The sequence below is a fragment of the Triplophysa dalaica genome, unplaced genomic scaffold (genome assembly GCF_015846415.1).
Source record: "Triplophysa dalaica isolate WHDGS20190420 unplaced genomic scaffold, ASM1584641v1 Contig1, whole genome shotgun sequence".
Lineage (NCBI taxonomy): Eukaryota > Metazoa > Chordata > Actinopteri > Cypriniformes > Nemacheilidae > Triplophysa > Triplophysa dalaica.
In genome coordinates, this window is record NW_026622635.1 from 444528 (window position 1) to 516616 (window position 72089).

The following is a 72089-nucleotide window of genomic DNA, read 5'->3' on the forward strand; positions in this document are numbered from 1 at the left end:
GGCTCCGTAAGTAACACTGAAGCAGAGTTGGATAGCCTTTGTCTTAAGTCTCTTAACAGCAGGAAACAATCATCATGTGTTAAGTTAATGCTATTGACCTAAATTTGATTTAATTGCCAATATACTTACTATGCCAATGAAGTTCTGTAAGGGGTACTTAAAAGTTTATTTAGGTGCTGTTGAAACCAGAAAAAGAGCAAACATGACAAAATATGAGTTTGAGATTCAGGGATTACTGACTAAATATGTTTTGATAAACATGTCAAGCTAGCAATGCAGAATGCTTTGTTTGCTTATTAACAAAAAACTGTCTCCCTTAGGATATTACTGATAACTTTTTTGCTGCATGACATTCCTATAACTGGGTGTCTGACAGTCACGCAAAACATATACTTACAAAAAGCCAAAGACGCTTTGTGAATGGGCTCTTAAGAGAGCCTTTGGTGCATACAGGTATCTGTGGACACAATAAGAGAGAGCAAACATAACTCAATATGAGTGAGATGTGTCTGTTCGAGATCCAGTTTCATCAGTTGTTACTATCAAAAGGGTACGTAAATATGACAGAATTTTCATTTTGCGGTGAACTATTACTTTTATAAAAAATTATGTCTCCCTTGAGTCCCTTAGGATATAACTGATAACTATCTTGCTGAATGACATTGCTTTTACTGATTTAAACCCAAATACAGAGAAGGGTGTCTGACAGTCATGCAAAACATATACTTACAAAAAAGTCAAAGACGTACTGTGAAAGGGCTCCTAAAAGAGCCTTTGGGGTATAGGTAGCTGCTGTTGACACACAAAAAAAAGAGCAAACATGACTAAATACCGTGACTTAAAATATGTTATGTGGAACATGGGAAACAAGATATGCAGAGTAACTGCTAGGTTTGTTACTTACAACAATCAGATGCCAATTGACTCTGGAAAAAAGAATAATTATTTTAATTAAATTCACAGATTTATATGATTTAGGAGTTGCAATATGTATGTGCTCCAACAATTGGAAGCATATTGAAACAGGCCAAGGATTGGGAAAAACTGGGATAAAGTATACATCTGTTAAGTATGTTTATTTTAATATTTATGGCTGTTTAACACATGCTGTGGTTTCACCAGATCTGCGAAAACTAACAGCTCACTTTTACTGTTCCATCAGCCAATGAGACGAGTTTTTGTAGGAGAGACACGTCTAGCCCCACCCAGTTATGCATTCCACGAGCGCAGAAAATCAAAGTGAGCCACGGTATTTGTGAGTGCGCGTCCAGTTTTGTACAAGATAAAGTGCCGTGATTGAGGAGAGGTTGTCAAGTCCGTCTTTAAGTAATACTTTTGCGGTATTGGGATACTTGAAAGCTTTGTGACACGAAATTCCTCTATGTGCCAGTATTAGTTTTACAACTTAGATTTTCTTAACTTTGTCTTAGTTTTAAATGTCATTTGCAAAGACACTTAAAACGTAAAAGCTCACTACAAATGTATTTTGTATAGGCTGATTAATTAAAAAAAGTATTTTACCTCAGGATAACTGACGGACCGCAGGTTCCTCTCAGAAGGTAGTCGCTCTGTGCGCGCGATGGGTAAAGACCTCGACCTATAGGCTGCCCGCATTCAGGGTTCGCGCGCCGCACGCGAGCAAAATATAACTTTTGACAGTTTTTTTTTTCGTTGGCTTATTTTCGTTTTTCTAAGAAAATAATGTGCATTTATATAATAACATGTCTCAATAAATTATGAATATAAAAAATATTATTTTAAATATAATTGTGCAATATGGTAATTGGAATCTGAAAGCGAGTCGGCAAACACTTGTTTTTTTTGCGATTGAATGCCAATAACAGACTATTGTGCAGACTATTATTTATGCAGTTATTAGCTAGTACTAGCTGCCCTTAAATGCTTAATGTGTCCATCTAAACGAGAATTTTGTATAACTACCTCTAGAATGCATATTTATTAAAAATCATCTATTTGTTTGCCATAAGTTAAAAGCAGTTCTTATACCCTAAAAAGAGCTATAATAACTGTTTATTAAGGTTGTTATTTATTTTAATACTTAATAACAACGTTAATCATAAGCTTAGTCCTTTGTATGTAAATTATGTGTTAGAGGTGTAACACATTTTCATTCTTTTTCTTTAATTTTTCTTTAGGAAAAGTGGATGCCAGTCCCTGTTTGTTCGGTCTATAATTCAACAAACCAAGGATAAGACATCTCATGTGTCACCCATAAGCCGATGGATGAAAAAGTGTTTTAAAGGTGTAGTTGAGAGGTAAGCATGATTTGTATGATGTGCGGAAAGGTTGTTTTATATCATAGTCATTGGAGGGTTTGTAAGTAAATAGTTACATCTTTCAAAATTGTATCCATGTTTCCCCAGACCTATAGCGTTTTATAACAAGTGGACAAGTCTTAAGGAAATCTGTATAGATTAAAATTTAACAGCTATGATAACTTTAATATTTGCCACACATGTAAGCCAAGTGACAGGTTCAGCCACACAGAATACATTTTAGTGTAATTGTAGTAGTATTGATTTGTCCATTAAAACTAAAGGTATTACCTGAACATAAACATTTCTTACAATATATATAAATATATATAGTGGGTATAGAAAGTATCCAGACCCCCTCAAGTTTTTCACTGTTTGTTATATTGAAGCAATTTGCTGAAATCATTTAAGTTCATTTTTTGTCCCTCATTAATGTACACAGCACTCAATATTGACAGAAAAACACAGAATTGTTGACATTTTTGCAGATTTATTAAAAAAGAAAAACTGAAATATCACATGGTCGTACGTATTCAGACCCTTTGCTCAGTATTTAGTAGAAGCACCCTTTTGATTTAATACAGCCATGAGTCTTTTGGGGAAAGATGCAACAAGGATCTGGGGATCCTCTGCTATTCCTCCTTGCAGATCCTCTCCAGTTCTGTCAGGTTGGATGGTAAACATTGGTGGACAGCCATTTTTTGGTCTCTCCAGGGATGCTCTATTGGGTTTAAGTCAGGGCTCTGGCTGGGCCATTCAAGAACAGTCACGGAGTTGTTGTGAAGCCACTCCTTCATTATTTCAGCTGTGTGCTTAGAGTCATTGTCTTGTTGGAAGTTAAACCAGCGACCCAGTCTGAGGTCCCGATCACTCTGGAGAGTTTTTCGTCCAGGATATCCCTGCACTTGGCCGCATTCATCTTTCCCACGATTTCAACCAGTCATCCTGTCCCTGCAGCTGAAAAAACACCCCCACAGCATGATGCTGCCACCACCCTGCTTCACTGTAGGGACTGTATTGGACAGGTGATGAGCAGTGCCTGCTTTTCTACACACATACGGCTTAGAATTAAGGCCACTCAGTTCTATCTTGGTCTCATCAGACCAGAGAATCTTATTTGTCACCATCTTTGAGTCCTTCAGTTGTTTTTTAGCAAACTCCATGCGGGATTTCATGTGTCTTGCACTGACAAGAGGGTTCCGTCGGGCCACTCTGCCATAAAGCCCCGACTGGTGGAGGGCTGCAGTGATGGTTGACTTTCTACAACTTTCTCCCATCTTCCGAATGCATCTCTGTAGCTCAGCCACAGTGATCTTTGGGTTCTTCTTTACCTCTCTCACCAAGGCTCTTCTGCCCCGATAGCTCCGTTTGGCTGGACGGCCAGCTCTAGGAAGGGTTCTGGTCGTCTCAAACGTCTTCCATTTAAGGATTATGGAGGCCACTGTGCTCTTAAAAACCTTAAGTGCGGCAGATTTTTTGTAACGTTGGCCAGATCTGTGCCTTGCCACAATTCTGTCTCTGAGCACTTTAGGCAGTTCCTTTGACCTCATGATTCTCATTTGCTGTATCATGCACTGTGAGCTGTAAGGTCTTATATAGACAGGGGTGTGGCTTTCCTAATCAAGTCCATTCAGTATAATCAAACACAGCTGGACTCAAATGAAGGTGTAGAACCATCTCAAGGATGATCATAAGAAATGGACAACACCTGAGTTAAATAAATGAGTGTCACAGCAAAGGGTCTGAATACTTAGGACCATGTGATATTTCAGTTTTTCTTTTTTAATAAATCTGCAAAAATGTCAACAATTCTGTGTTTTTCTGTCAATATGGGGTGCTGTGTGTACATTAATGAGGAAAACAAATGAACTTAAATGATTTTAGCAAATGGCTGCAATATAACAAAGAGTGAAACATTTAAGGGGGTCTGAATACTTTCGGTACCCACTGTGTATATATATATATGAGTTTTTAAATGTCTTACCTGTTCTCCATCTTTTTTTCTAGTCAAATGACTCATGCAACTCAATCCAATAACCTCCTAAGAAAGAAGACGCTGTTCGGTCTTGTAATTTGCATTATGTGGCTTCCACAGATTGAGTCTACGAAGAATTTGTAATCTCCATCAACTGAATAGCCACTTGAATAAGCGTCCGCTGTCGTGACTTTGTGAGCTCTGGAAGAAAATTCTCAAACAGGTGTGTGCTGCCTGCAAGGTCTGGTGGTAAATGCACAATAGGCTGGATTTTGTACATCATGAAGTATGTGGTATTTGCTTAGCAGACGTTCACACTTTAGTCCAGACCGGTTGGTCAGTATTCACTTCAGCATGGTCCTAGCAGTGTAGAAAGAGTGAACTAGCACAGGTTAGTAGGTTTTCTCCTGTCAGTGTCACCTCAAATTAATTTTAAACCTTTAGAAAAGTATAATTGATTATTGAGCTTTGTCCTTGTATTCTCATTTTAAACATGGCCTGGTGCATGTAGGCAATTGGGAATTGCACTATACATTGGAAACCTTCATGATACATTAAACGAGTTAACCACTATAGAAAGGTTCAAAGAGGGTGGAAGAAAGGAGACGGGAACCGGCAAACATTTAATCAAATAATAACAAAGTAAAAGACAGCCGGCCGCCCCTCACAGACGACTGCCGACGAAATAACATAAAAACAAATACAAACGTAAAACATGTTCGGGCCCAGTCCTCTCTCCTCGACGGTCCGGTCGCTCGTTCTCTTTATGCTCCCGATCTGGCGCTCATTAACAGTTACTCACTGGTCTCGAACCCGGGTTCCGCCCCGCCTACTCCACTACAACCACAACTACAATAGTTCTTTCATATGCCCTTTAGTGTTTGTTTACCTCAACCATAGTACATTTTAATTCATTGTATAATTGGATTCTGTATGCATTGATTAAAAGTAATAATAGTTATTTTACCACATTTATCAGTTGCAGTTCGCTTTGTCCATATATTAGAGCATTTCCATCATAACTTTTCTAAATCTTTTTGTGATGTATACAAAATATTTTAATCATATTAATTGTATAGCTTGACAAGCTATAGTATAATTTGTCAATATTGTTATTGGCTTATTTTCTTTTTATGTTGTTCAAATATTGTCATGTGGCATTTGATTATTTAAAGAATAATCTACGGTAGAACATTCATCTTTCTCTGCCGTCTCCAGTCATTTAGTCATGGCAAGATGAAAGTGAAAAAGTGAAAGTGACCTGTTTGTCAGATATGGTGACCCATATCCGAAATATACCTCTGCTTTTAACCCATCCAGAGAGTAGTGAACACACGCACAGCAAGTGGTGAACACATACACCCAGAGCAGTGGGCAGCTATCGCTGCAGCGCCCGGGGAGCAAGTAGGGGTTAGGTGCCTTGCTCAAGGACACCTCAATCGTTACCCGCCTGACCTGAGGATCGAACCGGCAATCAAAATGTGGAATCACACTCTTCTTAAAGCCACAAAGTTTTGCCTGGCTGTCAGTGCAGCCAAGAAAAGCATTTGTTGTTCCCGAGTTTTGTAATTACATTCTAACAATCTTGCCTGTAGCAAACAGTATTGCAATAAAACCCTTGTTTATAAACAATACATATACTGTTATTGTCGGAGCCAGCCAGTCAATTCTGCAGTTCAACTTCTGCCAGTATCACCCAAAACCTTTACAGCACTATCCCCAGGAAAAGTGTATACCACTCAGCATTAATGCAGTGGTTGATTGCAAGCATGTATTTGTGGGAACTCTTAATAATAAAGGAAATCAAATTGATTGCTTAAAGTATGATTGCTGTTTCCATACTCTTTCCCCTCTATTAAAATTGCACTGAGAACTAACAGTTGCAATGAAAATCCTTGTTTTTTTTTTGTAAACACATTACACATGTTTCAATTTGCATATATTTTTTATTTGAAATGTAGATGCGTTCTAGAACAAAACTTATGTGACATTTAATCATGTTGACAGTGTAACATGCAGTGACAGTGTCCCCCTGTATCATAATGCTATATATTATGATATAATTCATAGAGTCATTCCTATAACCAATGTATAAGTACATATATATGATCAGGAATAACGCTTATTGTTGCTGCTATTAATCTACTTTTATTTTTGCAGGTGTTTATCTGTTAGGATCAAGTGTTTCCCCAATTTCAGCATAATTGAAATGGACACACTCCATCCCTGACAAGCAATGTTTTAATTGTCTTTCAACAATTCCCGTGATGTTGGGAGTGCTTGATGTGCTTTTAGTCCCTCTGGGGGATCAGTGAGTAAAGGTTTTGAGAATAAGTGCTTTATTTTCATGTCAGATGATGTCGTCATGCTGGCCCCATCAGACCAGGACCTTCAACATGCACTGGGACGGTTTGCAGCCGAGTGTGAAGCGGCTGGGATGAGAATCAGCACCTCCAAATCTAAGGCCATGGTTCTCAGTCGGAAAAGGGTGGCTTGCCCACTTCAGGTAGGTGGAGAGTTCCTGCCTCAAGTGGAGGAGTTCAAGTATCTGGGGGTCTTGTTCACGAGTGAGGGAAGGATGGAACAGGAGATTGACAGACGGATCGGCGCTGCTTCTGCAGTAATGCGGTCGCTGTACGGAGCTGAGCCGCAAGGCGAAGCTCTCGATTTACCGTTCAATCTACGTTCCTTATCTCACCTATGGTCATGAGCTGTGGGTCATGACAGAAAGGACAAGATCCCGGATACAGGCGGCCAAAATGAGCTTTCTCCGCACGGTGGCCAGGCGATCCCTTAGAGAAGCTCGGTCACTCGGGAGGAGCTCAGAGTAGATCCGCTGCTCCTCCACATCGAGAGGGGCCAGATGAGGTGGCTCGGGCATCTTTTCCGGATGCCCCCTGGACGCCTAGGGAAGACCTAGGACACGCTGTAGGGACTATGTCTCCCGGCTGGCCTGGGAACCCCTCGCTGTCCCCCCGGAAGAGCTGGAGGAAGTGTCTAGGGTGAGGGAAGTCTGGGCATCCCTGCTTAGACTGCTGCCCCCGCGACCCGGACGCCGGATAAGCGGAAGAAGATGGATGGATGGATGGATGGATGCTTTATTTTCCCTGTATTGATTCTGCATAAACTTATTATTTCCCCAGTCATTTCTCTTGTTCCATATGTATGATTTATTCCCAATTTAATAAAACTGTTAAAGCCTCTTGTAATTTTAGTGATGTGTAATTTACTGTTTGTTTAGGCTTGCCTGAAAGCTGATAGGCCAGCAATGTCTAATTTCAGCAATCTCAGTAATAGTAAACCAAAAAAATATCTAAAAATCATCTACTGCCTATTTTTCCAGTAAGCGGAGTACAGAAGTGTTAGCCTCTATATGTTGTCACTAGTGTAGTGTCTAGTCCCCCTGTCTTTCAGAGACATTGCAGTATTCTGTACTGTCTTACAATAACTGAACTCATGTTACAATTATCAGATGCCAAAATCCATGATTCAACACCGTAAAACTGTCAATAACTATCGAAAATTCATTCTACAAACACTGTGATGCCACACATTGGATTTATACGATTGTGAAATGATAAGGTGCCCATAATTGCTCCTTGAAAGTAAAATTGGTTTTAGTTATATTATATTAGTATCTATTATATTCTATTATATTACAATCTTACTGACCTGATTCGGAATTTCCTTGAAAACCTGAATGCAGACTTCGGAAAATGGTAAGAAACAGAATAAACGTTGTACATGCGTGCTCACATTGCCTGATAATGGTAATGTTTGTCAGGCTTATAAGATCACTTTTGGTAATTTATATTTAGATATTTAAAGAGTTTGAGTTAAAGAGTTTTCATCTGTGTTTGTATGGTTCTATTAAAATTAAAATTTTCGAATGTAGGTTCACAGAAAGTCTTTGTTAATTAAGACTTCATTTTTAATGCTATATAAACTAAAGGGAACATGTACCGAACGTTCCCTGCAGGTTATTTTTGGGTTTTATTGTTACTCTAAAAAATGTAACCTGCAGGGAACGTTCCGGGAACGTTAGCTGTTGGTCAGAAAAAAACTAACGTGAAGGGAACGTTACGGGAACGTTAGCTGTTGGTTAGAAAAAACTAACCTGCAGGGAACGTTCCGGGAACGTTAGCTGTTGGTTAGAAAAAAAACTAACGTGCAGGTAACGTTCCGGGAACGTTAGCTGTTGGTTAGAAAAAAACTAACGTGCAGGGAACGTTCCGGGAACGTTAGGTGTTGGTTAGAAAAAACGAACCTGCAGGGAACGTTCCGGAAACGTTAGCTGTTGGTTAGAAAAAAACTAACGTGCAGGGAACGTTCCGGGAACGTTAGGTGTTGGTTAGAAAAAACGAACCTGCAGGGAACGTTCCGGAAACGTTAGCTGTTGGTTAGGAAAAATATAACCTACAGGGAACGTTCTTGAAACGTTCCCCTATGGTTCCCAACAAAAAAACCAAATGGGAACCATAGGGGAACGTTAGGGGAACGTTCTGTGTTTGCTGGGTAATATGTCAGATCGTCTAAACACTCATACGATATACTTTTATTTAATTATTTATCGAAGTTCAAATATAAAACATTGTAGAGAATAAGCATAAAGTCCACAAAATGTCTCTTGGTCGCGTGATTTAAAATAATCGTAACGGGACGGCTTGAAGGTTTAGCTGGTTACTGCTGGTTAATGCGTTCTGTAACACGTGATGCTGCTCGCTCCCATAGCGACCTTGATTCACACACGTTGGTCAGTTCAAGAGTGAAAAATGTTTAATGTGATTTATGTAATTATATATCGCTTATGTGATATAATGAAAAGCTATTTCGTGTCTATTCATCTATAATTAAACTGGTTGATATGGGATTTATAACGTAGGACATTTCGTAGAGCGGTTTATGTAATTGTAATGATAAAATAGTTCAACATTCAATAACTACGAATTTAAAAGGGAGTGTATTTCAAACAACAAACAACTTAAGCATGTTATTAATATAATACTGTTTATAAAGATTGACTTTGCATTGTATTTTGTAGTGAGTCGAATGATGAGACGTGGCAGAGGATTAAATCCTCTCAAAGATGCCATACACCATGTGAAAATGGGGAAAGACAAAAACATAATATCAGAGCGATACATTAATCCCGCCAAAGGTGAGTGTTTTTTTGTAAACCTTATCTTGATTAGTTAAATTCTACTATATTTTTTAAAGATTTTTTTTCAGTCCATATTCCTGACCATTCACCAGGGATTTAATGTAGTTACACTAACTGTCAGGGTCAAATGCTACTTCAAGGTATACATGAAATTACAATTAGAAACAACAAGCATTTATTAACAATTGTTATGGAATATTGTACAATTATAGTTTTTTCATGTTAGCAAATGAAATCAAACCCATTTATAGTTAGTTTGCACTCTTCTGTAGAACTTAAGCTTAGTTCAGACTGTCACCGCAAATCAGATTTTTGGGCATAGAAGATTGGAATCTAATTTAAATGATTGATTGTCCAAACTGTGTACAGCAATTGTTCAGATCCAGTGACTCGTTTTTTTGCAGTATCTGATTTGGTTTCTATGACAATGGCATTATATTGACAAGGTAGAGTTAAACTTTATGCACGGCTGTGCAAACCGACCGGTGTATGACATCGCAGTACCGTGAGAAGGATTCCACAGCACACTGCTTTGTCGCTCTCGTAGAATGGTGATCAGTCAGAAAAACATTGTATAGAGTTGAACAATGTACATTTTTCTAACAAAATCATGACGTGTAGCCGATGCGCTGGATTACTATGTCTAATGAAACTGCTGCTGAAGCGTATGAGGCTGGAATACGGGGCTCTTTTCAGTAATCCAGCAGACCGACAACAATATATGCATTGATATCTGACATGTTTACGTTTAAATGTGTTGTTTCACGTGGAGCAAGAACGTAACGTTAGCCAAAAGAAACTCAAACTCAATCTATCTTTTTCGGACTGAAACTGATTTCCAGAAATGCAATTTGAAAAGGATTTTAAACCACATGTGAATGTAGCTTGAAACTGATTATGCACAAAAATCTGATTTGAACTGACAGACTATACGTAGTCTAATCATCGTGGCACATGTGCTATTGCCCTATAATAATAAGAATGAATATACTTGAACAACAATCAAACAGAGAGATTCTCAATTTCACACCATAAAAATTACTTGAATTAATAATAAATAAGTTAATAAAAATATTTATTATTAAAACATAATTTCAGATTTTTTTTTTTAAATAAAAAAATACTTTAATAAATATATATTTTTAATAAAAATGTTTAACTGTTGCCTGTTGTTTTTTGTCATTCAGGTCGGGGAGTATTTGCAAATACCCTTATTGTAAAAGGTTCCTTCATTCTTGAATACAGAGGAACTTTAATTGAGAAAGGGGATTTTGAAGACATATTAAATGAATATGCATACTTTTTTAACCACCTAGGGCATAACTACTGGTAAGTAGCCTGAATTTTACTGTATGTTAACACTTCTGCATCATGATGCATTTTTTTTAACGTATTTCTTTACTCTGAAACCAATTTAACACTCGGTTGTCAATGTTTTTTCCCTATAGCATTGATGCCTCTTATGATAATGGCTCACTCGGTCGACTTGTTAACGATGATGAGAAGCCAAATGCAAAAATGAGGAAAATTCTAGATGTTGATGGAAAGCCACATCTATGTTTGTTTGCAATCAAGGACATCGATGCAGGTGAAGAAATATTATACGATTATGGAGGACATAACTTGCCATGGCGTTCTCGCCATGGACAGGAACATTACAAGGTAGAGTATATTTTAATTTAAATAAAGTAATTTACTAATATAATCTTATTACTTCAGCTTTGCTTCTGTCTCTCAGCACCTTCATGAGCCCGTTGCTCCAACCATGACAGCATGTGACATCAGGTCTCCTACAGAGGTTTGTTTATAGTTTTGTCATTTTTTTTAACCGAATGAGCGTCAAACTAAATTGAGTTCTCTTATTGCTACTAAATAGGACTTAGCAGTAGACTTTTGCTTTATAACACTTGTGTGTGTTTTCTGATGGGTTAAGAGGACACAATTTAGTTTATGAGGACACAAAATGTCTTTAAATGTGACTTGGCAGTAGACTATTGCTTTTTAACATGTGTGTGTTTTCTCATGGGTTATGAGGACATGATTTGGTTTATGAGGACACAAAATGTCTTTGTATTTGACTTAGCAGTAGGTTTTTGCTTTATAACACTTGTGTATATTTTCTCATAATTTGGTTTCAGAAGAGTTATTAAGGCTTTGACTACACAGCTGAATGTCTTATTATTACTTCATTCTCTTTGTTTGTCTTTCAGCACCTTCATGAGCCTGTCGGTCCAGCCATGACTGCATGTGACATCAGGTCTCCTACAGAGGTTTGTTTATAGTTTTGTCATTTTTTTAACTGAATGAGCGTCAAACTAAATTGAGTTCTTTTATTGCTATCAAATGGGACTTAGCAGTAGACTATTGCTTTATAACACTTGTGTGTGTTTTCTCATGGGTTAAGAGGACATGATTTGGTTTATGAGGACACAAAATGTCTTTGTATTTGACTTAGCAGTAGGTTTTTGCTTTATAACACCTGTGTATATTTTCCCATAATTTGGTTTCAGAAGAGTTATTAAGGCTTTGACTACACAGCTGAATGTCTTATTATTCCTTCTTTCTCTTTTTTTTGTCTTTCAGCACCTTCATGAGCCTGTCGGTCCAGCCATGACGGCATGTGACATCAGGTCTCCTACAGAGGTTTGTTTTTATTTTTGTCATTTTTTTACCCGAATGAGCGTCAAACTAAATTGCTCTTATTTAAATTGTTCTCTTATTGCTACTAAATAGTACTTAGCAGTAGACTTTTGCTTTATAACACTTGTGTGTGTTTTCTCATGGGTTAAGAGGACATGATTTGGTTTATGAGGACACAAAATGTCTTTGTATTTGACTTAGCAGTAGGTTTTTGCTTTATAACACCTGTGTATATTTTCCCATAATTTGGTTTCAGAAGAGTTATTAAGGCTTTGACTACACAGCTGAATGTCTCATCATTACTTCATTCTCTTTGTTTGTCTTTCAGCACCTTCATGAGCCTGTCGCTCCAGCCATGAGGGCATGTGACATCACATCTCCTACAAAGGTTTGTTTATAGTTTTGTCATTTTTTGCACCAAATGAGCATCAAACTTAATTGAGTTATCTTATTGCTAGTAAATGGGACTTAGCAGTAGACTATTGCTTTATAACACTTGTGTGTGTTTTCTCATGGGTTAAGAGGACATGATTTGGTTTATGAGGACACAAAATGTCTTTGTATTTGACTTAGCAGTAGGTTTTTGATTTATAACACCTGTGTATATTTTCCCATAATTTGGTTTCAGAAGAGTTATTAAGGCTTTGACTATACAGCTGAACGTCTCATTATTTCTTCTTTCTCTTTGTTTGTCTTTCAGCACCTTCATGAGCCTGTCGGTCCAGCCATGATGGCATGTGACATCATGTCTCCTACAGAGGTTTGTTTATAGTTTTGTCATTTTTTAACCGAATGAGCGTCAAACTAAATTGCTCTTATTTAAATTGTTCTCTTATTGCTACTAAATAGTACTTAGCAGTAGACTTTTGCTTTATAACACTTGTGTGTGTATTCTCATGGGTTAAGAGGACACAATTTACTTAATGAGAACACAAAATGTCTTTGTATGTGACTTCGCAGTAGACTATTGCTTTTTCACAGTTGTGTGTTTTCCCATAATTTATGAGGATTTGATTTGGTTCATGAGGACACAAAATTACTTAACATGTGAGTTGGCAGTAGACTATTGCTTTATAACACTTGTGTGTGTTTTCTCGTGGGTTATGAGGACATGATTTGGTTTATGAGGACACAAAATGTCTTTGTATTTGACTTAGCAGTAGGTTTTTGCTTTATAACACCTGTGTATATTTTCCCATAATTTGGTTTCAGAAGAGTTATTAAGGCTTTGACTACACAGCTGAATGTCTCATTATTACTTCATTCTCTTTGTTTGTCTTTCAGCACCTTAATGAGCCTGTCGCTCCAGCCATGAGGGCATGTGACATCACATCTCCTACAAAGGTTTGTTTATAGTTTTGTCATTTTTTGCACCAAATGAGCATCAAACTTAATTGAGTTATCTTATTGCTAGTAAATGGGACTTAGCAGTAGACTATTGCTTTATAACACTTGTGTGTGTTTTCTCATAATTTATGAGGATATGATTTGGTTCATGAAGACACAAATGCCTGTGAATGTTACTTAGCAGTAGACTTTTGCTTTTAAACACTTGTGTTTGTTTTCTCATAATTTGGTTTCAGAAGAGTTATTAAGGCTTTGACTACACAGCTGAATGTCTCATTATTTCTTCTTTCTCTTTTTTTTTCTTTCAGCACCTTCATGAGCCTGTCGCTCCAGCCATGAGGGCATGTGACATCACATCTCCTACAAAGGTTTGTTTATAGCTTTGTCATTTTTTAACCGAATGAGCGTCAAACTAAATTGAGTTCTCTTATTGCTACTAAATGGGACTTAGCACTAGGTTATTGCTTTATAACACTTGTGTGTGTTTTCTCATGGGTTAAGAGGACACAATTTAGTTTATGAGGACACAAAATGTCTTTAAATGTGACTTGGCAGTAGACTATTGCTTTTTAACATGTGTGTGTTTTCTCATGGGTTATGAGGACATGATTTGGTTTATGAGGACACAAAATGTCTTTGTATTTGACTTAGCAGTAGGTTTTTGCTTTATAACACCTCTGTATATTTTCCCATAATTTGGTTTCAGAAGAGTTATTAAGGCTTTGAGCACACAGCTGAATGTCTTATTATTCCTTCTTTCTCTTTTTTTGTCTTTCAGCACCTTCATGAGCCTGTCGGTCCAGCCATGACTGCATGTGACATCAGGTCTCCTACAGAGGTTTGTTTATAGTTTTGTCATTTTTTTAACCGAATGAGCGTCAAACTAAATTGCTCTTATTTAAATTGTTCTCTTATTGCTACTAAATAGTACTTAGCAGTAGACTTTTGCTTTATAACACTTGTTTGTGTTTTCTCATGGGTTATGAGGACCTGATTTGGTTTATGAGGACACAAAATGTCTTTGTATGTTACTAAGCAGTAGACTGTTGCTTTACAACACTTGTGTGTTTTCTCATAATTTGATTTCAGAAGAGTGATTTGGTTCATTACAATTACAATTGATCATGATGATTTTTGTCTATTTTATTACTGGCTGATTAATTGTCATTAGTTGTTGATTAGTTGTTTTGTTTTATTACATTTTATTTTACTTTGGAGCAAAAATATGCATTAAAATGTAACTGAAAGAAAGACACAAAATAATAATCATCGGTTTGTTCATGTTTTTTCTTGTACTCAGGACATAACCGTTGGATCCCAGCAGGAATCCACAAGACCAGGCAGCGGTGATGATGGTAGGACAATTTTTTAATGTAAGAAATTTAGTATTTTCACAGTAAATTATAGTTTGCATATTTAGACTCATTTATTTTCATATTTTCTATTCTCCTAATTTATTTAGTTTTTAATCAGATACATGAATCTGCCAAAGAACACCAAAAGCTTTCACCTTCAATTGGCCAGTACTTCAAATAGTTGAAGGAATAGTTCACTCAAAAATGTTAATGCTATCCTAGGTCTATATGTGTTACACCAATAAAACTAATGTAAGTGTACCTACCACTTATTAACACAATCTAATTATTTCTCTTTAATTGCAATGTTTGATTAAAAGAAAGAGGAAGAAAGAGAAAGAGAAAAGAGAAGAACGTTGGAGTGAGAAGGAGAGAGACAGCCAGAGGTAAAAATCAACTGACCCATCTACCATTCATATTCAAGCATTCAACGGCCCTGTAAAGTCTAATAGTCTTAGCTCAGTTCAGTGTTGATTCTGTTCAATTTAATAACTGGATGAAATTAATTTTCAAAATCGTTTTATTTGCATTTATTTCTTTAGTTTGCAAAGCACATCAACTTGTCAAAGAGGAGATGAATTCGCTTGAAAAATGTTCTGTTTGCTCTGGACCGTTTTCCCCACTGAAGTGGTGGGGGCTGAAATGTAAAGGTTGGTATAAAATTATCTTGTGATTCAATGAATATATTTATTTCTGTGCAATACGTGGTATGGCGTGGTGCAAAACCGCTTTTCTGTGACAGGTTAATGCTCCACCAAAGCTCTTGTAGAAGAGAAGGCACTTTTCAACCCATTCTCTACACTCTAGGGTACAATATCAATAGCCCATTGACGCATGTCAGAACAAAATATGCTTTTTTAAACGGAGGTCAATGTAGGAAATGTGCACTTTATAAACTGGCACCTGCTAATGTTCATAATATTTTCCATAAAACATTCAAATTGAAAGCTATATTTGGAAATTATAACCAAGTACATGTTTATAAGATAATTCATGGAGAATTATGTCTTGTGACTTGCAACAATTTTTTAGTTTTGGCTAGTAGATGTTCTGAATGGCCTGAAAACTAGAACAGGTTCCCATCCAAAACCGATTTTTTTTATGAAAAGAACCTGAACCGTTAGCAGAAGTCCATTTTTCATAGGACTTTATACACATTTTTATACACATACACACAAGTTGCTGCTTAAGTTTCTATAATAGCAATTTGCATATACTCCAGAATGTTATGAAGAGTGATCAGATGAATTGCATAGTCCTTCTTTGCCATGAAAATTAACTTAATCCCAAAAAACCTTTCCACTGCATTTCATTGCTGTCATTAAAGGACCTGCTGAGATCATTTCAGTAATCATCTTGTTAACTCAGGTGAGAATGTTGACAAGCACAAGGCTGGAGATCATTATGTTAGGCTGATTGGGTTAGAATGGCAGACTTGACATGTTAAAAGGAGGGTGATGCTTGTAATCATTGTTCTTCCATTGTTAACCATGGTGACCTGCAAAGAAACGCGTGCAGCCATCATTGCGTTGCATAAAAATGGCTTCACAGGCAAGGATATTGTGGCTACTAAGATTGCACCTAAATCAACAATTTATAGGTTCATCAAGAACTTCAAGGAAAGAGGTTCAATTCTTGTAAAGAAGGCTTCAGGGCGTCCAAGAAAGTCCAGCAAGCGCCAGGATCGTCTCCTAAAGAGGATTCAGCTGTGGGATCGGAGTGCCACCAGTGCAGAGCTTGCTCAGGAATGGCAGCAGGCTGGTGTGAGCGCATCTGCACGCACAGTGAGGCGAAGACTTTTGGAAGATGGCCTGGTGTCAAGAAGGGCAGCAAAGCAGCCACTTCTCTCCAAATAAAACATCGGGGAGAGATTGATCTTCTGCAGAAAGTATAGTGAATGGACTGCTGAGGACTGGGGCAAAGTCATATTCTCAGATGAAGCCCCTTTCCGATTGTTTGGGGCATCTGGAAAAAGGCTTGTCCGGAGAAGAAAAGGTGAGCGCTACCATCAGTCCTGTGTCATGCCAACAGTAAAGCATCCTAACACCATTCATGTGTGGGGTTGCTTCTCATCCAAGGCAGTGGGCTCTCTCACAATTCTGCCCAAAAACACATCCATGAATAAAGAATGGTACCAAAACACCCTCCAACAGCAACTTCTTCGAACCATCCAACAACAGTTTGGTAAAGAACAATGCATTTTTCCAGCACGATGGAGCACCGTGCCATAAGGCAAAAGTGATAACTAAGTGGCTCGGGGACCAGAATGTTGAAATTTTGGGTCCATGGCCTGGAAACTCCCCAGATCTTAATCCCATTGAGAACTTGTGGTCAATCCTCAAGAGGCAGGTGGACAAAAAAACCCCACTAATTCTGACAAACTCCAAGAAGTTATTATGAAAGAATGGGCTGCTATCAGTCAGGATTTGGCCCAGAAGTTGATTGAGAGCATGCCCAGTCGAATTGCAGAGGTCCTGAAAAAGAAGGGCCAACACTGCAAAAACTGACTCTTTGCATAAATGTCATGTAATTGTCGATAAAATTGCAATAGAAAACATCAAACTTTGCACTTCTCTGACCACTTTTCTTTCATCTCCATCAACATACACCTTCCCACATGCATCACAGCAACAACCAGTTTCTTTCAGATGTAATCTTTTCTCTTTCTCTACGAGCACCTTCTCTTCTGCTGTCGAATCCTCTCTTCCCTTTATCTTTTCTTCCCTGGAGACTAACACAGCCACCGACACCTTATGCTACACTCCAAATTCTTAACATCAGTCTCCACACAACATTGAGACTGACAGAAAGGGAACCGTGTCTGATCTTGTCTACGAATACATACTCTAAACCAGGTATACTCACCTAGTGACTTACTACATTTCGTTACACTGTACTTGTATATGTGTAATGACAATAAAGTTGAATCTAATCTAATCTAAATCTACCTGAATTATCTCTCGTTGAAAGTCTTCAGTTTGCTTGTCTTCCTACTTCCTCTGAATGTGTTTGTCTATGCCAGTTACCCTCTTCACTCCTGGATTCACCAGCCCTGCGTTCACAATCTAGTCATATCAAGTTGAGTCTTATACATCATATAACCATTTACAAAGTATTACTTCCATCTATCGTCATGATCCACACCTAAAAGGATCCACACCAACTCAACCTTTTTGTGTCAAATTGTACTTCAAGTCGATAGAAGTGCCCATCTTAAAACCTATTTCTATACTAAATCTTAAAGCCTATTTCATCTATCCTGCTTGGGCCACCCAGGTACCTTGTACGATAGACCTCAAGGAGGGTTTGCCGGTGTCCCATGGATAAATTTATGCTCTCTCCATCCCTATTAAGAAAACCTCGGAGGAGTGATTTGCCGAAGGCCTCAGGGATTCATCTGTCCCTCTCTGTCACATGCTGCCTCAACCTGCTTCTTCTTTGTGGCCAAGAAGGATAGGGTTTAAGACCCTGTATAGATTATTGAGCAGTCAACAAGATAACAGCAACGTTTTGCTATCCTCTTCCCCTCATCCTGGCAGGAGTCGAACAGTTGAGAGGTGTGTGCATCTTTACCAAGTTTGACTTCTGCAGCACCTACAATCTGGTGTGGATAAGAAAAGGTGACGAGTGGAAATTAGCTTTTTTGACCCTTACCGGTCATGATGCATACATTATAATGCCTTATGGACTGGTTTATGCAACTGTGCTTAATGCAAGCGGTAGAGGCTTTTTGCACTCAACTGTACTTGTGTTTATAGATGATTTATTCTTTGAACCCTGACGATCACCAGCACCATGTTGCAGAGGTCCTTGAACGTCTTTGATAGCACCACCTCTACCTCAAGGCAGAAAAATCCTCCAAACTCTGTTAAAACATCTCCAAAATGACATTTCCATGGACAAGGTGGGAAGGTGGCAGCTGTACCCAACTGGCAAACATCCACTCCATTCATAGATCTTCTACGCTTCATGGGCTTCGTCAACTTTTATCGCCACTTCATCAAGATCTACAGCTCCGTCATCATACCCCTCACATAACTCCTCCCAAACAAACCTAGGTTTCATCACCATATATTGATTATGGGAGGTATTCCGAATGAAAATGACCGTGAACATAGACCATGGGCTTTATGAACATGTGGGATTTATCAATAAAGGCTACGCGTCTATAAGAACTGTGAACGCACGTTTGATAAATACTTTTTTTTTTTGGTTCTTAGACACAAAGAACATATAGAACATTTTCTACACACTGTTGATAACGAGGCCCCAGGTCTCCCTTGGCCATTGATACCTTCAAACATCTGAAGAAAAAGTTCTCCTCAGGCACCCTGATCAATTTCAGACCATCATCGTCGAGGTAGACGCCTCCTCTTCGTGGGTAGGAGGGGTGATATCGTAGCGGCAGTAAGATCAACCAGTACTCCATCCATGTGCCTTCTGCTCTCATAAATTCACCCCGGTGGAAAGGAAACTAAACTGTTTGCCATGAAGCTATCATTGAAAGAATGGATGCATTTGCCGGAGGGTGCTCAACATTCGTTTATCATCTACACAGAACACAATAGCTTGTGATACCTCAAAGAAGCCAAGCTGGCTGGGTCATGGTTTCCATGTCATGCCACCTAGTCCGTCTCAAAGGCCTTCCCACAGCAACGGAATCATCTCCTACTCCCTCTATACCAGTGCTCTGGTATCCCGAGGACATCGTCTCAGATCGTGGACTCCTGTTCATTTCCCGGGTATGGTGTGTACTCTAAAGTGGAGAATTTGGTCGACTGGGAGGGCTACAGACTAGTGAAACGCTCTTGGGCCCTGAGTGATAACATACAGGATCCCGCTCTTCTCAACACCTTCTACTACAAGCATCCCAGTCAACCCGCACAATTTGACAACGACAGACCACTGCGACGGCACTGCCCCTAGGAACAGGCTGTGGGCGTGGCACTGTGACTGAGACATCAGTCTCTCTTATCACACCTCCTCCAGCTAACACTCATTAGTTTTAATCATCTGTCACTCATCTTCTCACCCATCAGCACCCGTATAAAGTCACCAAACACTCTGTCAGCATCTGATCTCATCTAAGATTATAGACTCTAAACTTGCTATACTCACCTAGTGAGATACCTGGTTTTAACATAACTTAAGACGTGTTATCATTGTAGTTCATTGTAATCATTCTTACCTTGAAATAAAACAGCTGCCTTTATAAAATAAAACCTGAAATAATAAACCACGATGACGTATGTGATGGACAATTCCACTACCGGAAGACGCATTCGAATCCTGGCAAGGACGCGTCCGAAGTAATGGCTCAGATGGTCAACCTATATATATATCTAGGAGTGTATTTGCAATTTAACTTACAATTACTGTCCTACCCTATAGTTTATGAATAAAAGTGCATAATATGCAAGCAATACATTGTAAAATAATTATTTCCATATCTATGTCAACAGGGCTTTTGGAAAGCAGGCCATGTCCAAACACATCAGAAGGACTAAAAGCTGACAGACAAATCTCTGAAAACGATGGTATGATAAAATGTTTGCAACGCAACAAATGTATTTTTGTGATAACAGCACAAAATATTACTTCATACAAGTAAAGTATACTTCACAATTATACACAATTAAGTTTACAATTAAACTGCAAGATGTGTAGCGCAAGATTGCTGACAGCCCTAGCGAACAGATGAGCTTAGTATCAATAATGAAGAGAGAAATGATGTGAAAGAAAATCAAACCCGGCTCATGACAGAAAGAAACATTGAACAAAGACTTTTATCATGACGTTCAACGTGTCTAAAGACCTCGCAGGTGACATCAAATAGATTTCCTAGCCTCCTCATAGACATAATGATTATAGTTGTTGTCAAGGTCCAGCAAAGTACTAAAGACATTGTTAAATTAGTCCATCCACTCAGGCTCAACTGAATTTTTCTGAAGTAATGAGAATACTTTGAGTGAAAAACAAAACACAATACTAAATTTAATCAATATATTCTCCTCTGTTTTGTCAGTCTATGGTGCACGTTCATGAAGCACTTGCATAAATACAGCTTTTGTCTGCTTGTAAACACAGTTGCGCTTCCAGGTTGCCAGTCAGAACACTGGTGTCTGCCCCCACATTTACATAAAAATCGAATGCATATGCTCTCAATATTGAGCGCCATAGACTGACAACACCCTGGCCTGAATTTAAGGCTAGATTAGAGGGGGTTTGAAGAGACTGAGGTCTTCCATCCTGCCATGTAAGGAGTTGATTAAGCAGCCTTATCTGATGACACTTTGCTCATTTGTTTGTTAGGCCACCAAAATCCAGTCCTCAAGTAGCAGACCTTACTTCATCAGGGCAGTTAGTCAGCCATAAAGCTGTGCCCTGGAATGCTTTATCAAGTGGTACTATACTATATTCAAGTATGTGGCCAAAATAAGAACTTCAATATTTAAAAAGGGATGTTTTTAAAAGGGGAATTTAACTTTTAATTGCCCTTATATGATTATATCAAAATATTTATCAAATTACAACTTATTCTGCAAACAGTGAGCAGAAATCTTATATCAGTTATATAAAGCTTAAACCATCGGAGTCTGTGTAAGTATTGGCCGATCATGATGACAGAAAATCGTTACTCGTATCTGCTGCAAAAATCCTGATCCTGTATTATTCCCTGCTTTGAACCTTGTTTACATTTATGCATTTGGCAGACACTTTTATCCAAAGTGACTCACATTGCAATTCAACTGTAGTTTCAAGTTTTTTTTATAGCACATATGTTATATAATCATGGTGTACACCGTGCACACCTGATCATTTTATTTCTAAGATTTTTAAACCGTATCAATAAAGATATGATCTGTTTGTAGTCAGCAATGCTAGCAGTTAATCATCTTGTTTGTTACTAGTCTCTAGCAGAGGAAGGCGGATGCCCAAAAGGAGACCATGGACGAAACCTGAGGTGAACGCTGTGATGAGACACTTCAAAATGCACATCAGCAAAGCTCACTTGGAAACAATGAGGGAGTGTGAGGTCTGCAAAAGGTGCGAGCATCCGGTCCTTCAAAACCGGTCCGTCCAAATATACGTGATTTTGTACGGAACCGAGGGCGAAATTTTAAACACGTGGAAAATTAAGTCGAAATTTTAATGTTCGTAGTCCAAGGGGCTAATAATCTGTTTGACACATTTTAGTTCTACTCTTTTAACTTGTAATTTTTTTGATAAAAATGTATGTATTTATTAGTTTCAAAATAGAAATTTTAAGAAAACATGTTTTATTCTCCTGCTGGTAGTGTTGATCATTTTAGTTTATATGTTTAATCTGAGGGACTATAGACCTCTGTTGATGTTTTTTTAACTTTAACATTTGTGGTGTTTCATGAAGTTGGGTTATGTTTTTCATTCCTGTCCCTGAAAGGCAATGTTTTGTACCTGTCAATGTACAATATTTGACAATATGTTGTTGAAGATTCAACACTTGCAACATTATAATAAATTACTACTAATTTGATGATGGAATGTTTCCTTAACCTGTTAATCTACATCTTCCAAAAGACTTAATTGATCAAATATTCAATTTTATTTTATTTATAGAGCATTTTATGATTGTCATGGTTGCAAATAAGTTGCATTGTTGCTCTACATGCATTTTAACGACTGAACTGAGACAAAATTGCCGCTGAAAGTAATATTTATTAACAGTCTGAATTTACTTAAATGTTCTGTATATATTGGAGGATAACAGTAGCATATGCATATGATAGCGAAGGGATCTAAGTCAGTCATGGGTTAAATAGAACATTTAAAGCCAGTGTTAAATATACTGTATATAAGTGCAGATGGACACTTGGAGTTTAGCTGTATGAATGTTAATACATTATGTGTGTCTGTGTTTAGCTGCGGCAAGCTGTTTGTTTTGCTAATGAACAGGGGCGAACACTGCAGGTTAGTTTAATTTTAAACTTCTCAAATCATTTGTGCTTGGGCTGAAAAATCTGTCACAGTAAACTAGTAATGCTCTCACGTTGTCTGTAACCTTATTACTTGTAAATGACAAGCTCTTAAAATCCACGTGAGATCTGCAGGTGCACATTCTTTGGATTTTAGGTAAGCGTAAACGCACAACGTCAGTACATTAGGATGCGCTGTTTGCTGTGACAGATTTTTTTTGTCTCTGGACGAATTATTTGAGACGTTTAAGACGAAACTAACCGCAGATGAATTCACGAAATATCATTTAGCCAAATCATTGCCATGGCAGTACTACACGTGTTGTGTTGACATGCCGGACAGAAGAATGTGGGGTTCGCTGTAACTCACTATGATTTAAAGAGACATGCACCAAAATGGGCTGCTGTGAGCAAAGCTGTCTTTGACAAGGCAAGAATGGTTTTGTTTACACAGCCATTGAGTGTTTTTAAGCAAAATGGATGTTGTTGAAGACCCTAATAGATCATACCAACTTGTTGAAAGTGCTCGTCTGATGAGTCCTTTAACACAGAGTACCAGTTATATTCTGACTACTCCTAAACATTCTATCATTGCTAATTATATAGAAAATGTTCTTCGCTATTAAAGGCAGCATAGGTGATCCTGTCCAGAATTTTGTTGTTGTTGTGCTGGTTGAAAATCTCTATCATATCTATATCATATCTATCAAGATGTATAGCGGTCAAAGTCGTAGGACCAAATAACGTTCACCCACTGGTCATGTGTACATTTTCATCCTGCTTATTTTGCATCACTCGTCGCATCCTGTTCACGTAGACAACATACGTGATCAGCTTGCTGACGTCAGCTGTCTCAATGAAGGGAGAATGATGGACAAGCTGTAACAACCAAACTTCCCTTGCAAACCGACAAGTAAATGTACTAAACAAATGTCAGTTTTTAAAAAAGCAGTGCAAAAACATCTGGATCATGAAAGAGGAAAATCTAGAATTAAAATCTGTAAAGTTTTTACAGGATTGAGAGGGCTCCGGAACACGGCTCTGATCTCTTTCTTTTGGACAGGTATGTACATCCTTCGATAAGAATTTAATGGACTTTGGACTTTTTTGATGGATGGCAATTAGAGTCTGTGTGTGTTCATGTTTTTGAAGGAGGCATGGCTTTAGACGGTTTACCGCATAGAAGGTGGGATTATAATTGAACTGCTAGCAAACTTAATTTAGCACCTTTCCAAAATCAACCACTCCATGTACTAATGTATCTTAAAACACTTATGTATGTAAAAAGGTCTACATTTTATACATTTGGTTGTATGTAGAGACCTTATAAACCCTGATGTCCCTGTAAACCAGTTAGTGGCTAGTTCTGTGTTTTGTGTATGTAGAGACCTCATAAACCCTGGTGTCCCTGTAAACCAGTTAGTGGCTAGTTCTGTGTTTTGTGTATGTAGAGACCTCATAAACCCTGACGTCCCTGTAAACCAGTTAGTGGCTAGTTCTGTGTTTTGTGTATGTAGAGACCTCATAAACCCTGGTGTCCCTGTAAACCAGTTAGTGGCTAGTTCTGTGTTTTGTGTATGAAGAGACCTCATAAACCCTGGTGTCCCTGTAAACCAGTTAGTGGCTAGTTTTGTGTGTTGTATGTAGAGACCTCATAAACCCTGATGTCCCTGTAAACCAGCGAGTTGTCAGTTCTGTGTATTATGTGTGTAGAGACCTCATAAACCCTGACGTCCCTGTAAACCAGTTAGTGGCTAGTTCTGTGTATTGTGTGTGTAGAGACCTCATAAACCCTGGTGTCCCTGTAAACCAGTTAGTGGCTAGTTCTGTGTTTTGTGTATGTAGAGACCTCATAAACCCTGACGTCCCTGTAAACCAGTTAGTGGCTAGTTCTGTGTTTTGTGTATGTAGAGACCTCATAAACCCTGGTGTCCCTGTAAACCAGTTAGTGGCTAGTTCTGTGTTTTGTGTATGAAGAGACCTCATAAACCCTGGTGTCCCTGTAAACCAGTTAATGGCTAGTATTGTGTGTTGTATGTAGAGACCTCATAAACCCTGTTGTCCATGTTATCCAGTAAGTGGTCAAGCAAGAAGTCAGTTGTACAAAATCAATTTAGTGTTTTTAATCCAGTTGTTTACATATTTTCTATTGTGTCACTCGGAAATATCAGTGTACATTTCTCAACATTCCTTTTGCCATTACTTGAAAATAATCCAGTGAGATGTTTCCATGTACAGGGAGTCATATGTCTTATTACATGAAGAAAAGGGGTAAAACTGAAAGGGGCCAAGTCCTGAAGAATTCTGGCAATGTTAGGACAAATATAGCTTCAAACACAAAATGGTTAACTCATTAAATATTGATTTGATTGGATTTGATTTATTTAATTGATAAATAACTGTGATATATAGCATTGTTTTTAAAAGCATCCAAACATGTGCTTAAAATGTCTCGCAGTACTACAGCTTTGCAGGTAGCTTTCTTAGGTCCCCAAGTTATTTAAGCTTGTTGGAGACTAATGTGTCCCAGACTTGCACAGTAATATTTTTGGTATGTTTAAAAAACCAGTCAGTTCTGGTCCTTGATTTTGATTGAGTCACGTAGGAAGCTGTTGTAAAAAACACAATTTATAAGTGATGACTGTATTACATAGTCAAAGTACTTGCATATTCACATGGAATGAAGCAGTTGAGACATAAGTTAATTTTTAATTAGGAACATGCTGTATGCAAGCAGCAAAACGCTGGGAGTTTCTTTGGTGGAATGGAGCCGGATTGTATTTAATGAAGCCTTGCTAAACATATGAACTAACAATTTTATATTACCAATAAGTTCCTTGAAGGAGTGTGTATAGAGTGAATTTTTCAACTTAGAGATTAACCTAACAACCCCCTTAGCTGTTTTTAAATGCACTGTAACACACTGCTTTCTTGGTGCTTATTGCTTTAATAGAGACCTCATAAACCCTGTTGTCCCTGTAAACCACAATTTGACACGTTCCCATAAACCTGTGAAATGTCACATACATAATATAAGTATGTTCTGAAAGTAAATGATTGTTTTTGAAATGGTGTTAGTCTTCTGTAGATCAAATAAAAAAATTTGACATGTTTTTTACCTTGATTGGATGGAGGGAAAGGTATGTCCCTGTAAACCACCAAAAAGTCAATTGACCTCATAAACCACATATGCCTGTATGTGTGAGCAGACACGAGTCTGACACCCGTCTTCTTTATACAACGCTGGATGCACTTTCACGAGTTAAACACCCGTCTTTATACATCGTGTGATGCACATGAGTATTTTCTCATTAACTAAAGTATTTTTATATGGCCAAAAAGTTTACGGTATTACTGAATAGTAAAAAATGTAAAACGATAAAATTAAAAGTGAAAAAAATCAACCAGCTAAAAAGACGACCGGCTATGCTAAATTAACTAAATGAAGTCGAGAAAAACATAAAATACTCTTGACCTTTAACCCTGCTTGAACCACTCATGGTCTAGGAACTCTTCTATTGTTGGCCTGTCGGGTGGTGGAGCGAAAACGGACCGATTGATCAAGTCAAGGCATTCTGTGAGGAGAAGTGTTTACAAGAGGAACGATTAGTCACGCATGTTCTTTGTAAACTCACTGTCAAACACAACAATAGCTACTGAAATATGTAGTTTCATTTAACACATTTTTAAAAACAATATCCTGTTTTCATTCAACTTATATTTAGGAAGTTGCATTTGGTGAGACATCACCCAGTGACTGAACAGAATCTTGCTTTGCATTTCACAAGGATAGTGCTGGTCTCTTACCTTCAGTTAAACCAAGTTCTTCGATCTCAGCTCTGTCTTCTGTAGTAAAATAGCATTGATAAAGCGTCCTACGTCCACTTCTCGTATGCAGGAGCAGCTTACCCAAACAACAGACTGTATCGGCAACCGCATGACCTCGACCTGGAACACAAGTATGAAGTGAGCAAACATTTCACAGGTAACAATCATTCAAGTCAAACTATAACACCATCAATCCAGTACTGCTGTTGGGAGGAAACTCATTTTGGACTGGCTTCAATGTTTATACGAGGGTCATTACATCGGCTAGCACTCACCCCAGCTTTCACCGCCTGGTTCGACCCAAGTTGGGCCAGGTATGCCACTTCTAGAGTCTATCAACATGAGCGTCATGGAACACAAACAAGAAGTGAGCAAACATTTCACTGGCAAAAATCATTCAAGTCAAAGTATAACGCCATCAATCCATTACTGTAAATTCTGACAGGGTGCTGTTGAGGGGAAACTCATTTTGGGTTGGCTACAATGTTTGGACGAGGGTATTTACATCGGCAACCACAAACTCAACTCACCGGGGTGTTTAGGGTCGGGTTTGCCCCAAGTTGAGGCAAGATCAGCACGTCCAAAGTCTATGAACATGAGCGTCATGGTCTGTACATTGATGAGCATGTTTCTGATCTCCAAGCTACCATGGCAGATGTTGTGGTCGATGCAGTGTTGGGCTGCGTTCACTGCTTGACGCATGAGAGGACGTGCCTGATCTTCAGACAGATGTTCTATCTCAAGAAAATCTTTCATGCTTAAACAGGGATATGGATATTCTAGAACGAGGATGTAGATGTTGTCCTCTTCAAACCAGTCCAACAGAGCCACAATGTTGGGGCATCTATCTGGTTTCTGTAGCATCAGATTTACAGCCACTTGTGAGACGAGAGGCTCGTTATGTCCAGGCTGGTGAAAAAAGGTCATAAAGTTTAGCAGACGTAGGCAACTTTTCAATTTCCACTAATCATTTGTGTTGAGATACAGTGGGGTCTTAAAGTATGAAACTTCAATGAGAAATACATTTTCTAATGATTTTTTTTTTAATTAATTAATTTATTCGCATAACAATTGGACAATTGAAACAATTGAAAAGGATGTGTATGAATGTCTCAGTATTTTTTATGTGCCTCTTTTAATGTGTGTACAAAACCTGATGTGTCATGTCCAGCTCATGTGCTCAACTACACACAGGAATCAACGCCAATGCCTTCAAATTCTCTTGTTTGATTTGTAACCTATACGGAAGATTCTTTAAGATTTTTGGACCCCACTTAACATTAATTTTTTTTTAAATATGACTCACAACATGAATAAATCTTTGCCTTTCGAGTGACTTGCGAAAAAATTTGATGGCGACCTGCAAAGAGAATCATCACATGTCAGGTTTACAACAGTACATCAAACATTTCATCCTTGTGAGTGTTTTGATCCAGATATGTTGATGAATAAAGCAAACGTACCTTCAGGCCATCGGACTTGCGAGTACCCTCATACACAATGCCGCCATGTCCTCTTCCTAGACACAATCTTCTCAGCTCATAAAGCACTGAAAAAGGTTCTAAAAACAAACAATACATAAGGAACACGTGATTGAGTCACACAAACTCCAAGAGCAGTGATGTTTTAAAAACAATCAAACAAACAAGTGCTGCAACAACGAATCGATTAAATAGATAAAAATCGATTACTAAAAGAGTTGGAAACGAATTTCATATTTGATTCGTTGTGTCGCGCAACGTTTGATTATTAAAAAAAAAAAAAAACTTAAGTTGAGCGCAGAGCAAACACACTTGGTCTCTTTCGCGCACGGATGCTAGCAGAGTTTGCCGCCCTCATAGACAGGGCGGAGCAAATATAAAAAAACAACCGGAGATAGAGGAAAGATACAGTACATCCAATGTGTTTCAACAGAATGAAAAGGTGTTTAAGTATAACAGCAGGTCAGTCAAAAAGGAACCAAATTTCTCTTTCAAAAGAATATCAGGGCCATCAAAAGTCATTCTGACAATTCATTTGATCAGAATAATAGTTGACATTAATTCAATATTTAATAATAGGGCTGGGTATTGGATCCAATATGGCGATTCAGTTCGATTCTTATTTAAAGTATTTCGATTCTAATCAATTTCCATTCCAAATCGGTTCCTCATATCACAACAGATAGTTTCCAAATTGATTTAGTTTCATTTAATTTAAGATTGATTACGAAAAGCAGGACAGAATGAAAGTTAACCTGAACATAATGGCAGTATACTTACCAAATTTATCCAATTCATGAAGAAACGGTTTGTCAGACAAATATGGAGCCGGAAATATGGGAAGACAAATTGGTCGATAACTTCTGAATACTCTCTGAACATATGGACCAAAGACACAGAAACCACGATAGAAATCCTCTAGTTCTTCACTAAAGTCCCGCTCCCATGGGCGAACAGCCTTGTCTGCTAAGGCCACCGGCTTCAAGACTTGAGGATCTTCAGGAGCTGGGTGATGATCTTCAGGAGCTGGCTGATGATCTTCAGGAGCTGGCTGATGATCTTCAGGAGCTGGCTGATGATCTTCAGGAGCTGGCTGATGATCTTCAGGAGCTGGCTGATGATCTTCAGGTGCTGGCTGATGATCTTCAGGTGCTGGCTGATGTTCTTCAGGTGCTGGCTGATGATCTTCAGGTGCTGGCTGATGATCTTCAGGTGCTGGCTGATGATCTTCAGGTGCTGGCTGATGATCTTCAGGTGCTGGCTGATGATCTTCAGATGCTGGCTGATGATCTTCAGGAGCTGGCTGAACTGGCTGAGGATCTTCAGGAGCTGGCTGAGGAGCTTCAGGAACTGGCTGAGGATCTGTTGGATCCAGGTCCGACTGTGTAGGTAAAAGCACCACTTTGTTGTTTCGGGCGCAGGAGTGCTTCATAGCCTGCCATCCTTTCTTAAAGCGGGCGAGGACACCCTTCTTCTTCTTCCCTTCTGTTTGTTGTTTTAAAAGATAAACACAGAGAGAGAAAAAACAAACAGTAAAAAAGATTTTTAGATGCCAGAAATATATCACAACAAACAATTAAATAAAACACAGTTCTATCTGGCGCTTTCTACTAATGGTTATACAGACCTGGTCTGTCTTCAGATGGATCTTCAGGAGCTGGCTGAGGATCTTCAGGTGCTGGCTGATGATCTTCAGGTGCTGGCTGATGATCTTCAGGTCTGTGGTGCTGAGAAGTAATTAGATCTTTTCCCTGGTATTTGGTTTACCTTTCTTTTCATCCGTATTTCTTGAGAATGACTGATATCCATTGGTGGCAGAGGCTTTAGCAATAGATTATCTGAAAGGTTGTGTTGAATTATGTGCTTGTGTACCTTGTTTGAAGGGAGCAATGCATTTTTCAGATGAATGGTCCTGGTCTGAACTTTTTCTTAGATTTCAGGATGGTCTGTTTGACCAATCAAAACCACTTTTCAACGTGGCAGTTAGTGTTTTTTGTTTTGTTTGTGGTATGTCCTTCTGACCATGTGATGCAAATTGTGGAAGACCTAACAGTAAATCACTCCACGTAGGAAAAATGGCAAGGTAATGCCCATAGAGCACATTGATGACACCGGGACAAAAGTATGGATTGTTGTCCTTAGCTGGAACTAGCTGGATTAAGGTGGGAGGTGACAACTGGCTTAACCCTGGATACGTGAAATACAGGGTGAACTCGACCAAGAGTCAGAGGAAGCTTGAACCGTACGGCTACTGGGTTAACCACCTTGGCAATCTGTAACGGCCCTATGAACCTGGGCGCCAGCTAACGAGAAGGCATCCGAAAAAAATCCAGGGCTATGTGAGACCATGGCCGGTAGGGGAATAGGGAGGGGGCGGAGCAGACCTGTGGGTGGACGACGGGTTGTCTTGCTTTGTGCACAGACTGGTGTTTGTTCTATTAAACACTGTCTTTCACTCATCCCCCTCGCGGATGCGAACCAGATGATACGGCTTCGTAAAGACCCGAGCTTCCTGTAACAATTCGAAGGCAGACGACATTAAGGGTAAGGGGAATTAATTCTTTATCTTAAGGTGAGCTCGATGAGGAGGAAGAGACATGGCACGGGATTTGCAGAACACGGTACGGAGATCATGATATTCCGCCAGGATCCCGGTGAGGTCGGCGACATCCACCTGCAACACAGGATACACAGAAACAGGCGAGGGAGCAGGACCAAGAAAAGACACATGACAGGCAGGGCTCCACGCCAATACCAGTGGGGTTGTGGGGGAATCGAGAATGTACAGCTTAATCTTCTCACAATGATTTCCAGACAGAAAAAGGCTAGCGTGAAAAGTGGTGTGGTTGACGGTGAAAATTGGCATTCCCGCCAGGGTTACGACATATATATTTCTTCGAAGTCTATTTTAAAGAATTTTCGGGCAAACTGTTCAAACCACAGTTTAAACATACCTTTGTTCAGGCGTTAACAACCTGTGGATTGAGACCACACCCCCAGAGAATTCAAGGAGTCGTAGAGGCTATTCTATGTGAGGTACGCTACGAACCTTTTATCGGAGAAACTTAACGAAATCACCGATAAACTATTGGATAAACAGTGCGAAAAAGTTGTCAACGATGCTGTAGATTTATGGAAAAACGGTGGTTGTAATCTCAGTGTGTGACTGTTGTATTGTTATGGGGAACACCTGCATTATTGTGGTTGTCAAAAGTGTCTTTAAAATGTGTTATAAGCGTAAATTAGTAAACGTATTGTACTGTGTGATATATGATAATGTTGACATGCAAATTCCTTCGGATTGTATTACATGTGACCCCCGACTCGCAACCAATTTTAAGAATGAAATGAATATTGTTAGAAAATTGTCAACCTTGTGGTTTATGACACAGACAGACATTATTGGTGCTGATACTGTAGCAGTTTTCATTAGAAAAGTGATCAAAACATTGTGTAAAAATGATGAGGTATTTGATATTGCTCATGCCCTCACAATGTCTGCATACGTTGTTGATATATGCACACATCTGTTATCCGAGAAAAAAGATAAGAATGATGTTTGTGACATTGTTGAAATTGTGTGTGATTACATGATCGAAAAGGATGTTCTTACATGTATAAGTTTTCTTGGCTATCTAGACAGTCTGTGAATGTAAATCTTATCGATGTATTTTCAAAAATAAAACCCCTTGATTTTAAAATCGGATGCTTATTTATTAGTGACCGTTGAAATGCCAACATGTCTGAGATCATGAAGAAAGTTTATTATACACCTTCTAACCCCGCGTCTTAAGGTGGTAAAAACCGTTTAAAACAGGGGGTAATCAATGATACGGGAGTCTGTCTATCTGATAAACAAATTGATCAATGGTTATCCTCTGAGGATGCTTATACATTACATAAAACGGCACCTCTAAACTACAAGCGAAACAGAGTAATTGTCTACGGTGAAGATATGCAGTTTCAGGCAGACTTGATTGACATGTCTGCCTACTCTGAGGAAAACAATGGTTTAAAATTTCTTTTGACATGTATCGATATCTTTATTAAATATGCATGGACTCGTGTACTGAAGAACAAGACCGGTTCAGAAGTGTCAAAGGCGTTTGTGTCAATTCTTAATGAATAGAACTCCGAAAAGCAGAATGTGGAGATATTTAACAGCGGCCAATACAAAGCGTTATGTCTATGTGTTACAAGATCTCATGCAGGGTTACAATACCACCACTTATAGAAATATTAAAATGAGACCGTTTGATGTTAACAACACCAATGAATCTGTGGTGTTTTAAAACCTTTATGGCCCTAGGTGTGGGGTTTCGTGTTAAACCAACATTTAAATACAAAATCTGTGATATTGTGAGAATATCTAAAGTCCAAGGACCATTTGCCAAGGGCTATGAGAAGAATTACACAGAAGAATATTTTACAGTGAATATGTGTATACCCCGTGACCCCCCCAGTTTACAAGCTTTGCGACTACGATGGCGATATTATCGATGGAAGTTTTTATGAACCAGAATTACAAAAAATATCAGTGAACAAAAACAATACGTTTAAAGTAGAAAAAATCTTGGATAAGAAAAAGCAGGGCAAAAGTATATGGTCTTGGTGAAATGGTACGGATGGCCGTCTAAATTTAACAGCTGGATCCCCGAAAAAGAAGTGGTCGATACACAGTTGCTTAAAAGTTTGTATGTGGAGACCCTGGGGCATTCATGAATAAGAAGACAACCATGGCGGATGGCGGCTTTTATGTAGTGGTACCGTGCAACGCTTCACTGGCAGCGTATCCTTTCTAATTTTAGGACATGTTTAGCCAATCCCTTACGATTGAAAGGAAAATGGGAGGTCGGCATAGTGGAACTCGAATATCCTAGAACGTGGTATACATTTAATAACAACGTGGCCTTTTTTGAAATAAACAACATTACCCCCTTACTCAAAAGCGTGAATGTAAAAAAGAATACATATGATGCTGGGACCGTGAGGAAGTTGTCACGTCACCCTATAAAACCTGGATATTATGATGACATTGATCGCTGGTTAGAGAAATAAATGAAACCCTTTTACCAAGCGCATCTCTGGGTTACGACCGGGTGAAAAACAGAGTGTATCTGAATACAAAACTTAATATATCCCTAACGTTCTACAGGAAATTAGCCAACATTCTAGTAGTGAAACCAGGGTTTGCTATAGGTGCTCATACTCTGAAAGCTGTTGAAGTTAATAGTGACAAAGATATTGTGACGTATGCCCCTTATCAATCGGATATAAATGGAGGCTTCTACACTCTGTATTTATACACAGACATTATCGATTATCAATCAGTTGGTGATTCATTCGTACCGCTCTAAGGTACTGCACGTATATCCGGTGAAAACAAGCATATAGTGTGTTAAAGATACGATAAAGTGCACTACGTGTCTATTGATAAAACTTTTATCACAGACATGGGTATTGAGGTGAAAGACGATCAAAACAAAGAAGTTTAGTTTTCTTACGGCAAAGTGTGTGTTAAATTACACTTAAGACCTGAGAAACAAATTGTATAGCCACGGCTAAATATTGTATTGAGAGAGTAATTTAAAAAAAATCACTCGCTGCCGGCTGGATCTCGCGTAGTGACCCAGGAAAATTTGTTTCTAGGTACCCTCCCCAAAGCCCTAGTTATAGCAATGGTCGATAACGATGCATTCACGGGTGCTTATGATAAAAACCCATTTGCTTTTAAAAATTACGATTTAGAATTCATGGCAGTCTATGTTGACGGACAGCAATATCCTGCCAAACCGTTACAACCTGACTATGGCTCCGGTTCGGCTATAAGGGAATATTACCAATTAGCCCTATCATCCGGAAGACATCTGAAAAATCAAGCCCTGTCTATTAATCATGAAGAATATTTGTTAGGATACACCTTGTACCATTTCAGCTTTCTACCAGGCGAAGAATGTTCTAGACACGTATCGCTCATCAAGTCTGGAAATATTAGATAAGAAGCTCGATTTCGTCAACCACTCTCTCGTACTATAAATCTTATCGTCTATGGGGTTTACGGTTCGATTCTTGAAATTTCAAATCGCAGACAAGTCCTGATTGATTACTATTAACATGAACACCGTACAGCTCACTAGCGTGATGGATAAAATGGCATGCGACACCTTTTTCTAGGTGTATTACCGTGCAATTTTTTTTTTTTTTACCAGAAGATCGTCTACGATCAGCACCAACTATGACCATAATTAACACGCACCCCTCAGTACTCCCAGGAGAACACTGGGTGGCGATATACATAACTAGAGATGGAGTCGGATGCTTCTTCGACAGTTTTGGTAATAAACCAGACCATATCCGTTTTCCTGTACAAATTAAAACATTTCTATTTCGTAATTGCGATTGGATGTTATACTCAAACAGACAAGAACAGAATTATTCGTCAGACACATGCGGTCAGCATTGTCTATTCTTTCTACAACATATGGCCAGGACTTCTGATTATGAATATGTGATGATGAAATACAGCAATGATTTACAAAAAAACGACAATATGGTCGCTTTCTTGTGAAAAAATGAAAACCCTGTGACTATGATTATAAGAAGAATGTTTGTAATTGTATTCAATGTTTACAGACTGGACATGTGTATGATGATATTATGTAAAACCGTAATAAAATAATAATAAATAGAGATGGAGTCTTCTTTTGTTTGTTTTATTAACACACAACAAAATTACATACAATAAATTACATTATTGCCCTGCGATGGGTTGGCACTCCATCCAGGGTGTATCCTGCCTTGATGCCCGATGACTCCTGAGATAGGCGCAGGCTCCCCGTGACCCGAGGTAGTTCGGATAAGCGGTAGAAAATGGATGGATGGAAATTACATTATCATCTGATACAGGGGTTTTGACATCCGGCAAATAACCACTTGTTTCGTTAATAGGCATGTTTAACGTGATCATATTTGTGTCCCGATCAGTCTGCTTGGCAAATGATAAATATCTCTGTAAAATATTTGTGTAACGTTTAGCTTTTTCATGAGAGTCCATAGAACTGTGTAGAATATCTCTTATAGCAGCATCCATTTCATTCTCCGCAGACTGTTGTATAGATTCGAGTGGTGTGCCTGATTTAAGTTTATCGAGCTAATGCTGTGGAACTAATAACATTTTCTCCGCATACTCCATTGTTTTTCTTTTATCTAGATGTAATCAGGCTAGAAATAAAAGGTATTGCGATATTTAGCAAGGGCAATAAAAAACCACCGTGTTGGTTTATCATATGCCTCTTTCTTTTAATAGCAATTTTCCTGTTTGTCACAAATTTAAGTGCTTTTTTCCTACGTTTTAGTTTCTGGTACTGTTGCGATGTGAGCGGTATGTTGCCGTGAAGCACATTGAGTGCGATCTCACACAATGTTACAATAAGTTCGTCTGTGGTAGATTGTAAAATAATCCGTCTCTGATGGGGTGTGGCGTTTAAAAGCAATTTCAGCACAGGCAGATTTCTATAAAGTTTGACAGACATGTTTCAGAACCTGTGTTAGGAATCAGTGTTTTCTTTTCTGCAGATACACTACTGGATATGGAGAGAGTAAGTCTGTTCTGAGACGATAGTGTTCGGGTGTTTTCGCTTTATAATCAATCATAAGGTAACCGAAAGGTTTACTGGTTGCGTCCTCATAAGATTCCATAAAATATTTGGCTTTTCCCGGACACATTTGTCTGGCTAGTATCATTACCTGGGTGGCATCTCTGGGGTTTTTAAATAAGACCAAGTAGTTTGTATTCAAACTGATCGTACGGCTAACTTTCCCCTGACAGAATAAATTCTGCACAATATATATAGCACTAAGATTTCTGTGGTGTACATACTGTGTAAACACTTTCTCCACTTCGTTGTTACCGCTGGCTTCTTTCATTAAATCATCCAATACAAGTAAATTAGTTTTATTAACAGGAAATAAAGTGTCATCATTCAGAGTTTGTGGAATACAATCAATTAATTTAATTTTATACATTTTCAACAATTCATCATACATTGGTTGCCAACAATCATAGATGTAAACAATATTATCAACATTTTTAGAAATCAGTTTTACAGCATTATGCAACAACATCTTTACAAAAAACCTTTCACCAGAGTTAGAGGATCTGCTAATCACACATTAAAAAGGGTGCTGAAGTCGGAAATCAAAAGTATCAGTGTTCAACACACCTCTGTGTCCAGAAACATTGTCAATATCCATAAGGTATTGTTGTGTAATCACCAAGCAGAACTCGTTTATTGTAAACCACACGAAAACGTTTGTCCAATGAACTATTATGTAGCGTGAATCGCTTTTATCCCTCACAATGCCGTCCATACGTGCCATTACATGTTGGCTATCGCCGTCCCCCACAACAAAGTTATTGACTAGACCAGGGGTGTCAAACATACGGCCCGCGGGCCGGAACCGGCCCCCCAGGAGGTTCGTTCAGGCCCGCGGGATAATTTGAAAGTGGAAAAAATGCATAAAAGACATGAAATTAATATTTTTAATTCGCTGCAATTCATTGATTATCCGCTAAGGAGCGCACTCTTTCCATCAGAGTAGAAGACAAGCCGCATCACTGAGACAGACTTAAAACAGCAGACGGTATCAAGTGTCATCTGCTGCTTGTTACGACGTTGTTAATACCTTGGTCTCTATTTCTCCGCTACACCCTCTTTAGCCAAAATGTCGTTATCAAAACGGAGAAAAGTAGATAAGGAGTGTAGAATTTTCAAAGAAAAATGGACCACGTCCTATTTATTTACAGATATGCACGGAAAACCTTCGTGCTTGGTGTGTTTGCAACAAGTTTCGGTAATGAAGGAATATAATATTCGACGCCACTACGAGACTCATCACAGCGAAAAATATGACGGCTTGCAAGGACAACTAAGAAGAGATAAGATTAACGAATTGCTGGCGGGTCTGAGGAAACAGCAGTCAACTTTCATCCAGAGCCGAGAAGTCAGTGAAGCAGCGGTAAAAGCCAGCTACCTAATTGCAAGCGAAATAGCATTAGCATCGAAGCCGTATTCCGACGGTGACTTTGTTAAACGATGCATGATGAAAGCGGCTGAACTTGTATGTCCCGAGAAGCGACAAGCTTTTGCCAATATTAGCCTGACGAGGAATACTATAGCAGAGAGGATTTCGGAACTATCGGCAGATTTAGACAGTCAATTGAAACAGAGAGTCAAGTCATTTATTGCATTTTCCGTGGCAATTGACGAGAGCACTGACATCACAGACGTGGCCCAACTGGCCATATTTATTCGAGGAGTTGATGAGACATTGACAGTTACTGAAGAGTTTCTTGAGTTGGTGCCAATGATGGACACCACAACAGCCGAGGACATTTTCGGCTCTGTCGTTGCTGCATTAGACAAAGTTGGAGTGGACTGGTCCCGCGCTGTCAGCCTGGCTACAGACGGCGCGCCATCCATGGTCGGAAAGAAAGCAGGTGTCGCGACAAAGTTCAAAGACAAAGTACAAGCTCTTAATGGAGGAGATCGTTTCTGGACATTTCACTGTATTTTGCACCAGGAGGCATTGTGTTGCAAGTCGCTGAAAATGGACCACGTCATGGAAGTGGTTGTTCGCACTGTAAATTTCATCCGGTCCAGAGGTCTGAACCATCGTCAGTTTGACAAACTTCTCAGCGACAGAAACATTACCCACAGCCTGCCATACCACACTGAAGTGAGATGGTTAAGCCGAGGCGCTGTGCTGAGGCATTTCTTTGATCTACGAGAGGAAATCGGACAGTTCATGGAAAAAAAAGGAAAACCGGTGTTGGAATTACAATCTCAGGAATGGCTACGGGACCTTGCATTCTTGGTTGATATTACTGAACACTTGAACAATCTAAACAAAATGTTGCAAGGCCGCAAAAAAGTTGTCACACAGTTTTCTGACAACATACATGCATTTAAGTTAAAGCTGACTTTGTGGGAGATGCAACTGGCAAATGGAACTCCTGCTCATTTCTCTTGTTTGAGAGATGTGTGTGTGACCAGACCTGATGCGGACATTAAACGGTACAAAGACAAAATTGCAGGACTACTGCGGGAGTTTGAGAAACGTTTTCAGGTATTTGGTGAACTTGAGACAGAATTTTCAGTTTTTCGCTCACCTTTCACAGTTAAAGCTTCTGATCTGCCGGTCGAAATTCAGCTAGAGATAATTGATTTGCAGTGTGATGCAGATTTGAAGAGCAAATTTGCCTCTGTAGGTCTGGACACATTTTATCAGTATCTACTACCAGGGTACCCCAAATTAACAGCCCTGGCTGCTAAAATTTTGTGCATGTTTGGGACAACTTACCTTTGTGAACAAATTTTCTCAGTGATGAATATCAATAAAACAAAAATGCGTTCAAGGCTCACAAACAAGCACTTAAATGACATTCTGAAAGTGACAGCTAGTCAGGACATGACACCTGGTGTTGATGCACTTGTACAGGCCAAAAGATGCCAAGTTTCAGGAACAAATACAAGTCCAGACTAGACTAACACCTTTAAAATGCTGCCTTAGATACTGTTTGCATTGAAAGAATACAGCTCTGTGAAGATGAATCCTTACTGTGGTGATTTAAAAAATGTGCACTTTAATGTTAGTCAGCAGCTTCAAAATAAAAGTTGTGTAAGTGGTTTAAAAATTCCTTTTTTTAAAAGTCTCATTTAATCTTAAAGTGCATTACTATATTTTTTAGTACCAATTAAAGTTTTGTGCCTTTTCACATTTGTCTAAGGAAATATGAGATGTTTTATGAAATGTTTTGTAAAAGGATAGTTTATTAAATTTCAATCTTTTCCTAATGTTCTTGTGCTTTTTTACACCAAAACAAAGGAAAGACATGATATTTTAATTATTTATAGCAGAGTATGGTATAATTTTAATGGTCCGGCCCACTTGACATCTCCCTAGGCCGTATGTGGCCCACGATGCGAAATGAGTTTGACACCCCTGGACTAGACCAATCAGTGTGTCTAGTTTGATTGCCTTTGAGTTAATACGCGATAAAGTAAGACCTTTAGCTTTCGGTGAGATTACAGAGATATGGCCCCAATGCTGGTTCCCACTCACCATCTTTGGAAACATAAATGCCAATGTCTGTGTCGCTATACAGCAGCCGTTCACCTAATCGGTCCATTAGATCGTACAGTTCTAATCGTGCATGCGCAGTTGTAAATGCTCCTAAAAATATATTTACATCTCTAGTCTGACCCCCCTTACCATCGGCGTAACACCATTGAATTATGGCAACGGTGTCTGAAACAAATGAGAAGTGTTTTATGTCATATCCGTTGCCAAAAATATGCTGTGCAAACTGCTCAGGGTCTGAAAGCAATTCTGTGGTGGGTAGATTCTCCCTCATTGAAAATCTCCCCCACAAGCTGTTAAGGAAAAGTTTGTTAATCGAACGGCGTGCAGGGTTGTGACATATTTTATCAGGATTCAACTTAATACCTTTCTTGTTCAAAATAATCGTCGATTGTAAGGTTGTTTGTCTGCATGTGTTATCGCATGTTCTGGATACCCGTTGGGTTCTTGTTTGTATTGTAAAAACGTCTTAACATATTCACAAAACAATGTCTCAGAGGTATGGCATTTCCCACAGCGCTCAGTTATATCAACAATAACATATACCTTCTCTACAGCTTTTAGCAATTCGATACTGACCCATGTACCGGTGATGGATCTCTCTTCATCAGTGTGTCTACACGTTTTTGTCTGATTTTGTTGTTAGGTGCATGTCCAACAGAGTGAAAATATTAATTTTCCTCCGAATCTCATGGGGAGAACCGGATAAAATAATTTACGTGGTGGTAAAACGCAGCATTTCACAAGGCCATGATAATTTTCTAAAGGTTCAAAATCTTTGAAAATTTACTGTGGGTGCCCCACGGGTAAAAATCTTTTCTGGCTTGGCAGAAAGGATACAGATTTGTGAAATCAACATATTTTATTTTCTCACCTTCAGTTGTCTTGTAATAAAGTGTGTACGCATTTGTCCTCTCCCCAAAAAGTGCGTCTCGTGGTCTCAATCTCTCGGGGTGTTTATATGTATTCATAAAGTCGATTACCTTGGGGTCTGTCTGCTTGGCTGCTTTCCAATCACACTCCCACATAACCCATACATTCATGCCATGTGTCCGTTTCAATACCTCAATTTTTTCATCCGCCTGTCTTCGACGTTCTCCATAGGTCAATTTTGATAAGGGATTCGTATGATCAGATCTGAACCATGCTAAACACCCGTGTGTGAAACATCCAAAAAACTCAAGACATGTCTTTACATCTGGGGTTTCAAAATATCCATCAACATAATACTTACCAACTGACACCTCGCCGTGGTTTAAAGCATGTCGAATTTCTACACCTTACGTTTTTCCGACATACTCAAGCCATTCGATGGAGACATCGGAGTAGGCTTCGTTTAGCCTAGTGTATGCATTGTTGAATGCCAGAGCTATGGTGTCTTTAGGCAGATAGTGGGTTTTATAAACTGCCATGCAACATGAGGCTAGTGTTGTACACGTAAACGGATCTGTACATTAGATGAATTCATCACGGTATTTCATACAAGCTTCCCTCAACAACACTACATCATTCCTGCCGTAAAGGGCTAGTTCTTTTCTAAAATCAAATGTCTTATCACAGACTGTATCATACCACTCGTTGAACGAGACTCCGTCTTTATCAGACATAGTCTCATAACTGTAGAAATGTTTATCCGGAAAAGGCCCCACATAAGTTTCGTTACATAATGTGTTAAAAATGTGCGGAAAAAATCCTTTGTCATCACAGGTTAGATTTAACGCAGACGCTGTATTGGCCAAACGCATCGGTATGAACGAGTAGCTATCGATATAACGTTGCCTATACGCCTTGTCATGCATCAATATTATTCGACATCACTGCATTGTGATATTAAAGATGAGTCCTACTTTTGTGAAATGTTCCAAAAGTATAAAATTATCAAACCCAGATGCATTATGTGCAATCCATGTGTAATTCTTATAACGAGGTTGTCTGAATCGTTTTAGTAGACGTTCGACACAATCCGTACCCTCTGCTGTGAATTCCTCACCAGAAAATGTAATTGCACACACAAAATTGGGGACGTGCTTTCCGTCTTGGTAACGCGTTTCAAAATCATAAAAAATGTATTTGACACCAGGGTCAGCGAGCGGTATAGGCTGTATAAAACATTGATGGCCGCCATCGCTAATCAATCCTTCTCTACAATGTACACAGCAAGAGGCTGGGCACCTATGTGGTTTCGGGTCTGTGACACTAACGTGATAACGTCTGTTGCACTTCGGGCAATATTTGGTCACATTAACCAACCTGATGCTGGTTTAAAACTTTGACATCTATCTCCAATATAGGGTCTGGCTGTTCGTCCGACATTGATCGAACTGTGTTTATTAATGCTATAAGTGACTCACTTTTAGATGTCGGCCTATGCATACCCCTGACTGCGTAAATTAATCCTTGTAACACATCTGAAACACTTTGTTGTGGGGGTCGTAGATTACTATCAGTTTCACGTTTAAACCTTTTTGCATTAGAACCATCTGAATCTTGACAACGTTTTGGCGACATTTTCAAAATATATGTTAAAAACAAAAAAAGAAATCACTGATGTATGCTAACTATAGAATAACATTAATAACCATATAAAACACTCCATGGCCAACACCAAAGAAAATACATTTTAACCACAATAAACACTTGATTAACTTTTTAAATGAGAGTTTTTACTCACCAGATATCCGTCTAGACATGTTGATAATTTCCATAAATAAAACAACACTGAGCCTGATTGTCCAAAATGTCTTTTACGGCGTTACGTATCAGGCGGGAGCTCGCGATGTTTTCTCTGAGGCAGACAGAATTTCTTGATATCTGATCGATGACGACTCGCTTGAAGTTCTCCAACATTCGTCGATCCCTCTGGCGTTCCTCTCTTGCGATCCTTAAGTCTTCGGTAATCAGATCCAAACGATCACACAACGCCGAATACGTCGGTTCCTCTTCGTTTCTTAAGACCTCTACGATGTTTGGCGTTTTGTCCGTAGTAGACGACGCCCTGAACGCTTCTTGATTGTCTGGTAGCGGTGGTGAGGAGGGTTCATCTTGGGAAAATGAGGCCGCATCCCATGCTTCAAACTAATTATCGTCCCAAACTTCGCTGTCGTTTACAACAGACTCTGAAATAAAAATAATACAAATAACATGTATTAGACAATAGATAGATTAGCGATCGTATGGTTACGCGTGTAATATTTATACTCACCAGACCGTGCTTCTATGCCACGTGTTGATTGTTCTGTCTGTGGCAGGCTTGTTGTGATTGGTCCAGAGGCAGCCGCGTGTACTTGGGCTTGTGTCACAATTGCTGTTGTTCTAACGCGTGTGGGTCATACAACAGGATTTTGCTTATCTCGGGGTTTCCAATCAAACTGGGTAAATTGTTCACTAGGTTCGATAAAGATCCTATAAAGTACAAAACAGTATTTTTATTTTTTATTCAAACTTATGACTGTCGGATATAGACAGAGTATATAAACAAAAGTAGTAATTTCAAACACTTTACCTAGGGCACTGTTACCAGAGTCATAAACATGATGCACATTTCACCCGTTATGTATTTCAGCCGAAACTACAGGTAAAAAGAGTGTAACATATCTTATTTTTAATATTCAACACTATCTCATTCGAACACACACACACACACACACACATACACACACACACACACTGATCACCATGAAAATATAATACAAAATTATTTCAAGTATGCAACTGAACATCTGCATGTTTATCATTGAATATTTCAACGTACCTCACTGTAAGAGCTGTTTATCCCACTATCTGTCATTTCTGTGTCCGACAAATAAAAAGAGATTTCAGTCAAACTGCTTCATGTCTTCAAATTTTATTTGACAAAAGAATAAAACTTAAGAATCATATTAAATAAAAAGTTGTGTAACGGTCAGAATGTACCCATCATTTCATATTCTTAAAATAAAGTGTTTGAGTTTTGAAGTTTCATAATGGTTAATGATGGATGCAGCATTTTCGCTGATTTCCATGGTTGTAAGAATCCATCAAAGCCAAATACAGCCTCAAATGACGCTTTGATAGTTCACCACTTCATAGTCTGTGCCTACCTTTTGGATTGTTCACCCAACAACAGGGAATGTGAGCCGGGTTTAGACCATCGTGAGACATATAAATTTTACCCTACTTTACCCAGGTTCCGTAATACTCTAGGCGCCTACCATGGTGACCACAGGTGACGGGGAATCGGGGTTCGATTCCAGAGAGGGAGCCTGAGAAATGGCTACCACATCCAAGGAAGGCAGCAGGCGCGCAATTCAGCCGGACTTGAATGAATGAGCTTGGCCTAGATAACATCGAGGAGGTGGTGACGCCGCTGAGCCCGTCGCGAGTTCATCGATCTCTCTCTTGGTAACCCACTTGCCAGAGAGCAGGCTCGGAGATCACTTCAAAGAGCTCGTTCGTAAAATGGTCGGTTGAGGCTGAGACCGATGACGCGGAACAGATTCCAATCCTCGAGGGTAACAGGCACGCAACACAGCAGCTACTGGATCTGTTATGGTGGTCTTGGGAATGGCATATGACTCAAGAAGAACCGCTCTAAAGCGATTGGACTACCGTGATAGCCCATGGTGATACAGAGCATGAGGTCTGGAGGGACCTACGGTGTTTATCCTCCTCCATTTCCTGAGGCGATAGAGGTGAAACTCTTTGACCGTAACAGGATGAACATTGATTGACTGTCTCAATAGAGGCGGTCGTGCTTTGGCAGACGCTTTTATCCATGAATCAGAAGCGTAGGGGTTGCGCGACTTCATTAGAGCCAGACCCCCTCCGTGTCCCCCTGGCCAGGGTGCACGGTGCTGACGGTGGCCAAGGCGTTATCGACACTGGAATTGACGGACGACTACGAAAGTGCTCGGTGGTCCTCATGCGCGTTAGGGAGAGGGCTGACGCGATGGTGGGGACATCGAATGCTCCTGCTATTCAACTCTGTACAACCGGCGATGCCAGAGAACCCGCTGAAGCAGTGCAAACTGCTGCTGAACTAAGGAACGATTCTGCCATGGTCGTTTCTCGAAGCACCTGAGTGGATGCGGCCGGAATGGTGATCTGCTTGCCTTTCGAGGCATAAAGTTGCGTAATATGTGGAAAGTCGATTGGGACGCTGTCACAACTGAAGGAGCACGCTTCGGTCAGACACCATACCGTTCCGATTAGATTTATGTGCGTTTCGTGAGGGAAAACATCTCCGAAGTCTCAATCGATTGCATGTCACGTCCCCAGGTGCAAGGGCCACCCTGTGACGAGACCCCCGGAACCGGTCCAGTGTGTGGCATGCGATGCCACGTTTGAGACACGTAGGGGGTGCAGTATCCACGAGATACATGTCCACCCGGTTTTACGCAACAGAAAGCGGGCCGCGGAGCTACGTGCTAAGTTCGGCCCTCTGATGGAAGCGGAGGAGGCAGGAACCGAGGAGATCTTGGTGGATAGCGACCCGGGCGTAGAAGCGTAGAAGCCTATGTGGACGGAGTTATGCCGCTTGAGCCTGTTGCGAGTTCATCGGTCCCTCTTTTGACAACCCACCTGCCAGAGAGCAGGCTCAGAGATCACTTCAAAGAGCTTGTTCGTGAAATGGTCGGCGAGGCTGAGGGCGATGACGCGGACCACATCCCAGTCCTAAAAGCCTGGTTGGAATCCAGATTCCTGGCTGGTCACCGCAGCAACCTCCCAAATGTTCCTGGGTTTGACCCAGGAAGCTAGAGAGAGCCCAGAAGTCTCTCGCCGCAAGAGACGGCATGTTCCCCAAAGTGTCCTGCGTATGCGAAGTAAGAGCGAGCTCCGGAGGAAAGCCTACCGCAGGTGCCATCACTTATACCGTACTGACCCCACCCGCTTGGCGGAGGAGATCCTGGATGGAACGGTGTTTAGGCGATGTCCGATCTCTACGCCGCTGGTCCCGATGGCGTTAAGAAAGCAGGACATCCTTGAATGGGACCCGGAGAGCGAGACCCTCACACGCATGTTCAACATGTGGTGGATCACTGGAGTCGTACCGACCCGTCTGACTAGTTGTCGAACGATACTACTACCCAAGTCAGCAGACCCAAGGCGGGCGATGGAGATCGGCAGTTGGAGGCCGATCACCATTGGGTCACTGATTTTACGGGTGTTTACTAGGATTCTGTCAAAGCGGCTGTCTCTTACTTGCCCGCTCCACCCTAGTCAAAGGGGGTTCCGTCCCACTCCCGGGTGTTCGGAGAACATCGAGGTCCTCCGGGGTGTAATCCGACACTGCAAATCCGAGTGCAGCAGCCCACTCGCAGTAGTATCGATTGACTTCGCTCAGGCGTTCGACTCAATCTCCCATGAGCACCTTCTGGCCGCTCTCGGGTTGATCAAGGTGGACCTGCACATGGTAGAGTTGGTCCAACAGCTCTACGTGGACAGCGTGACGTGGGTCAAGGTCTGCAGGAGTGAGACTCCGACCATCGCATTGAGGGTGGGTGTGAAACAGGGAGACCCGCTGTCTCCTCTGCTCTTCAACCTGGCTATGGATCCTCTCATCCATAAAATATAACGAGGTGGTAACGTGGTGGAAAGTTGAGCTGCTGAACCGGCACGCGATACCCCGACTCCACTACCTGGCCGATCACGGCGAGCTCGGCTGCAGGTGAGAGCAAATGTGTACCCGACGGCTGAGTCCATACTCAGAGGCAGGCCCAAGACAACAGCCTCATGCAGACTCTGTTCATCTAGGTTGGAATCGGCTTCTCACATCCTGGAGCAGTGTCCCGGGGTGCAATCAATGCGGATTCTGGGGCACCACAAGATCTGTCGTCTCCTGGCGACCGAGGCTGAAGGCCTCGGATGGGAGGTACATCGGGAATGGCCGTTTGTGACTGCCTCCGGGGAGTCGTAGCGGCTGGACTTGGTGCTCGTCCGGGGTCATGAAGCCCTAGTCATTGATGTCACGGTGCGTTTCGAGTTTGACTCGAACTCGCTCCGTGGCACAGCAAAGGATAAGGTTGGAGCGTGTCTCGGCGGCGGGGGGGAGCTTTCAGAGGAATCGCCGGTTGGCACGGTACGGGGGGGCCCCAGAGTGCTCTTTGCGGCCCGGGGGTCCTTTCCCCCCGGGGGGGGCCGGGGTGTGTACGACACAATAAGGGCCCTCGGGGCGATAGCCGATTGGGTTAAAAGCCAGGTGCCGGTGCGGTAATAGTTGACGCTTTGCCGTACCGAATCCTTGCCCGAGGCAACGCGAGAGCACCCAACTATCGGGCCTCAGACCCACAGTGACCGAATGGTCGACGGTCACGCCGAATAGAGTAGTGGGCCTCCCATGGGCGGCTTGTTCCGAGAGTCCCCTCTCTTTGGCAGGAGGGGGGGCTGTGGCGCGGGGCGGGCTGCTCATTCCGGGGCGCGCTCGGCCTATAGAGCCTAGCGGTTCGAACTAGACAGATGGGTGGATCGGGACGGAACTAAAGTTGTTGTGTGTTTACCTCCTAGGCCCGGGAGCGAGCGCATGGCGGCGATGGGGAAGCCCAAAATCGGTCGAGTTGGACAGATGGGAATCTCGTAATGATTATACATTCTCGGCCCCCGCATCCCGCGCCGGTAAAACGGTGGCGAATCATCGGAGGTAATGGAATTTACATCTGAAGGAATGTCTATAGATGGCCCAGACAATCTGGAAGAGAAGGTAGATGAGGACACCATAAATGCTCCTGTGAGTTTCGTGTTCATTGTTAAAACCCATGTTTATTTGTGGATTCAAAAATTTAATATGTTGCTGCTATTAAATGTAGGCCCCAAATTCTCCTCAAGTTCAGAGAGATCATCGTCAGCTTATGAGGATGGTACTTCTCAGTGTTTTTGTGTTCTCCTTGAAAGCAAATGAAAAAAAGTTGGACAGCATAAAATATGCAATAAGCTTTTGATACTGTTTGGATGTTGTTGGTCAATTTGAACAATTGTAATGAATGCCATTTGGACCTGTCATGTTTTAAACCGTCTGCTGGTTCGAAGTAGTGGTATAAAAAAAACTATATTACAAATTAATTAGCTACACACACATTCACACAAACACACATACCTGGGGTGGAAATTATTAAAATAAAAAGGAACCAAAACAGTTATTGTGTTCAAAACCAGTGATCTGAAGCTCAATGCTGATGCTGTCGTGTAAATAGTTTTCTAATCAGCAATAAATATAACAATTTCTGATCAACCCATATCAATTGCATGCTTAAAATAACATACCGGTTAAAGCCCCGGCCATCTCAAGACAACCTGACCAATTTCCGGGTTAGGCCCCGCCCAGTCCGAGTACAGATACAGATAATTCATATGGTTTACAGATACAGATAATACTGTACTCGCTCATCCCTACTAAGATTAGTTGTTTGGTTGATAGGATAATATACAGACAAAACAAAGAAAAACCCTCGTGTTCAATCGACCAACAGTTTCAACAATACTGCATGCATTATATCAGAGGTGGATATTAAATTCACCGTCCTTTTCTGACACCAATATTTCAATATATCATGCAGTAACAGTGATATAATGTTATCTTTTAGAATAACCATTAAAATGATTATTTTTGTGAGTAACAAAGCCTCTGTCTCAAAGCTAACACTTCGATCCCAAATTACAGTGTGATCAAGACTGTATTAACCATTCACATTCGTGTGTTAATAATTATTTTATTAATTACTCTTGCCAGCCTCTCTGTCACAACAATGGGAAGTCGAATCCCACTAATATGAATTGAAACCTATTCATATTCTTTAATAATTATTTTACTAATTACTGTTGCTAGCCTCACTGGTACAACAATGGGAGAATCAACTCCCACTAACATGAATTTAAACACACAAGAATCCTACAGGGTAAGCGTTAGATTTCTCTAAGTCACAAAGAACTGTATTGAAAAACACTTACCCCTTTTAATGTAGGTCTGTGACCGATCGTCAGTGCGCCCCAGAGGTCCTTTGTTCTCTTGGTTCTAAGAGAGAAGAGTCTCCCCTCAGATGAGCCCCCAACTGAAAGAATGTAAACTTCTTATGTCCCCTTGTCTAAACAATATTCTACGGTTGAATAGTCGAATCGATGGAACACACAGAGTTTGCAGATCTGGAGACAAAGTTTGACACAGACACAGGAGTCTAGTTCACTCAGAGTCTAATGTTTATTGTTTTCGGACTAATATTTATATGTTTGAAACAGGAGGTGTCATATAAAACCACCAGAGTGGAAAATCACCAGACTTTCTGTTTAGTCTATTCCTCCTGAACAATCAGATATGATCGTATTTAATATTACAATAATAAAACAATTTTCCAAACAATATCAAAACAATTGTCCCTAGGCTTCATACTTATATCAACATAAGACAGCATGAAATGAAAGAACTTTCAACAAGGTTAAACAACAAGAAAGTAAGGCACATCTAATATGAATAGAAGCTAATATTAATAGGAATGAATACGAATGAATATATATGAACTTTGTATTAAACACAGATGCAATATTTGTAGAGGACAGGACGAAATCCAGATTCTCACAGTTTAGAAACTCACTTTGCTACAAGTTGTAACATCGTGATTCTGTGTAAAATAACCAACTATACAAAAACTATTATTGTAAACAACTATTCCGTTTTAATAGCAGATACTGATGTTTAAATAACGTGTGATGAGGGGATTTGGACAGGTGAGCGATCACAGCATCACTGTATAAAGGTGAAAAGTTGAACTGGATGGATGGAGAGCACTTGTGACCTTGAAAAAATTAAAGTCTGCTGTCCCTCTGCAGGACGGACAATCAGAGTAATCGATGCTGAAGGTTCTCTGCCGAATAAGAGTTCATTTCAATTGAAAACTTTTTTTTTTGGAATTGAGCTACTCCACTTTGCGTGATTATAGTTATTGACTGTATAGATATGTGTATATGTATTATGTAGTTGTTTGTCTCCACGACCTTCCTTGGCTGCGCAAATCCAAGTTCACTTTTGAGGAGTAAAATTCAAGCAAATTTTTCAGTTTACATATTTTAGGCTTATAAATTCTTTGATCATTGATTTGTCCAGTAAAAAAAGTGACTTTCTCCAAGGCTGGCTGGCATTCAAAAACATTGAAGGGTTGAAGAAAAGTTTATAAACGTGGTATTAAAGTGTGGAATATGCTTCATTACTTATGTTTTTGATGACTTGGATAGGAACAAAGAAAGGTTGTTTTACTAGTTTAGTGTATGAATTTAATTCAACTAAAAGCATACATCTCAAATGTTGTACTGTATGTAGATTATGACATTGGTCAACTCTCTTTTGAGTGGCACCGATCTTTCGAGTCTATTGTGCTTATGAACTTTCTAGGTTATGGCATGAATTTGTTTTGTAGTTTATTCTATTGGTGAAAGTTGCTCTATAAAGGAGGCGGTGTGTGTTTACTGGCTTCAGGATTTGTCGACGGAGCACTACAGAACTCCATTCCATTAGTTTTCTTCTTATCCAGACTTCTGACGACTGAACAGGTATGTCCGCTTTGCTTATGATGTTAGAGTTTTGAAAAGAATGAAAACTGCAGCCAGAATTTCACAGATAATTCCAGATTTTGAAATGTATACAGTCATTCGCCTTGTTGTGGAAATTACACGTCCAAGGTTGTTTGATAGTGAAGTGTTGATGCATAACATTCTTGCACAATATGATTCTTGTTTAATTCAATCACTCACACCTACATTGGTGCTTAGTGACAAGAAAATGTGTCAAGATGGGATGATTTGAAGAGTTTGGTTCCCAAATGGGATTTATCATGCATATCAATCGATGAAAACATGATATTTAATTGTCTCAAAATGCAGTTATTCCATTCTGGTACCACACTTTTCATATATACATTATTGAGACATTTCTTCAGTTAGAATGTTGGATGTCAGATAGCCATCTCCCTTCACTTACCAGACTCTGTCTATCTAAACTGGCCTATAGCCTTTGACCTGTAAATTTTACGCTTACCAGATTTGAGTGCTTTAGAAGTGTTATTTAACACACTCTCCTGGATAAAAGGGTGAATAGCAATGTGTCAAAAGAATAACATTTATACATTCAGTACAATCAAACAGCATGATATGAAATGGTTCTAACCTCTTTCCTACAGACGCAAATCATGTTAGCTTTGAGAAGCCATTCTTGATCAGGAACATGTTTTAAAGATAATAACTCTTGGTTATTCAAGTACACGTGAAAGCCACACCCACAAACTTGAGAGGGAGGGTCTGAAAAAGGGCAGGGGTTTATTATGCATTTCACTTACAAACATGTGTCAAAATGTTGACTAATTTATCAACGCATGTGAAAGGTGATTGCCACCAGGGGCCTGTTGCACAAAACTAGGATAAGGGATTAAGACAGGATATCTTGGTGATCCTGGCTCAATTGATCCGTAATCCGGTTGCACAAAAGCTGGATAGGGGGCAGGAGGATATGTTATGGTATAAATTACCATGGAGATTTATTCTGTGGAGCTAGCCTGCTCCAGACCAGGCTAAGTTCCAGGATCTATTTAATCTCATCCCTAATGTCAGTCAGCAGTCACCACAAATGGAAACCAATAGTTATTTCACTGCTCACTATACATTGTTATCACATATAACTAGACCCACTGTCATTATTTAAACGTTTGTGATCATTAATTTCAATCATTTTGGATAAATAATGATTTTTAGATGATGTTGCTATCATTAGATAATTTACAGTTTCCCATAGACTATAAGGCTATATATAAAATTATAGAATATTACGGCCACATAGGGAAAAAAAAAGACAAGTCATAATATTGTAACCAGTTGTTTTAAAGGAGGACAGTTGTTAAAATGACAGATGTGGGGCATTTCGTAAAATTGTACTTCAGTATGGTTTCATAAAGACATGCTGATGTGCCAGAATATTAAGTATCACATTGTCATAAGTATCAAAACTGTAAAAAGAATATGTAGCTTTTCTGCAGAAAGAACCAGCCTCATAAATTTATGACTTTATTCTTTTTCCTCAGTGTGGCCCTAGTACTCTGTCATATAAACAAATTCACATTCCATATGAATATAAAAACACAATGTGTAACATTATGTTCCTTTATTGAATAAGGACAAAACAAAGCAGGTAAACCATCAGCTCCTTTCGAAACTGAAGTCACAGTGACTCAAAGATTCAAAGCAAATTATACAAAATGATACATACACATTCAAAGGTCTGTATATAACACACCCTGCATGTCTGCACACTAAAATAAATGCAGGACAAATCCATACACATCAACTGAACAGACAAATGAATGGATGCAGTAGCCTCCCTGCAGCCTTGTATTACACACAGTATACCGCACACACATCATAAGAGGCCAAATTCTTAAAAAAACGAACCCAAAAAAACCCAAATTCCTCTGCCACCGCAGGACATATTTAACCAAAATTGAAAGCACACATACTAACTAAAATAATTCAACACATATTGGTCCCTCAGCAGCCGACCACTGTCGTCATCAGGGAAGATTGCCGGATGGTCCCATTCCATGGCTGGTGGCACTCTGGGGGCCCTCTCCTTCCTCAGGCAGGCCACATTGGGGAGGACCGCACAAGCCACAGTAATATCACATGCCCTAACAGGGCTGACCCTTGATTTGTGAAGGCAGTGAGAGCGTGCCTTCAGGAGGCCAAAGGTCATTTCAACTCTGGCCCTGGTCCTGGCATGGGCATGGTTGTAGGACTGCTGTGCTTCCTGGGGGTCTGTGAAAGGTGTCAGGAGAAAAGGCTGGCAGCAACACACCAGAGAATTCACCTAAATGACCTAGCAAAATAAGTATAGTTTAGACAAAAAATATAAACTGTAAGTAAATGTGTGCTTAAAACAAGCAAAAAAAATCTGTCAATATAATAAGAAAAATTATTTTGAAATAAGTTTACTTTTTCCATAAACACTTAATTTTAGAAAAGTTCTCTTGTTTCACTGGCAGATTTTTTTGCTTATTTTCCTAGGTAATTTTGCTCAAGAAAATATTTAAGATTTTTTTTTTAGATTTTTTTTTTTTTTAACTGAAAACAAGACAAAAATACTAAGTAAGAAAGACATTTTTGCAGTGCAGTGAGCAACCGACCTTGGGTCCTTTGAAAGGCACTATATAAATTAAAGTGATTATTATTATAGATCATCTATTTAATCAATTACATTTTATTTATATAGCACTTTTCACACTTGTTTCATTCTGTCAAAGCAGCTTTACATTAATAAAAGCAGGAGAAACACAAAAACATAAGAAACAGAGTACAACGGCTAAGATTAAACCGTACTGAGCGTGGTAACGTTAAATAATAATGTAAGGCTTTAGTAATAATTTATCATAGCTTTATACAGTGTGATGGAGTTACTTTACACAATTTCACTCATATCTGCGGTGCATTTCAATTAAAAATGTAACCGTTTCATAATTACAGTACAACTGTGTTTTTGGAGATGTGAATTAAATATTTGAATTGTAATTGTGATGTTTCAGCGGAGCGGTAAGTGTGTAATTGTGCACTATTTACGCATTCAGGCGGTCTGCAATACTTTGCCACGCTTTTTCTCTTTGCTTTATCACTGTGGCGGTGTTGCCTTTCTTCTTAATTATATCTTTTACCTCCTCGTATGCCTCCATGAGGATTTGTGCTTCCGACGGGAAAAGTACGCGGCTCTAGTTGCCATGGTAAATCAGTTAATCTGTGATCTGTGGCGGGGTCTATCTGAGTGAGCCGTGAGCGCGCACCTATCCAGGATTGGTTTCACCTGGCTTAATGAATCCGTGTCTGCTCATCCTGGCTTGGTCTTTGTGCAACCAATTAAGCCTGGATGCACATGTTTTGGCTTCATTGAGCTCAGCTGTGTCATTTATCCCGGATGTCTTAATTCTACTTTCGTGCAACAGGCCTCAGGTTGTTTGAATTTTTCTAACAAACAGATCAGATGTGTTTTATTGAAGTAATGGTACAACATAGTTACAGCTAGCCTTGGCTAGGATTTCATATGACAACCCAGCTTGGAAGCAATTACATTTTAATGACAGTGTAATCAACCCTAAACAGTAGCATATTCACACACACATGATATAACAAACACAAACATCATTTTTTACCTCCACAATGGTAGACATGACTTGTTGCATCAGTGGCACAGTCTGCATCTCTCTTTCTGGACTGCCGCTGTCCAGTAGAAGGTTTTGATGCCTATGGGGACATACAGAGAAAAAGGAAATATATAAATGTTGTGAAACACAATAAAATGTTAGAGAGTATGTGAGATCTACTTCATCATATGAGGAGTTTTCAAGCTCCTATGTTAATGTTCTGTCATTTGACTTGATTGATGATGAAAGAACCATTTCATTGATATTAAAATGAAATTACTCAACCGAAATGTACAAGCTTGATAAAAATTATCATTTTAGGAGAAAATTTGAGATGGCACTTGGAGGCTTCTGCATCAGAACTCTTAATATCATCATGCCCATTGATATGCCGAAAGTGGACTTGTCTCACCTGTGAAAATTTTGATGCTTCTTCGTCATTGTCTGATTCCTTCTTTCTTGACTTAGCTTGTCCAACAGAAGGTTTTGATGACTACAAGGACAGGCAGAAATCAAGGATATGAAGCAGACTGTGACAATTAACTGTTCATGTTCATAGTAAAGGGTTGCAATGTATTTTAAGGAGCCCTTGTTACACACTACATGTATTTAGTATAATATAATTCGTATAAATTATGCATGATTACACGCAAGTATCCTTAAACCACAACATAATCCCAACCATAACCATATAGTAAGTAAATGTAAATAAGTTGTATTATTCCGTGCTTGTATATGTATAATTACAATGCAACAAACAGAAACTTTAAATAATGTGTGACCTATAGAAGCACTTATTACATCATCTTTGTGTGGTAATTGTGGAAATAAAAATAGTTTTAAAGAATGTATTAATGGTTACAGTACTCACCTTTTCTTTGGGAGAAGGCACTACTTCTGGGGTATGAAAGTATTTAGTTTTTCCTCCTTTCGGTCACACACGCTCTTTTTGGACCATATTTCTTCAGAGTCCTCCAAGCTGCTTTGTTTTCTTTTGCAAGGCATCTGTAACATTTGGTCCGGAAGGTCATGTTGCATGATACGTTCTCTGTACCTTCCTTGTAAGGATGCATACATTTTTTGTATAATGTTGCTGGCCTGTGGTACAGTTTTTTCTGTAGGATTTTGGCTTTGACAATACAAAACCAGTTTTCAGCATGACAATTTGTATCATGTGTTTTTTGCTCATTGTCATCTCTGATAGACTCTCTGTCAGTGTATCTTTTCAGATCCCTAAGCATTTTTCCTGACCAGAGTGGGAAAATCGGAATGTACTCTCTCATTAGCATTTCCAGTATCCCTGGACATTGATATATGTTATTGTCCATTTCAGTTTCCGATCCATTTTTTTCAGATCTTTTATAGACATGACAGCCTCGAGTACAATTGCAAAGTCTTTTGTGAATGGTGAACTTGGCAATATTGTGTTGGCCTCTGGGATGATGTAGTCGTCCACTCCCTGCTTCTCATCCAGTGTGTCTGCTGGAATTTTGTTCCACGAATTTGGTCATGACATTTTTGAAGACACACCTTTACACATTGTGTGTTTGTTTTGGAATAGAACACATGGCACATGCACTTGAAAATGTCTAATGCCCTCTTCAGACTTGTGGTGTTCAACAGTTGTGCCGAAAAGTGAGTGGCAAACTCTTTTAATCCCTTGTCTGTTGTTATTCTGCCAATAGCCCCTTAGATTGCCTTGATTATATGTGCAGAACAGTCAATCTCCTGAAGTCTGTGATTGTGTGGTTTCTTTTCACTAAGTTCTAGCATTCCATCAGGTAAACATGCATGTCTTGTTTATTGAATGACAACAGGACACTCTGGATCAGTGCCCAACTGAAGTCGGTTTCATGCCTGGTGTATGTGGTAGGTTTTCGTATTTTTGTTACAGTCTGATGTAACCAGAAAGAAACATTTGGGATTGCGTGGTCATTTGTTATCATTTCAGACACAGGAAGAGGAGACTTGTTTTTTCCCTGTCCTGGTAGATTGACGCTGTAGTACAAAACTCTTTGTCTGGCTTGGAATTCTGCTCACAACCCCTCCAGTAGCATCCAAATGCAGTGTAACAGGATGTCCTTTTCTGAGATGTTGTACAAGAATGACCAGTCCTGTCTCCGTGTATAGATGGACTCCAAATGGGTCCACCTGCAGATGTTGGATATATCCTGGCCAAAACCTATATGACAGATCTGTTGTCTTTCATGATTTTCTGAGTCATCATCAGCTCCAGGATCATCATGCAGTCTGCAGCTTTTATGAATTTCACTAGAAATTACTTTGAGTACATTTTTATTTAAACTTCTAGTGATGTTTCCTCCCATCAACTCCGGAACTGGTGTTTTCCTGAGATTTTTGTTGTAGAAAATTACGTACTTCTTGAACCACTTCTTTGGGAATCTTGCCTCTCTTCTGGTAACTTGCTGGGCGGGATTTTACCTCCCCTTTCAAATGGGTTATTTTGCCAATTTGTCTTGTCACCTGAATTGGAATTTGTTTGTCACTGCTTAATGGTTTGTGTCTAATCTGGAAATGTACTGTGCATTGCATGTTTTGAAGGAGCATGATGCCTTAATTGTCAAGTATGGACACTTGTACTTTCTATTGTGGGTGACTCTTAAATGCTGGTATTTAAAAACCAGTGTGCAGCAAGGATTTTGTTTTAGGAATTTTTCATACAGGACAAGTGTCCATGACTTCTGCTGTCCAATTTTCTGCTACCCGGCAAAGGTCTTTTCCTTTTCCATATACGTGTGGAAATATAGATTGTAAAAGACTTAGATCCTGGCTTTCTGTCTCTGTTGGCTTCTTAAGGCGTTTCTTTTGGTCTGCAGACTTTGTTGCCACGTCGCGCTCTCCATCGCTGTCTGTAAGCTCCCCAGATGAGACATGGTCTGCAGACTTTTCATCACTGTGTTTATCATCAAAGCTTTTTGGTTATATTACAAGTGTTCTGAGTCCTCTTCTATTTTCATTCCACACAACATAAACCCATTTATGGTTTTGTAAAGTATTAGCTCCAAAGACAGCTGTAGACAATTCAGACCATATCTATGAACTCCAATGAGTTTTCCTTCGTGTTATATTGACATCATGAAACCTGTTTAACAGTTGGTCAAATCCTCCACATCGACTCCATAAATCATCTTTTCCAATTGTTTTACCTCTCTTCACTCTACCCATGTCTATGGAGGACCAGGAGAGTCATGTGTAAAGTAATAAAGTATTTCATTGTTTAATAACTAATTCTTCAATAAAAATAGGCATTAATCCATTTATTTTTAATTTCATTTTTTAATGGGCAATAAAAAGCGTGATTGTAAAAATAATTAATAAATTTAATATTAATCCATCAATAAATACTTCAATTTAAAAAGGGACTTTTAAAAATCAACATAAAACACGAAATAAATACATCATTTTAAAGCGCATTAATGAATTCCTTTATAAATAGTGGAATTTAAAGATCTATTTCCAAATGCGATTTAAAAAGAGGAATAAATAGTTGGATTTACAAATTAAAATAGAAATAAAAGTTTTAATCCGTCATTTAAAAGACTATTTCTTTTAGCATTTGAATTTCCATTTCCCCTCTGCATTTCCTTATCCGATTTGCTATTCGATTTGCCAAATCATTTAGCTTTTCCATTTAGCCTCTCTAATTACCATTTCCGTGACACTCTGGGGCCGTGCATGCTCAAACGAGGTAAAACAATGCAAATTAGCTACGGACAGAGACATGTTACACGCTCTCTGATTGGCTAATCCCCCTACGTCATCTGCAGAGGCGCGCGCAGAGCAGAGGTGTCAGAAACACGGATAGAGTAGATGTAACATTTAAATAAATGGACGGTATTTGGACCAACACAATAAATGACATAATTTCTTTGGCAAACTATGTCGACAGCAGTGGTCCAGTGAACTATGACGATATCCTTACGACATTGGTTACTCTTAGAGGAAACTTGGAAACATCCACTCGGCATGTTGAATACACGGTTTGGGCCAAGTTTGATGAGGCGGAGCGTTTAATTCGTACAATGGGTAACATATCAGGGTTTCAACCCTGTATTGCCATACCAAGAGATGAAGTACATCGGAAAATCTCGCTTTGAATCTCGCGCAGTGAGATAGCAAAACATTTTGGTGTCTCTTTGAAAACACTCCATCGCAGAATAAGGCAGTGGGGATTAAGGTAAAACAATTAACTGTCTAACCGTAGCTGCTATGTCTAACGAGATCCAATTCTCACAACCCATGCAGGCTCAATTTTTTTAATTTGTACTGTCTGAGGAAGATATATAAAACCGCGATAGCAGAGCCATATTTTCGTCTTCTACATTTCCCTACATCTGCAAAATGTAAGGTGTAACTTTAATGCTGTGGACTTTCTGTGCACACAGACGAGTGGACTTGAACAGCAGTGTTAGTGACGAGGAGTTGGACGTGATGGTGTCTGATATTCATCGCCGATTCCCCAGCGCTGGCTACAAGATGATACTTGGTCACTTGAGGTCAAGGCAACTTTTTGTCAAACGTAAGAGTTTTTTATTGATTGAATGATTTGTACTTCGATATTTAACACAGCACATTATTTTTGTAACAAAAATATTTGCCTTTACAAAGCATTATAGGCCTTGGTTTAAAGGCTAATCAGTTTTGCTTACAAAATTGTATAGTATTGATTTTGCATGCCTTGAAAAAGCCTATCTTCTTAGTTTAACTGTAAAGTAATGTATACTCTATATATATATGTATGTATATAAATATATTATATAAATAATGTGCATAATTAACTGTTTGAATAAGTTGTTGTAATTTTAGATAGTGTATGCTGTGTCATGTGTTAATGTAAGTATTTTTTAGGAAGCCGTGTGCTGGCATCATTAAGACGTGTTGATCCTGAAGGGGTGTGTGTGCGCAGGCTTTCACTGCGAACCATAAAACGAAGATTGTACTCCGTCCCAGCTCCCAACAGTCTGTGGCATGTTGATGGGAACCATAAGCTTATACGGTAGGACTTGAAATGCTCTCACAACTTTTGTTTATCACATTTAGATTATGAGTATCGTTTGGTGAAAGGATGTGAGTGCATTTATGTGGACACTAACAACCGAGAACTCTCACCTTTTATCTACTAAAATTTTAACAGTGATTTTACCCTATTTGATATCCCTGTGGATCTTGTGTGATCCGCATCATCAAGCAACTCCGGCCCATCAATGAGAAACTTCGTTACAGAGTACATAACTTGGGATTTTTAAGGTCCTACTTTGGTTTATGGAGTGTCCAACAACAAGTTTATGTACGTAGATGGTGTAAAAACACTATTATTTTGTAATAATAGCCAGTTATTCTTACCATACTTCTTCACTGACTCTCAAATGATTTATTCTGCGATTCAACTTTATAATCCCCTATTATCCGCTAGCCTCGTGACATGTGATTGGTCAGATGGTCTAGTCTGCTGTGATTGTTCTAGCGCGAATGAAGAGTCAATTTTTCGTGGGCAGTCCTTATAAAATGTAGGTGGACAGGGGACTATATGTAGTGACATTACTTGATTCAAGTTGGCAGACTGCTTACTTTAAACACGGCAACATTACACACTGCATGAAATGTAATTTACATGATCTCATGTTTTGTACTGTTTAAGACTAGGAGACTTGGATTTTCTTAAGTAGTTGTCTTTATTGCAGAATCCGATGAACACAGGTCATCAAATTAGAACACCCTGCTTGGGCGTTGCAGTCACAAAGTCCTTCTGTTAGTGGAAATACATTGCACTGATGGCTATTACAAGGGGGCAGTCCCTTCAAATTGTAAAACAAGGCACTCAAAAAAGCATGAAAGTATGTAAATGTGTAAGAGGGGGTAAGAGAATTTGGTGACCTTAAAGTGGTCCCCAAGTTTACATTTCAACACTGGACATTAATTGGTTTAAAAGAAAATGTATACAGTGGTAGGTGCACAGTGAGTTAATGACCTTGTTTTAAGCTTGTGTCTGTCAGTGATACCGTACTGTAAAAAGTGGTTTTAATTAACTTTCTTTTTGGTATTTGTAGATGGAGAATGGTTGTGCACGGAGGTATTGATGGGTTTTCACGACTCATTGTTTACCTGACTGCAGCGACAAACAACAGAGCCCAAACGGTTTTGGAGAGTTTCCTGTCTGCAGTGGAGCATTATGATATCCCCTCTAGAGTACGATCCGATAAGGGAGGGGAGAACATCCTGGTGGCACGCTTCATGATTACAAGTTGTGGAGTGAACAGGAACAGCCACATTGCAGGCAGAAGTGTACACAATCAAAGGTGATTGATAGTTTTAGTGTTTGTATTATGGTAATGCTTTTTTGCATTTTATTTGTAAAGTATAAATTACACAAATCGATACAGTTAAAGCTACATTCTGTTTTTAAATGACCACTTAATTCATAATTAAATTATTATAGCTATTTTATATTATCTGGTAGGTAAAAATAAACTCCAGACCAGATGTTACTACTTTAGTTTCTGATACTTGAAAATATTTATCCCCCTGAAACTATTAATGAAATGTCAGCATTTCAATACTTGTTTTACTGCCTTTTCCCAAAATAATCAAAGATTGGAACTAACAGTTTTATCTTTGAAAATGGAATAATTATCAAAATAAATATGAAACAATAAACATTTGATTGTCCTGTTTTTCAGAATTGAGCGACTATGGAGAGATGTATTTGAAAATGTCCTCAGTCTCTTTTACACCACTTTCCGTCGTCTGGAAGCTGAGGGATGGCTTAATCCAGACAAGGAGACCGACCTCTATGCTTTACATAGATGTTACATGCCACATATCCAATCACATCTGCAACAATTTCAGAGAGCATGGAACAACCATTCATTAAGGTCAGCCAGAAACCAATCTCCTCTCCAGCTGTGGATGAGCAAAGAAAGAGATGGACATGCATATATTTCTCAGGTAATTGTTTTTAATCAATATGGAACCAGTGTAACATAATATGTCTCACTTTTACACCTAATAAACACTTCAATTCCAGGCCGATGATGAATTAAGAGGCCGAGGAGGCCCTCAGACATATGTTCATGTTCCTCAGGTGGAACTTCCTCGTGCAATGTCTGTGCCAGAACTGGCAACATTGCCAAATCCCACTGTACCATTTTCTGAGACAATTCCAATTTACATGGAGACAGTACGCATTCTCAGAGAGATGCTGGATCATGTATGATTTGTATTAGTGATGAACATATGTCAACTTTAGATAGAATTGATTTTTCAGATAGCAAAGACAGTTGATTTAAAGTTGAATCAATGTTGAGAGTAAACACTTTAACATTGATTAAACATTAAATTAATTATCTTTGCTATCAGGGAGAGCGGTCACTGGTAAAGAGGATTTTTGTAGTGAGGACACATTTCTGTTACATATTGTTGAACATTATTGTACATATATTATGAAACAATAAAGACTAAAAACATTTCCCAATATTCCAAACTTGTCAACTGTTACTTAAAAGCTTAAATTCAACATACTTAACAGAGACTATAAAACTGGTCAAACGGGTTGCAAAAAAAGTGCACAATGAATCTGGGGGATAATTTTAAACTAATCCAAAAGTTGGTGCCCAAAGAATAGCATTGCACATTTGCGCTTTGAAAGAATTATAGTCTTTGTGAACTGGCAATTTTAAAATGAGGACACAGGTGTTTGCTTCAGGAAATATTTTGCCTAATTCTTCTGGAAAAACTTCAATTGTGGGCTGAGGGAAAAAGCCAGTGGGGGGTATCGTGGAGGACCCAGATGCAAATTCCAGTACATTCTCCAAGGTTAGCGGGACACATTCTCCTTCTAGAATAAAAATTAGGTGTATTTTTGGTCATTAAAAATAAAACAGTTTTATTATTCAAACCTATATTAACTTTAATGTTCTTAAACTAAATTGGTTCTTATAAGTTTACAAAATCTTCTAAACATGGTCACCAGGACAGGAAAAAATGCAGAAATGTATGCATTATGGTTAAAACTATATATACTGTTTGTTTACAGCGGCTGTACCAGGCAAAGAGAAAATGTATTACACAAAACAATGAAGTAAAAACTGATAAGTATTGTACCTTCAACATCAATTAGCCAGTCTCGCCAGTAGCAGATAGTCTGGGTTTCTAGCTCTCTTGCGTGTGTCCTTGGTGCTGAAAAGGTGACTTGGAAAAGTAATGAGAGGTCACTTGATTTCAAAGGACTCACATCCTCCACAAACAAGCTACGGAAAAGATCCGGGTGTCCCCTTATCTCCCTGAGGAGTCCAAGTGTGTTGAAGCCGTCCACAAACCTGCACACAAAAATGCATTTTAAAATGTAAAAACCAACCAAAATACGAACAGGTACTTTTCCACAAAATTTACTTTATACATCACATCAAATATGTTATTGAGACATCATAATTGTGGCTCTGGTCCCCATTTCAGAAAGAGTATATTAACTCTGAAATGAGGGAAACTCTGGGTTTTCCGTTTCAGAATATGACGTATGTCAAACCCGAGAAAGCGAGGTAACTCTAGCCCGTTTCTAAAGGAGAGGTTGCTTCTATTCTGAGGCATTAACCATAGTAACTTACTCTCTGAACCTAACCTTGTCGGGAGCAGGTTTTCTTTGGTAAACCCAGGGTTTATTTCGTTCTCCTCCCCTTTTTATAGAGCAAGTGGTGTTCCTCATTCATTTTTTCATTCATTCATTCATTAATATGGCACAGATGTTGATCACACAGAGACCATCTCACTTACCAAAATGTCATATGTGCTTTATAGAGGATTCAGTACATGAACCGGCTGCATTATTCATAGGATTGTACTTTGATTTCAGGAGAGCAATTTAGGACCCCAGTGGGATTTTGTCATTTCCCTGTGCATTTTTATCACATACATCCTTACATCAATAACATTAGCCATCGTACGTGTATTATATCGGTGCATCATTTTCTATGGACGATAAGAAATGACTTAATAAAGTGTGTAAATAAAGTGTATGAATTAAGAAAATAATGAATACAGGTATCCATGCAGAAATAATGAAGAGATAAAGGTAATAAATAATTAATTTTGACGTGTAGCCATTCCAATTCAAATCCGCTCTGAACAGGGTGCAAACAAGCAGTCTAGCTTTACACAAAGGTCTGACGCCCTTACAGGTGTCCTATATACCATGAAGTTTCTTTTGTATAACGAGAGCACTGATGGCGAGTGAGAAGATACAATTTTTTTATTCCGTCTTATTTCTGTTGTTTCAGTCATTTAATGATTAATTGATTTGTATATTGGTGCATTTATGTATTTATTAATTTAAACTCTAGTCATTTTCAGCACATCTGTTAATCCACTGTATGCAGAGCGGAAAGTGTGCCTCAATCTCAAATGCTTTCTGCCGCCATGTTGCTTTTTTGGTGCCGTTGCAATGGTGAATCCTCATATCGGAGATCCATTGACGATGGCTTTTTATGGTCGTGGCGCACTCGCTTAACCCAGGGTAAGCCTACCCAGAGTAAATTGAACTAACTCAAATCAGCTGTTCTGAAACCAAAAACTCAAAGTTTCTAATTTATAAGTAAACCAACTCTGAGTTCAAGGTTTAACCTAGAGTTGGTTGAAACTCCTTATTGAAACAGTCCCTGTTCATAAATGTGTATTTATCAAATACTTACTGTTGTAATGCAACCGTTAATCTACCCTCCACAAAGAAGTTAACAGCAGATTGCACAAGGGTATCCCGCTGCTTCAGTGTTGTGATGATTCTGCAAGCCCCGACCATAGCAAGGCTGTCCTCCGCCTCCTCTATTGCAGCTTTTGCACCATCAACAGTTGATGCTTCTTTAATCTGAAACGGTTATGGATAATCACTGTTTTGAATGTGTCATAGATTATAATAAAAATATATTAACTGAGTAAGTCATGTAGAGTACTGATAGGTAGGTTTATTGCTTACTTATTCATTATTTGTGTTCACTGACAGAACACGACTTACTTTCAAAAGCTTTTCCTTGAATGTGACATCACTCACTTCATCCAGTGTTGCAAGGTCAGTAGGTTTGTCACACACCTGACTAAATAACCTCTCTGAGAAGAAATGTGGTGCCACCCCTCCATGTACTACACAAACAGTTATCATACGTGCTATCTGTGTATACAGTTTTCCTTCCAAGGCTGTGAAAATATATGTATTACCATGATTGACAATCCAGAAAAAGGTTAAAAAAACAAATGTTCACAATTGATGGAAATAATGTGTTGAGTAGAAATGTAGAAACTACCTTGAGCATCGAGGGCCAGTCTCTTTTTTGTCTCAGGACCTTCAAATATGCTGAACTGATGAATGGCCTTCATTAGCAACCTCAAATATTCTTGTGTGGGTCCACCACCATCTACTGCACCTTCAGATGTTTGATCACTATCAACAAAAACCACATCCAATGTGGCCTCAGGATTAAACCGTCGTCGCCTAAAGGCCTGAAGTGTACTCTTCATTATGTTGTGGATGTTGCCAGTGTAGTCTCTGCATATGTTGATGTGATTACTGGTTGGGCACGAAGTTTGGTCAATTTTCTCTTCAAGTCGGTTCAAAATGGTTTTAAGCTCAGCCCTGTAAAGAAAAAAAATTATAAATAAGAAATAAGTCTGGCAACTTGTTAACCTAAACAGGATTAAAAATATATTTACTGAGGACTATTTTATTTAGCATCAGCATGTAGACCAGTCGTGCACAGTGTGTCAGACTGAGTCAAAAGTAGTGAATATGGAATGAGAACATGTCAGTCAGTTAGACAGTGTTTGTCTTTGATGCCACCATCTACAAGTCATGTTTCTAAAGACTAAAACAATGCATTTGTAGGATAACATACCCCTCTGAAGAAAAATTGTCATTCTCTGGTAAAAACATGTGTAATGGCAGAGAGAGGGAAGTTAACTGGTTGCTGACACTGGGAGAGTCAACTTCTTTGTTGGACTCAAGAGCTGAGACAAACTGCAATTAATTATAAACACAACAGTAATAGATTACTTAAATTGCTCAAGGTCATTTCCTTATACACATATGCGTGTTTGGTAGTAGGTTATCTAATATACTGTATGATCTATGGTGGTTTTTCTCATGTAATATTAAGTTTTCTTATATAAAATAATAGATTTAGTTAGTTATACGTTTCATGTATTCTTAGAAAACAATATTGGGCCTCATGTATAAGTATGAGCTCATGAACACCTGCATGAACAACAAGCATCTTATCTTAGCTGCACGTACACCACAAATAAGTTTTAATAAGGAAGGTTGGTTTGTCGCATAGAGTCAAGGACGCTGGTATCTCTAAACAGTGAGCTCATTTTAACAAAGCTAATGTTATGAGTCTGAACACTTGAACAGCTGCACACACACCACATATCTTTTAACACTAAGACGAACTCCCCACACACTTTTGTAGAGAAAGTTGAATTAAATCACATACAACCAAGGACACTCGTAGCTCATTATCGCTAAACCATGAGTTCATAAAAACATGGTTACATCATGTATCGTCCGAAACCCCCGGAAAAGTGTCAAGATAAAGAGGCACCTATTTTTGAGAGGTGCACGCGACCATTAAATCCTAATATGGTAGGCCGGAACTGTGAGCACAAAGAGACGGGCTAACGAAAAGGTGATATCATGTGAAAAATGATTGGTAGAAGATGATGTCAAGTAAACATGATTGGTTTAAACTGTGATAACAACTTGCAAACAATGTATAAAAAATGGAGTCCGATGTGTATTCGTTGGGCATCTTCAGATGAACTCTGTATGTCCCTCTTTGACTTGTTCGAACAAATTAAAGATTGAAAACTTTGAAACTTGGCTCTTTGGTCTTCATGATTTCTCTCAACATTTGATGATCGAATCTGCCACAACAGATCAAATACCATATGATTATTCAGGTAACTCTAAAGTCTAGAGAATAGACTTAGACTAACTTTTTAGATAGTTAGATCATTTTTCTTAGCTAAAAATCATGGCTCTTACCTCCGGATCATCAGTTTGAATCCAGTGGACGTAAAGTGTTTTAGGCCCACTGATGTTGTTCTCCAGAAGTGTTCCTGACATGTTGCTTTTAAGTGTTGTTACTAACAGGGCCTCCTGAATATGGAAATACTCTGTTGCATCTTCTTCTTCTCCCACAAAGTCAAATAATATCTACAAAAAACACATCAATGAAAGCTGTTCATTTTCAAAACTAGAAACACTGCACAGTATTTGCTGCTATGGTGGGTTTCCTATTATAGTGTTGAGTTTTCTTATATAAAATGATACATTTAGTTAGTTATAGGGTTCGTGTATTCTTATGAAATAATATTGGGCCTCATGTATTGTAAGTTTGAGATCTTGAACACCTGCATGAACAACAAAAAGCTTGTCTTAAGTGCACATACACCACTCATAAGTTTTAATAAGGAAGTTTGGTTTGTCTCATAGAGTCAAGGACGCTGGTATCTCTAAACAGTGAGCTCATTTTAACAAAGCTAATGTTATGAGTCTGAACACTTGAACATCTGCACACACACAAAATATCTTTTAACACTAAGACGAACTCCCCACACACTTTTGTAGAGAAGTTTAATTAAACCGATTCGCCACAACACAGACTGTGACATTAAAATAATAAAATAGTGGAAACAGGAAATTACCTGAATGGATTCAGACAGAACAAATCTTCTTGTTCTGGTAATGCCACTGGGGTATTTGAATCTGAGTGGTACACCATGAGCTGCCTCAGGAACACCAGCCATTCTCAACTGTCTCTCGTGTATAACCTTTGAAAATCTGAATTGTTAAAGTTTGATATGCAATGTGACATCTTAAAATGTCTTGTCAACAGTCTCAACCATATTCAGTTTACATTCGCATAAGACAACGTAAATAACAGCGAAACTTGAAAGCCTGACATACACTTATTAAACATATTTCTGGCCACAGTAACATAATTTACAAAAGCTCACACCTTTCTGCGTCTTTCCTCAATTTCCAATGACTGCTTCTGCAAGTCGTGCTTTGGTCAATATGAAAAACAAGACAATTAATTCCATTAACCAAAATTATGCAATGAGCCCTTGATTACACCAATCTCTTTAGATACTTTTTTTAAGAGTCTATAATAAAACAGAAATGCTGGAAAAATGTTGGTTCTAGGATGGTGAAGAGACATGATATAAAAATAGGAGGAATCAAAAAAAAAATTCACCTTAAACCACAAAAACTTTGTATGACATACCTTTTCTCGGTCTGCAAGCAACGACTCCTGGTACTCTTGTTCCTGCTGAAAACGAATGGAGCGCCATTCATCTAAGGACTCCTAATAAGTTATAAACATATTAACTCTTTATTAAACTGAATTTGAGTTTTTGGAGAACGAAAAATCATTCCATTCTGAGGGTTTTGTTTTAGTCTTTAGATTTAATTGGGAAGAAGATTGATCAAAGTACCTCAATCTCTTTAGATACTATTATAAGTCTATTATCAAACAATGCAGGAAAAGTGTTGGTTCAAGGTTTGGTAAAGAGACATGATATAAAATTATATAAAATACTAAATCCCATTAACCTAAAATCACTTTCTATGACATACCTTTTCTTCATCTGCAACCAAAGACTCCTGGTACTCATGATCCTGCTGAAAATGTATGGATTGCCAGTCATCAATGGAGTCCTAAATAGTTATAAACAAATAAATTATTTAAAACTGAATTTGAGGAATACTAAGTAATTTGACTGTTGTGTAGTGAATGCAAGTTCAAGACTGTGCAGTACTACTTTTGGAATATAAAATAAAAATGCAATTTTCTCCAGGAAAAACACAGGGGGGTTGTTTCCCGGACAGGGTTTAATTGCTAGTCCCAGACTAACTTAAATGTTAGAAGTTTCTTGATCGAGAACAACTTGCAACAACATATCTTAAAATATATCAGTGTGATTGTTTTGTCTCAAGATAAACATGAGTAATGTATTTTATAAATAGTTTTTTTAAATCATTTAAATATCCTAATTTAACTAATGCCTAGTCCTGGCTAAAGCTAATACCTGTCCGGGAACATGCCCCATTATGTTTTTGGGACAAATCTGGGGCCTCGCTTATAAAATGCAGTGTAGAAACTGTCCTCGATTTTATCTTACGATCATTTCTAAAAGTGCACACATCTGATTCATAGAATTCAACGTGCACACAGAAAACGTGTACGCTCTCTTACAGATGTGAAATCTATAAATTCTGAAACTGTGCGCAGCTGAACAAGTGTGTTCGTCTGCTCAGACCCTGACGTGGCGCTTAGCGCTTTTCCACATCAAAGACCTTTTTTATAAATATGATCATTGTCGCGGATTTTTGCGTACGGACTCTACGACCAAATCTGTGTGTACGCACAAATAAGGCCCCTGATGAATGATGAGAAAATTCTAATCTATAAAAGTGTAAAATAGTTTACCTGCATTATCTCATCTTCTGTTAAATCAACAATCTGTGGATTGACAACAACATCTGTGGATGTCTGATCTATGTCTAATTCAACTGGATCAAAAGCGTGGCGAAATTCCTGGCTGTCTGAAGGACAAATACTAGTTGATGCTTTGCTGTCCTCCTTTTCAGACCTTTAGACAAAGCAATGAATATTCAGAGTCAAAAACAGACTATACATAATTATATAGATTTATAACAGGCAAACGACTCCAGGGAAAATAAATGCATATCTTACTACATTTACATGTATGCATTTGGCAAATGCTTTTATCCAAAAGCACTGCATTGCATTATAAATTTTGTTTGTTACTATGCACAATCCCCTGGGATCCAACTCATGACCTTGGCATTGCTAGTGCCATGCTCTAACCACTAAGCCACACGAAATCTTTACTAGATAAATAAACATTTAAAAGTCACACTATAATATAACAGAAATAGAGAACAGTTCTTAATGTACTGACTGACAATATTACATGATTTTAAACTGCACATGTGGGGGAATGGAATTGGACGGTGCTTGATTCCGGTGCATACCTGCAGTTTTTGACATGTTCTTTAAGTTCAGAGAAAAAAAATTCTTCTTCACAAATAAGGCATTTTTCCTTGGGCCCGGATAAAACTGACTCAGGTTCCATCTATTGTTAGAATTAAAAGGTACAATTTGACATCAAGACAATACCAGTACTTTAAAACTTTTAACAGTAGTACCTTTTCTGGGTACAAATTATCAGTAAACTTACCGGGGTTGTATCAATGTTCTTTTGCATTGGACGTATGTAGATAAGGGCATACTTGATGTGGTCCTTGATGAATCTAATGGTATACCCCGTGCTTGGGCAAGGCGACACAGAAAGTTTCTTGCTTCTGGTCATCCCAGACAATCTTAAAAGCTCAAAGCCCCCACAGCCATTAAGTTTTGGGTAAGCTGTCAAAATGTGACGTTTGAACTCTTCTGCACATTTTTCATCGCCTGTAAAACAAAATTTGAGCAAATAAAACCTTTTTTTAATTCACAATCCGTCCAGAGCATCTTACAAAACCATCAAAGAGATATGTTCCTCCAAAATGGCAAATGTACCTGTATGGAATGTTTAGTAATCACTAATACTAATAACAATCCAATCCTTTAACAACGTACCAATAAAAGTAATTCTGTTTTCACCAAGGCCAGCTGCATTGAATTTTTCTTTTTCTTCTCTTGTTGGTACCACGATTTGATCAATGTTGTCCAAACAAAAGTATGATCTTGTATAGCTTGATCGACGTTTTGCGGTGGTACAGCGGTTAGCAGGAGTCCTGTCAGCATATGGTGCAAAAATTCTGCTAACCTCAGCTGAAAAACAAAATTGTCTTTTTGTTTACTAATAATCATCTACAGTTGTGGCTACAGATGGTTCTTAGGAAGAAATCTCAGTGTGGGCGACAAACAGACTTTGACATTAGATCATTAAAGCCATCTCTTTAAAACATTCATTTTATCATATATCCACACAAACATACTACACATCAAACACGTAGGAATAAGATCTACATTTACATTTATGCATTTGGCAGGCACTTTTATCCATCTTGCATTATCCTATACATTTATACTTAGGTATGTGCAATCGCTGGGATCGAACCCACAACCTTGCATTGTTAACGCAATGCTCTTACCACTGAGCTACAGTAAAGTTTACAGGAACTGTCAATGGTGACAATTGTCTGGAATGGTTATGATAATCTACACATGGATAACCTGGAGCAAGATCTACAATAGCTTCATTAGTAATCTTTTTGTTGTTGTTGCTGTTTGATTCCGGAGAACTGCATGAATATTACGCATTCCATCACTGATGGCTCACAGACATGACGATGTTGTGCTGGTGAAGTATCAAAATCTGACTCCGTAAGATCATAACTCACCTCTCTTCCATCACAAAGCAGCATCCTAGGTGAATAACCAATCAGAAGTAGGGTAGATAAAATCTCACGGGGAGTTAAAGGTCGGTACACCAGCATTGTGATTCCAATATTTCAATATTCCAGTTTCACTTTTGTCACATGACTCTCGCTGCTTTATGCTGCACATTACGTTGTAAACAATTATGAACAAGGCTAGGGGTATATAAACTCGCACTCTACAGATTAGACTGGCAGTCTTCACCACTGTGGAGCTTGAACTGTACAAAGTGGATGACCCTCAATTTCTAACTTTTTTTATTAAATATAACATCAAAACCACAATACAATCAAGTCGCTTTAAAACTGAGACGCTCGCGGTGTACTGTTCAGATAATTGTATTTGTTTTATTTAGTTTTTGCAAATGCAAGTGGAACCTTGTTGGTTGTGGTCATGGCAATGTCCGCCCCGACACCGCGAAGCGAGCAGTGCCTAGACTGCACAAAGCGCTTCAATTAGATAGAAAAGCGCCACCGCTCACCAGGACTCTGCCTGGGGGGTCGGAGGGGCGCGAAACGACCCAGGAACGTAATTTCGATCACCGCGTCACAGTTTACAATTTCGTTTATAATATTTTCCCAGGCCCTTATACTTAAATATGAAACAAATTAAAAAACAAACAGTCCAATGACTTCGCGACCCACTACAATTACAGAAAGAACGTGTCTTAAATTTTACCGTCAACCGGGTGTCTTGACGGTGTGGCTGCCGAAGATGATGATCCATGCATCGGTTCAGCATTCTCTTTGGTTCGGCGCTCCATTTCACTGGCAATATCCCTTAAAATCTTTGATATGTCGGTATTAGCCATTTTAAGACGAAGAAAGTATAATGTTAGATTAAGAGAACACGCGGTTTAGATCTTGATGGCGCCAGAGTTCAACGGCTCTGCAGCTCCACTAGCCAATCAGAGAGCTTGATACATCTGTCTCACCGCGGCTAATTTGCATTGTTTAACCTCGTTTTAGCATGCAAGGCCCCAGATTTTTTAGGCCTTTACCATGTCACTGTTATCATCACAGCTAAATTCACTTCAGGTTAAGACACAGAAGGCATTAGATGTCAAAAGAGTGAATATGGAGAACAATAAGGCTATTCTGTGTAAAACAGGGGAAGGTAACACGGATTTTTTTAGGCCTTTACTGTGCATGGTGAGATATGGTGACCTGTGTTGGACTTTTAAGTGTCCTGCATGTTCAAAAATTGAGGGGAGGCAATCTCTAATAAGTATTAAAGTTTATTAATCAGATTATAACAAAATACAGCATGCTGGGTTGTTGGACAACACTCCTCTGTCCTTCCAAGGAACAACCACCCCCACAGCCCATATTCACAGCATTTATTGGTATTTCACGCCGATCTCTCTTCTGCAGTTGGGCCGGGATCCCCCTTGTTTCCACCAATCACCAACTCCTGCCTTATCTGGTTCCTGCAAAACACTCCAGAAAATACAACATTCCAAATACCTCCCCCACTTTTCTACACATCTTCAGCTGAACAACCCCCCATCCTCACACACTCACATTCCTCTTGCGTGCACATTTGGTATTGCACACAGTTTTTGGTGACCTGCTGTAGGACTACAAGGTTACTCTGTACATTATAAACATATCATTTTATAATATTATGTTCTTATGTACATTTTATAGCCTATAATGAATGTATGTATGTATAACACAAAGCTCATTTATGTTCATGTTTCTTAAATGAACAACGTTTAGATTGTCGTGATTGCTGTTCTATTATTTGGGTAAAAGTGAATATGCACTCACACACACACATATATATAAATATATATATATATGAGTGTGTGTATTCACTTTTTATATATATATATATACATACATACATACACACACACACACACACACCTACATGTTGGCTATAAAACAATTATCATGGGAATCACAATAATTCCAAACGAATTAAATGATCCTGCTTTGTACAGTTCAATCTGCGTGTTCAGCCACCCACGTCACGTGAGCACTCTCAAGAGACTTTCCGAAAAGCCCGCTCACAGTAACGTGCACGAGAACACAGCGCGTTATTGCCCACGATTAAAAAGCTGCGCACGAGCACAAAGCCCATCCTCGCCCGAATTTACGCTCTTTTCGTAGAGAATTGTTGACAGTGACAACAGCGCCTACTGGGTCATTCTCTAATTAAGGGTACATTTCATGTCAGCAAAAAAGCACACAAGCACTGTCCTTTCTCAGTGGAACATTAAGTGTCTCAATATAGTCTATTAATTCAGTGTTACATATCTGTTATCTGCAGAGCTTAAACATGAACTGTTTTTTTTATTTTTTATTAAAAACATGT

The 72089-nt window shown here is 39.1% G+C and overlaps 3 protein-coding genes across 4 annotated transcripts; 2 read left to right on the forward strand and 1 right to left on the reverse strand.

The window, feature by feature from the left end:
- Positions 1–8856: 8856 nt before the first annotated feature.
- On the forward strand, positions 8857–22270 carry LOC130416197 (uncharacterized). 2 transcript variants are annotated; one of them, XM_056742251.1, is made up of 11 exons: positions 8857–9041; positions 9293–9409; positions 10600–10741; positions 10861–11074; positions 11151–11210; positions 14178–14237; positions 14700–14754; positions 15075–15140; positions 15297–15404; positions 20217–20291; positions 21666–22270. In XM_056742251.1, exons 2-11 carry the CDS (start codon positions 9301–9303, stop codon positions 21905–21907), a joined length of 1131 nt encoding a protein of 376 aa, XP_056598229.1. In that variant the 5' UTR covers positions 8857–9041; positions 9293–9300; the 3' UTR covers positions 21908–22270. The 2 variants fall into 2 exon arrangements, with proteins under 2 accessions (XP_056598229.1, XP_056598230.1); XM_056742252.1 differs by having other exon boundaries at positions 8857–9004.
- Positions 22271–25875: 3605 nt separating this feature from the next.
- Positions 25876–28376, reverse strand: LOC130416192 (serine/threonine-protein kinase pim-3-like). Its single transcript, XM_056742248.1, is given in 8 exon segments — positions 25876–25902; positions 26178–26284; positions 26517–26657; positions 26813–26869; positions 27068–27446; positions 27844–27897; positions 28001–28098; positions 28331–28376. Coding segments are annotated over 8 exon segments (909 nt in total).
- An 8366-nt stretch (positions 28377–36742) lies between these two features.
- Positions 36743–44648, forward strand: LOC130416193 (general transcription factor II-I repeat domain-containing protein 2-like). Its single transcript, XM_056742249.1, has 2 exons — positions 36743–38322; positions 44417–44648. The coding sequence occupies exons 1-2, from the start codon at positions 36743–36745 to the stop codon at positions 44646–44648; spliced, it is 1812 nt and encodes a 603-aa protein (XP_056598227.1).
- Positions 44649–72089: the final 27441 nt, after the last annotated feature.

Excerpts from the sequence above, each read along its gene's own strand:
- LOC130416193 (XM_056742249.1), top strand. The coding sequence starts at position 36,743 with ATGTCGTTATCAAAACGGAGAAAAGTAGATAAGGAGTGTAGAATTTTC. Across the intron at positions 38,323-44,416 it reads TATCAGTATCTACTACCAGG|GTGCAAGGGCCACCCTGTGA; the intron begins GTACCCCAAATT and ends TCACGTCCCCAG.
- LOC130416197 (XM_056742251.1), top strand. The coding sequence starts at position 9,301 with ATGATGAGACGTGGCAGAGGATTAAATCCTCTCAAAGATGCCATACAC. Across the intron at positions 11,075-11,150 it reads ATGGACAGGAACATTACAAG|CACCTTCATGAGCCCGTTGC; the intron begins GTAGAGTATATT and ends TCTGTCTCTCAG. Across the intron at positions 11,211-14,177 it reads ACATCAGGTCTCCTACAGAG|CACCTTCATGAGCCTGTCGG; the intron begins GTTTGTTTATAG and ends TTTGTCTTTCAG.